General features: G+C 39.0%; 1 protein-coding gene across 1 annotated transcript; it reads left to right on the top strand.

Annotated features, from left to right (window-relative positions):
• The first annotated feature begins 13,944 nt into the window (after positions 1–13,944).
• On the top strand, positions 13,945–15,467 carry LOC147633414 (CASP-like protein 2B1). Its single transcript, XM_086806483.1, has 3 exons — positions 13,945–14,537; positions 14,638–14,770; positions 14,937–15,467. The coding sequence occupies exons 1-3, from the start codon at positions 14,260–14,262 to the stop codon at positions 15,165–15,167; spliced, it is 642 nt and encodes a 213-aa protein (XP_086662609.1). The 5' UTR covers positions 13,945–14,259; the 3' UTR covers positions 15,168–15,467.
• The last annotated feature ends 46,785 nt before the right edge of the window (positions 15,468–62,252 follow it).

Raw genomic sequence — 62,252 nt, 5'->3', positions numbered from 1 at the left:
GCGCGTGCACACATTCGAATCTCCTCACACACACATCTACCTCCCTCTCCCCAACAACCTCTAATCTATACTATGCAACCTTGTTTCTTTCTCACTCCCCCCCCTAAAACCTTTCTAGCAGAACACACTATGCAAGGTAGTGCATCTTTGTCGAGGAGAAGGCCAGGGACGAGGTTGGGGGCTCGTCTCATGCATAATACCAGGGATGAACAGAGTGTTTGGGTTGAAAAATAATTTCAAAAGGGAGATTGGGTGTATTTGCAGCGCCCAATGCCACTGGACCGCATTGAGTTCAACATCGAGATGTGGTTAAGCACCATTGGAAGGGGCGACTACTAGGATTCAAGGAAACAAGGCATGATGGATTGGTGGCCCTAGTGCAACATGTGTACTCGACATCAAAAATTTCTTTGAGCCCAAATCGTCATAGTCCTCATTTGCAACTGTATGCTTTCACTTTAGTATATTAATGTACATGTGGTATTTGAACTGTTCTTTTCAACTTTATTTGACAGTTTCCTCATTTCTAGATATTTTCCCTATAGGCTCCAAGTAGCCCTCGTGATTGACCTTGTCTCCTTAAGAAAGCACAAAATTAGCCTTAATCTCTAAAAATTAGGAATCCTTACAAGGGCCAAAAGATGTCCAAAGGTCTCCTAATGATGCACTACTATATGTGAACCACCTCTTAAAAGAGTAAGGTTTATTAAATCTTAGAGATATTCTTTTATTTTATTTTATTTTTTGTGGTTTGTGGGCTGTCGTCAAAACTGCTTCGCCTTCAGTATGGACAGAGGCTGCCTCTGTGAGTATGCTAGTGGTGGTTCTCCACTTCAACACATTGCACACCTACTGCTGCTAATATCCACGATGCCTACACACCTTTGCTTTTCTTTTGCTATGCTGAGTTTATGGTGATTTGATGCATCTTCTGTGTTGCCTGGGCTGACTGTGCTCCCCAATTCTTCCTGCCACACACTACTGCCTCTATTTTGCTACTATGTGCTACTACAGTGTGTAGTTACCTAGGGAGCTTGTAGGCAATCTCCTTTGCTGCTATTAATTCTCTCTCCTTTCTCTCTGTCTTGCGATTATGGCCATTAAAGTCTATGCACCTAGAGATATTATAAGCACACTTAATCTCTATTGTGTTGCAATTGCTATTTCAAGAGCTGCTTGAGTGAAATTGCTATCGAGTACTACTGTGTGATGCTGCCTTGGAAAGATGTATTGTTTGGAGCTTCTCTACTTTAGAGATAGTGCCTTTCTATTGTTATTCACCTGAGACCTTCTTCTCAAGAGCTCCTTCAATGCTACAATATTTTCTATAGGCCTCAATTTTGGCTTTTCCCTCAAGCTTAGGAGCCCTTCTCTAATACAGAACCCTTAAGCACTAAACAACAACTCTCTCTCTCTCTCTCTCTCTCTCTCCCCTCCTAGACCTTGACAAGCACTAATGCAAGAAGGCTTAAAGAGAGAAGATAATCCTAATCTAAGACTAATAACTTGCTAATAGAACCTCATTATTTTTAAAAAAATTAGAGAACCTCACCCCAGCTCTAATACCATGCTAAGAATCATGGATTAAGCTCTCCTAATAACAAGGTGTCTACCTAATCATAAGGTAATCTTACACTAATGACAACACTAATATAAGGTGGATAAAAATGAAGAAAACTCATGATGAGTGTGTGCTAATTAAGATACACTCAAGTACAATTAGACACCAAGATAAATTAGCTTGGATACGTAAAGTGACTTGAGATAAGTGTAAGTGATATGTTCATTGCTTCAAAATGAATCCCTTTTATAGGAGTTGGGTACATGCACTTGGGCTTCCATATGTGGGATTATCCTTGCTTGCATATGTAGTTGCTTACTAGGTGTTTGACTCTTACTCACTTCCTACCTCTTCCTTGTGCTACTCAATGGCACCACATTTCTCAGCAATGATCAACTTCAACTCAAGGAGCCCAAAATGATTCTATGGTGTGGAGACCAAAGCAAAATTAGTCTAATCACATGGAAAATTCTACTTTCCCACACCAGGAGGAATTTCCTATCACTTTAGCCAATGAAGAGATGTAATTGGAGATGTCTCCATGGATCATCTTTGAACTAGTAGATGATGTTGCAAAAGCTCAGTGTGGTAGAGACACAAGAACCTACTCTCCTAAAAATAGAGGTAAACATGTTGCTCACATGGTGTTAAAACAAATGCTAAAAAACCAAAAGAACCACTACTTGCAAAGGTAGAATGCCATAAGAACCTTCCACATACATAATCTAGTGAATCATCATCACAAGGAGTGCAACAGTTAAATAATTCATCAATAGCCAAATGGGTATACTGCCAAGAAGAAAGATCAACATAAAGGGTCAGATTGGACTAATGGGTGTCCAACTCCTAGGAATCAAATACTTCAAGGGTCAAATGACAAAGAACAGACAATGATTTCAAAAGTTTTCACCATTGTGATTCTCCAAAAATCACACCCGTGATTCTAAAAATCATGTCAACAAAAACTCAATGAATAGATAAAGTGTTGATTACTAATGAGAATGGACAAAGAAGCTGCATAAAATTAATTCTACAAAGTTTGTTCATCATGATTATCTCAAGAATCATACCTGTGATTCAACAATCATGCTTGCCAAAGATCAAATAGAAAGCCAAGGAAGGATATGAACAATGATCCATAAGCTCGAAGGAGTACGCCTGCACCTCTACATTAGCAAATCCATAAGGTCTGATCACCGCCGTGATTTTGTGGGATTTTGCAATCATACCAATCAACGGCCATGATTGATGATCACGCCACCAAAGGATCACCCATATCAATCATTTACACATACAAGGATGTTGCAAATGCTATGTACATCATCAAAATGAAGAAAAATATCGAAAAACATAAGGCTAAGCCAGCGTTGTGATTTTCAAATCACACTTGTGCCACCTATAGACATGGCCATGATTTTCAAATTACACTTATGCCACCTATAGACATGGCCATGATTCCTCGAATCACGTCAACCAAAAATGCTTCAAGTATCAAACACACGTTATATATTCCTCATGAAAGGCTACTACATCAACTAGAAGCCCAAATCATTAAGGCCTTGATTCCAAAATCTTGTCACTTCAAAGTACTTTTCACATGCCTCAAGACCGGTATAGGGCACCTTAGAATAACTCATACACATAAACAAAATAGCGACACATCAAATGATTTAGAGGTGTTCATCACCGTGATTTTTGCCACATCAAAAAAATCATGCCATGTGCCACATCATCAAAAATCATGATAGTGTTGCCATGATTGGTTAATCACGGTTGCTAAGATGTGTCTAACTGTATTCAAATCATGCCCTTTGATTTTAAGTTGCACTCCACATACATATTCTACTATTTTATGTGTTGCATTGATCTTCATCACCCTGATTTTTAAAAAAACCATGCCAAAATTGGAAAATCACGTCAACCCATCTTCTTCCAAATGCAGAAATGCATGGTATTTTGGCATTCTCTCATCATATCTGAACTACTAAAGTCATCTCCCATCAATCTACATGCAATATTGTCACCATTATTCCTCTAAGAATCACACCTGTGATTCTTATCTTCGAATAATCACGCTGACTTGGCTATCTCAAATTCCATCATAACCATCTCTAACATGTATTTTCCCTCATTCTAAATGCACAATCATCATTTGGTGTAAAGATAGTTTTTTCATCATTGTGATTCTTCACCAACCATGACCATGATTTTTACCACCTACAAAATCAAGGAGGCTAAACATCACTCAATTGTGCAACCGCATTGGCTACCGTGTTTTCTCATCATGTTTCCACTCCTACAAACATTCTTCTATAATTTCAATGAAGTTTTACTACCGTGATTCTCAAAATCACGCATGTGGTTCATTCATAAAGAAGAATGGTATTCAACTAGCCAATCATCCTTTTCTACATCAATCAAAGGAAGCAACTGCTCAATGATTACACTTTTACTCACCCACAGGTGGAAGCCTCATCGACACCTTTCAGGTACATGTCTGGATGGGGGGACCATTGGGGGTTTTATGCGTGACCCATGATATGACCCATCACCTAGAATGATCCCTACTCTTCGTCCATTGCTAATAGCTATAGAATCCCTGCTAACCTTAATAAATATTCTAACCTTGCTTGTAATTATCAAAACCAAATTTTTTTTAAAGAAATAACACGCAATAGCCCCCACCCCAATTAGGATCCCATCTGCTATTAACATTTTCATTTACTAACTAGCTTCTTCATCCCTCTCGAAGATCAAATACATGCAACATTTACTTATCAACACCAAACATACATCTACTCCTTGAAAAAGTCTTCAATCTGATCATGAGGACACGATCAACATCAAGAAGGGAGGGATTTTAACCCATTTTATGGTTAACAAGGTTGCCACACCCTGTTGTATGCTAATGCATGAGTAATCTACATCAAATGTCAAGGATGGACATACCAAACTCATGTACAAACAAACCATGAAGTAGTGGTGTCCGAATCTCAAAGTTGGGCAGGTGCGCATAAAGGTCTAATAAATAATCAATGGCATTTCCCACTCCAAGAACATGTGGTAGAGTGAGCTACAATGTGCTCCCTAGTGTTGTAATGCATTAATGTATTATGAGATGAAGCAATGTACAAGAAATAGCCCAAATAGAAGCTTTGGGTGCCTGCTCAACCACAGTTCAAGTGTGTGTGAAAACTTATGGTAAGGAAATTTCTCTCATAATGCAAGTACACTCTCCCATTGTGCAATGGAGATTTCCCTCATGCAAAAGCTATGTAAGTGTGTGTTACTGATTTGAGGTGTGAGGAGGGAGTAGTGCCCATAGTGCAACGCGACAGTGTGAATTGCATGGCCATGTATAGTTAGTGATTTGAGGTGTGAGGAGGGAGTAGTGCCCGTAGTGTAATGTGACAATGTGAATCACGGAGAAGGCGAATGGTAAGCTACCCATGGTGGTGTTAAGCTTAGAGGGTTATGAGCTGAGCCACACCATTGAAAAGATCCCCATGACATGAGGTGAGTAGAGGTGAGTGGTTCCCTCGAAGCTGTCTCTTAGCCTTAATAGCAATAATCCATTCACATCCTAGAATTAGCTTCTAACACATACTCAAATACAAAGAGCTTAGAATTCAAGGGGTTAGTTTATATCTGGATCATTTGTTCAAACTACCCCAAACATGGCATGTTAATGTCCTTTATGAAGGGAATCTACCTAGGATAAGCTTATCGTGCACATCGGGCAGCCTAACCATTCCCAGATATTAAGGTTTATGAGATTGTGTTCATGCCATAAGTAAAGTTGGGAATTATATCATTTTGGTTTCCTGAGACAATTCAATTCCAACCCATGTTCTAGGAAGACTTAGGTCAATGTCCAGTTGAGACACTGGAGATTCAAGCTCTAAGGGTGCAAGTTGTGAAGGTCCCATTTTTTTTTATAACATGAATGTAATCATTGATGTTCTAAGGTGACAGTTTACATCAGCAAAGTATTGAGAACTACTTATCCAAAGAGCATCATAAACAGGGTTATTGTTTGCGAGGAAATGTATTCAATCATACCTCCAAACTACTAGAAGATCTGACTCCATATAGCTTGTATGTCACCCCATTGGGCACTAGGCATGGTTTGCAACCATTTAAGTGCCTGATGATCTATCTTAATTGTGAACTCCTTCTCGTAAAGGAAATATTTCTAATGCTTAAGAGACATCACCAACCCCAAATAACTATTTGCCACATATAGAATAATTCTTTTTTATGCTATTTATTTTTTGGCTATAATAAGCCGTTGGGGTGCCCTTCCTGGCTAATCACCTCAAAAGGACCATCCCACGAAGCCATCTTGAGAATCAAAGACTCAAAGGTAACTTTCTTCATTACATGAAAGGCCTTGAGTGCTTTGCCCAATGAGATGGACACTTTTTGTAGACACTTATTTATGCCCTTGAGCAAATCTATAACAAGTGTCTACAAGGTCAGAAAATTTATCCATGTGTGAGTTATATGTTTGACGGAGACCTACAAAAGAGTGGATCTCTTGAGCATTTTTTGGAGTTACACCCCATTTCAGAATTGCCTTGACCTTTTCAGGGTCGAGGCTGATCCCGTCTACACTAATGACATATCCCAGATAGTGAATTTATTCTACTCCAAATTCACTCTTTTTTGCATTGATGTAGAGCTCAGTGTCTCTCAAAAGTTGCAAGACCTTTTCAACATTCTTCTCATGCTACTCTACAGTATAGCATAAAAGATGAGTATATCTTCTAGGAAGATGAACACACACTTTCCTATGAGCTCCATAAAAACATCATCTTGTTAAACATCGTCGTGCGTTGGTGACGCCGAATGACATCACCACAAACTCGTAGTGGCCACGTTTAGTCCTAAAGACTATTTTTGGAATGTCAACCATAAAGATTCGACCTAATGATAGCCACTCTTGAGATCCATTGTTATGACCCATGTTATTTGACGAATGATAATCATGGTCATTTAAATTTATATATTTTTTATGATGCCTATTTCTCATGAACACGTTAGGATTGATTGATGTGATGTCAATTGATTGTTACTGTTGACGTGGTTTATGTTTATGAGTTTAGGTGATGAGGTGTGCAAGGGTACCGATTTAGGTGTTGCACAGTGCGAGGGTACCGATTTAGGTGTCGCACGGATGGTGGATTGAATCATGGCGTGTGGACAGATCTCACAATATTTTGTGGCTGTACTATGGCATTTGATATTATTTTAACATCAGTGTGATGTGTGTGTGTGTGCATGCGTCAATTTATTATACAGTGTGCGTATGAGCACTAGTTGATTTATTTTGTAATGTGCATATGTGCACAAGTTAGATTATTGTATTAGAAAAATAGTGCAAACCTTAGAAGGTTTGAGGACAAAGGTTAATTTAGGACAAAGGCTAATTAAATGGCAAAGTCCAAATATGGATGTGTACTTTATTTTTGGCTGAAAGCCTACTTTTGGAATATAACACAAATACCCATGCGAGAAGAAGCCACTCACGTTGGGGGGGGGAAGATTGCACCCAGTCTTGTGTTGCCTTGTGTTGATGGTGATGTATTTCTTTCCCTTATCTTATGTTTTGTTATATGCTTAATTTTTAATTTAATTCAAGTAGTTGTTTTGATATTTGATATAATTTTTATGAGTCTTTTGATTATTCTCTTCAAGAAAATTAAAGGTCCGGTTGGAGTGGTATCAGAGCTTTGGTGTAATTTAATTTTCTTGAAGGCGGTGAAAAGAAGTGAAAGAAACAAAAACAGAGGTGATTTTGGTAATTTTCTTGAATTTTAATTGAAGAAGAACACGTTTAGGGATTTTTGTTTATGTATGGATGAAATTAAGCTTGTTTTTGACCATTGGGTAATCAATCTCCATCAATCTATTGCCCAAAGGGTAAAACTAGGTGGAAAACCATTAGTGGGTTTTCCAAAACCATAAAACCACCTTCCTCTTCTCTAATCCTCTTCCTAATCTGTCTGTATGGATGGGTTTCAAAATTGATAGTCAATCCTGCTTAGCTTTCCAATTGCTAAACCATTGAGGGAGGAAGCAATCTATAATGGACGGTGTATAATTCACCAAGAGCTAATTTATAATTTATGGAGAAATAAGCTCTGTGAGAAATTAAAATTCTAAAAATTGATCTTTCTTCTCTTTCTCTCTCTCCCTCATTCGTACCTGGGCGGCAGCGCACAGCGCACAATCGTTCCTCTCTCCATCCAGCCGACGGCCTGTGCCCTGCGCATCCTTAAGGGCAGCTTCATAGATTTTAAAATATATATATATAAATTTTCAATTGATTTTTTTTATCTCTCTCTCCCTCCTTCATACCCGGCGGCGAGCTGCGAATTAAGGGAGGCGCTGAATTTCCTGAATTTCTTCTCTCCATCCAATCGGCGACGCTGTGAGCTGTGAATTCAAGGGGGGAGGGAATTTTTCAGACCCCAATTATATTAGCTATAAGCTTAAAATGTTTATTTTCATTTTTTTAATTAGATGCTGTGAATTCTTTAGTGGGCTGTTTCCTTTTTACGCTCCAGCCTTTGGCGTGCCAGGTTACAAGTTTTAGTAAAGCTTTCATAAGCTTTTTAATAAGCTTAATAAATCAAATATTAAAAGCTTTATGAGATAAAGCTTAGTATAAAGCCTTGATATAAGCTTAGTTTTGTTTTAAAAAAAAAGAGACCATATCTATAAATAGACCACCTCTTCTCTAAATTTAGGTTAGCTGAGTTGACAATTTCAGGCCAAGAAATGCTTGAAAAAGCTTTTATTATAAAGCTTTGTTAAGTTTTTCAAATAATCTTTCATATAAGCTTAAAGCTTTACAAATGAGATCAATAAAAATGTTTTACAAAGAAAATATTTTTTTTGACTATTCCCATTATATTTTATGAAAAAGAATCTCATATGCATATAGTTAGTTTGGATTTCTTCTACAGATTTTTAGAATTTATCTCAAGAGAAATTTTGAGAGTTGTCAAATTCTTGTGAATAATGTTGTTTTCTAAATCCTCATGAAGTACGAATAATATAAACAGTTTGTTAGTGAAGATATCATTAAAATGTTGCTTTAACTAATGGCTAGTTTTCTAATTTTAAAGAGTACATGGATTATTTCTTGAAAAATTATGCATTTGTGTATTGAGCTAACTTGGCAGGACTCACATCTAGTTCGACATTCCATATGAGATAAGAAACCCTATCTTTTCTCTTGTTTTAAATTTTTCTATTCTTTTTAATTGTCAAAAAATTGGTGAATATCCGCAACATTATCGTACCATTCAGGAACAGCTTGATTCTCTCTATATTCTTTTGAATCAAGAACGAGAGTATTGGGACAAATTTCAAAGAAAGATTGAACGACGTCTATCTAGAATAAACAAATATATTGAGAAGAAAGTTCAAGTTATGGAAGCATCTGACATGCATAGCCTGACCAATGACATCGTATCCAAGCTGCCTATTGTCAAGTGTTTCAGGTGTAAGATGTTGGGACATTATGCTAAATCTTGCCCAACTAGAAAGAAGAACCAAATTGCACAAAAGGACATGCTTGACACCAAAGAGGTTAACACACTCGACACATTAACCAAAGGTGGAGGTATGTGTTAAAAATTATTTATTGTATACAATTTCTTGTTTGCTTTTGTATCTGTCTTCTGAATATTCTTTCTTTCTAGACCTAGTTAGAAAACTTTAGCTCTTGAAAAGAATTTTAGATACCGTGACCTAACTAGAAAGATCAAGACAAGATTAGTAAAAGTTATCTTCAAGATCTAGTTGCCCAAATTCAAGTAAAAATGATTACTAGACATTTCATAGAAGATTAAGACCAATTTGAAAATTTAAGAACCAAGCAAGTTTCTCCAGTCTTTGATTCAAGTTATCAATTGTTTCACCATCGAATTTAGTGATGACGAGAAAAGTAAAGAAATAGCTCTCAAGTGACTAGAAACCAAGCTTAAGTTGTATACCAATAACAATTACGAAGTTTATACCAATTCAAGTAAAGTTTTGTCTAAATTTTCAAGTGTTCTAGTTTAAGATTTATCCAAGTACAAGATTCTTTTTAGACCAAGAATTTCTCTAAGTCAAAGATATATTCAACCACAAGATTTAAACCCCTTAAGAACAAGATTTATTCAAGAATTGTAATTATGATTAATTAAAGACTAATCTCTCAATTTTCGTCCATTCAAGTATTTTTAATCTAAGCCAAGATTCATTACTAGTACATCAAGTTCTTGCTATCAACTAGGGCACAAGATGTCTAATTTTATTCAAGTTTTGATTTCAAGTTTAAGATTAAGCTTAAGATCAAGATCCCCTTTAGATTTTATTTTTTACAAGAAAGATTCACAAATTCAAGAATTATAAACCTATTCAAAGACTATAATTTTTGAATTTAGTTAGACAATTACAAGTTTAAGATCAAAAACAAATCTCAAGAATTCATCAAGATTAAGATCAAAAACAAATCCCGAGAATTTAGTTAGACAATTACAAGATTAAGATCAAGAACAAATCCCCATAATTCATCAAGTTATTGACAGTAATGTAAGTGATTATTTTTCAATCTTAAGTTAATAAGAATTTTCATTTCGACCTAATTTATTTTTGGAATAAGACTTATAGTTTAATTTTGAGGATAGAGAAAAGTTATGTCGAAATGAAAGTTTCAGAGGGAATTAGCTACTCCGTCTCAAACTTCTATTCTTAAGGTAGTGTCGCGTGGAATTAATCTATGGTATGGGACATTAGATTGGTTTTACATGCCTACCCCAGACGTATCTATGTCTTCTTTCACCAGCGAGTGCTTGTATGTGGAAGGTACCTCTGTGGTATGGGACACTTAGATCCCTTTTACATGCGTTCATTTGTTTGGTTTTATTTTTAGAAATTGTTTGATGTGATGATCTTGTCCTCCACTTGTGCCATGAAGCCATCCACTCATTGATTGCGTAACTGAGGACAGTTGATTCCCAACAGGGGGGATTGTTATGACCCATGTTATTTGACGAATGATAATCATGGTCATTTAAATTTATATATTTTTTATGATGCCTATTTCTCATGAACACATTAGGATTGATTGATGTGATGTCAATTGATTGTTACTATTGACGTGGTTTATGTTTATGAGTTTAGGTGATGAGGTGTGCAAGGGTACCGATTTAGGTGTTGCAAAGTGCGAGGGTACCGATTTAGGTGTCGCACGGATGGTGGATTGAATCATGGCGTGTGGACAGATCTCACAATATTTTGTGGCTGTACTATGGCATTTGATATTATTTTAACATCAGTGTGATGTGTGTGTGTGCATGTGTCAATTTATTGTACAGTGTGCGTACGAGCACTAGTTGATTTATTTTGTAATGTGCATATGTGCACAAGTTAGATTATTGTATTAGAAAAATAGTGCAAACCTTAGAAGGTTTGAGGATAAAGGTTAATTGAGGACAAAGGCTAATTAAATGGCAAAGTCCAAATATGGATGTGTACTTTATTTTTGGCTGAAAGCATACTTTTGGAATATAACACAAATACCCACGCGAGAAGAAGCCACTCACGTTGGGGGGGGGGAAGATTGCACCCAGTCTTGTGTTGCCTTGTGTTGATGGTGATGTATTTCTTTCTCTTATCTTATGTTTTGTTATATGCTTAATTTTTAATTTAATTCAAGTAGTTGTTTTGATATTTGATATAATTTTTATGAGTCTTTTGATTATTCTCTTCAAGAAAATTAAAGGTCCGGTTGGATCCATCTTCAAAAAGAACTTTTCACCATTAAGAGCCATTCAAGGATATACTCAAACCTAGGCATTGGGAACCTATTTTTCACTGTAAGCTTGTTGAGTGCCCTATAGTCCATGCATAAACATGTGGACGTGTAATTCTTCTATACAAATAAGATAGGTATAGCAAAGGGTGAAGATGAGGGTCGTATAAATCCAGCTCAGAGTAATTAGGAAAGTTGCTACTCTCGTTCACCCCCCTCCAATGCCTTAGAAAGGTGACAGGGGAACTTACTGGCGATTCTGTCCAAGGGACCAACTTAATGTGATGATCTTCAAGGCGGCTAGGTGGGAGCTGGTGAGAGGTCATCCTTTAGCATAATATCTTGAAACCATGCTAGGGAAACCATCTAGCTTTTGCGTCAAAGGGTTTGCTAATTGAAGAGTAGACCGCTGGTCATGGACATAAATCAAAGCACAGTCAACTCCTTTTCTAATAGCTCTTTGGGCCTAGATATGTGAGATGAGAATACAAGAAATGCTCTTATCTCTGCGAATCACGACAGGCTCAGGAAAACCATCAACAATTGTGAAAGTGCCTTGTCTCCAATCAAGAATGGGTGCATAATCCATAAACCATTGAATGCCGAGCATTATATCCCACCCCAAAAGAGGTGAGACAATGAAGTCTCGTTGAAATGTGGCCTTTTAAACTTGAATTTGAATTGTTGATCCATATATGGAGAATCCTTAAACGACTGAATGGAAAATCCCTAAACCATTGAATGATGCCGAGAATCATATCACACCCCAAAAAAGGTGAGACAATGAAGTCTCGCTGAAATCCGGCCTTTTGAACTTGAATTCAAATTGTTGAGCCTTATGGAAAATATGAGTGCGAAGACCAAGTGTGAACTCGTCTACGTCTAGATGATGGGGTACAAGTACACAACTCATCTTTTTAGCTAACTGAGGAGAAATGCTATCTTCGGGGTTGCCCATATCGAAGAGGACAATGAATTATTATCCCTTTGCTGTGCCACAAGCACGAATGAGGGATTTCTTTTACCCCTCACCCTCTTGCTTGTCATCAAATACCATTGTGGGTACTGAGTTTAAGGTAGTAGCTAAGAGTTGGACAGAATTAGTGGCCGATGTTGGAGGTGTGGATGCAACTACATCGGTGGCTATTGTGGAGGTAGAGGTCTTGGAGGCTTGTGTACAATCTTTCTTACCATGCCCCACAGTGTGGCAGAGGAAACATATATTCTCCCCCTCGTGTCATGTTTGCTCTTTTGGTTGGAGATATCCACTAGGAATGCCATCCTTGGCCTTTTCCTCGAATGTTCTCTTAGGCTTGAATTCCTTATCTTTCTTGCCTCTTGAGGTGCTATGGGAATCTTTCTTTGTATCTTTGCTATTATGAGCTCCCTTCCTCAATTGGGATGATGACTATTGGGTGGTGAATGACTATTGTTGGGTTTTTGGAGCTAGCCTGAAAGTGCTTGGGCTTACCTCCACTCAACATCATTTCCTGTTTCTGAGCAAGAGTGAGAGCCCTATCATATGACTGTGGCTCAAAATTACGCATGGTAAACCTAATGTTAGTATCTTTTTGCGCTTTAATTTTGTTTTATTCAAATCATATTCAAACCATAGACAACATTGTCTCAACGTCCCTCTCCCATTTTTTGGGGCAACAACTAGATGGTTTGGGGTCATTGAATTTGAGAACCCTCAAGCCCCATTCAAAATGTAAGAAAAACCCATGTGATCAAATTTTTTACTTAATGGAACACGTCTATGAATCATCTATGTGTAGGACTAAGAAGGTTCACATGGTTTTAGGAAGCTACTATGACTTTAAAAAAAAATCAAGGTAAAGAAATTCAAGTGGTATGTTTTGTAATGGTTTTGGGGTGTGGAGCCTTTGAATCAAATATTTTTTTGGACATGCCCTCATATAGCATGGAATGGGGGGTTAAAGTCAGTCAAGTGCATAAGTGATAAAGATTAGAAGCTTTTGAACTTTGAACTTTGTTATTTGCGAAAGAGTAATTTAATTTTCTAAAGTGGTGATTTTTTTTTGGTTAGTAGTTGAATCTTATGTATTTAATGCACAATTTTGTCTTCTTTGTGACGACTACTACCGAAAATACATATAGTTACTTGTGTATGAGTAAAAGAACGCTTCGTGGGCAAATGGGGAGTAACTTGAGTAACGATCCTAGGACTCTAGGAGTCTATGAAATTTGAATCAAGGAGAAAAGATGAGACAAACAAAAAGGGTATCTGATGAGAGTGGAGAGGCATCAGGGGTGAGTCAAGTGGAGTCTGTGAATAGAGCGATAGGATGGATTAATGGAGGGCTTTGAGTGAAGGTGGGCCAGGTGGGTGTGTGTGTGTGTGTGTGTGTGTGTGTGTGATGGGCTGGGTAAAGATGATGGGGTGTGTGTGTGTGTGTGTGTGTGTGTGTGTGTGTGTGTTGGGGTGGGTAAAGATGGTGATGATTAAGGAGGGTTGGCGGTTAGTAACTTAGTTGTGACAGGTGGAAAGCAAAAGGAAAGGCGAAACACTGTAAAATCATTGACTGAACTGATCTCTGTAGAAGTAGAAGAGAAGAGATAGGTGGAGCCTAGGAGTCATAAATGAAGGGTATCTAATGCGGTGTCTCAGAGTGCAGAGTCTGGGAAGACGCGGGAGGGGAAGGCCAGGCTGGAATAGCGCACCGCACAAGCTGTTGTGTGTCTGTTGTGGTGGGCAGGATATGGTGTTTGTATAATTGGGTGCGCTGCTGTTTTTCTGCAGTGAGAGGAGCACCCACTAGGAACCAGCCAGTGAAGGGGGCTGTGTGTGTGTGTGAGAGAGAGAGAGAGAGAGAGAGAGAGAGAGGGAGGCGTGTTTGAGTAGAGCAGCGAAATTGAGGAAATGGGCGAGCAGGCGCAGGTGGAAATGGCGTTTGCCAGGCATCAGCCGCCGTCGGCCAGCCCCTCTGCTGGGGCTGACATGGCTGCTTCTTCTTCTCCTCCGTCGTGCTGTGACGGTGCCAAGCTTCGTAGATCGGAGCTCTCCCTCCGTCTCGTCGCCCTCGTGGCTGCCGTCTCCGCCTTCGCCTTCCTCATCACCGACAAACAGACGCGCTCTTTCACCATCTTCACCTCCGTCGTCGTACAGGAAGCTCGCTTCAGCGACATGAAAGCTCTCGTGTAAGCAGAAGGGCCACCTCTCATATTGTTTGAATACTGTTCCTTGAATCTTTCACATAGCTTGCTGCATATTGACTGAATTCGATCTTTCTGTCTGTAGTTTTTCAGTGATTACCCTCGGAATCGCGGCGCTGTACTCAGCCACTCAAATCGCCCGCTGCCTGTTCATTGCTTCCTCTACTAGCATTCCCCCATCCTCTGCAGTGGCTTGGGCCATCTTCCTGCTTGACCAGGTGCGCCTCCCTCTTATTGAGGTCAATTTTTTTGATTTATCCATTAATAATCAATGCCTAGCATGTATTTTGAACATCTTAATTGTTGTCTTTTGGCTCTCCCCTTCCATTCTGTATCCCATACCTTTATCCCTCTGATTTCTGATATGTTGTATTGGGTTTGCAGATCATGACCTACCTCATATTGTCCTCCTCTGCAGCATCCGCCCAGTCTGCCTACTTCTCCGAGCAAGGCAATGATGGCTTCAAGTGGGCTAAAATCTGCTACCTGTATGAGAAATTCTGCAAACAAGTCGGTATCGGCATCATCGGCTCCTTTGTTGTCTTCATGGCCCTTGTCTTCACCTCTGCCATCTCTGCCTTTAACCTCTTTGCATGTACCGATTTTGCAGAGTAATTCAGTTTTTCCCTTTGTTGTTAGAGCCTTCTGTATTGGCCCTTAGGTTGAACCGTATGTGTAGTTATGTTAACCTTGCCACTATGTTAATGTATACGGATGCAGCATTTTAGAGTAATGTCAGGTGATTTCCATGCAAGTTTAAGAGCTGATTTGATGGTTTATTGATCAGCAATGCAGAATAACTGAGATGGTTAATCTCAAAACGGCCTCTTAGTAGCCAGAAGGAATTCAACAATTAGGTGGTGAAGGTGACAATGCAGTAATTTGCTCCATAATGTATAAGTCTCTAGTTCTCTATTTGCAGTTCTCTTTCTATGTGCATGAGTGGAAGCCTCATTCAATGGCTCAAAACTTGGGGGTGGTTTTCACAGATTTGCCAGATGTATGTGATGTTTCTGGAGAAGGCCTTACATTTGTTTGACAAATGTACGTGATCCTTCTTGTCTGTGACAACAAATGTAGGGCTCAATATAGCAATCAGACCCATTTTCATAAAAACCATGCCAAACCACCTTTTTTTTGGAGAGAATAGCACACAGAATGTTGAATTTCTGGCAATAAAGTGGTGTAGGCTACTTTACGCTCTGTAGGCCATCCCCCAAGTTCTAAAGATGTGTTGTTAGGCCATCACATCGGTAGGCCCATCACTTTGCTAACTCTGTGTAAGTTGGAAGCTTTCAAAGCTACTAATCCTTTAACATAAATGGCAGTATTTTGATTATCATTGTGGAGGTGGAAAGACTATCATTGTGGAGGTGGAAATGTTCATCTCCTATCTTTCTGTAGACATGCGGGCCTTTGTTGTGGGTTTGCCTGCCCTTGTAGGTGTTCACTCCCCGTATTCTTCCCCCATTTTTTTTCATTTTTCTGTGGCTGGGATGGCAGTCCTGAGCTGGCAGGAGGCTCTATCTTCTGGCCAATTGTACCTGCAAGTACCTGACTTCAGTTCTGTGCTGGCCGACTCAGGACAGTTGGCTGACTAGTGTATGTGGCTGGTCGTGGAGACTCAGAGCCTGTTGGCTGCCTTTGCTGCAGGCGGACTCTTGTATGGGGGCCATATAAAATGGCCCCACAGCCCTTGCCTTGTGTATCATATTCGGTAGAGCAGAGTTACACGCCTCTATCTCTCTCTCTCTCTCTATTGTGCTGTTTTTTTTCTGCATTGCGTTTGCTCTTGTGTTCCCAGATTTGGTCATCTTTTCCGTTGCGCATTTTGACATGGTATCAGAGCCCTAAGCTCTTGATAGTTCTTGGAATTTGTGTGAGCAAGAGGGGGACTGTTGTGTTATTGATTGGTGGACTGTACGGGATTGCTTGTGAGGAGTAGCAAGAGAACGGCGGGTTGATTTGTTGGACAGCCACTTGCAGGTGTAAGTTCATTTTTGTCCACACCCACCCATTCTTTTTCAGAAACATCCCCGCAATGGCAGTTTTGGTAGAGATGGCTGAGAGGCATGTGAAGATCCCTACACTCCCCACGTATCTGATGGACTGTCAGTTGGACGGAAACAACTACGGCATATGGAAGGGTATGATGGAATCTGTTCTGGAGTCTTATGACCTAGTTGATTTAATGGTTGTTGGGGTTCCACGAAAGGAAGTAGGAGAAAGGGAGTTATCGTCGATCCAAAAGGGTCGGGAGGTACATGCATAGTTGTAGGATCGTGCCAACGCTAGGAACCGTTCATTTATCTTCCTCAATTGCACACCAGAGGTAAACAATCATGTAAAGTATATGACGTTGGCGAGAAGTATATGGCAGCATTTGGCTTCTCTTTACAACTGGGTATCGCCCATGAAGAGGATGTTTCGTTTTCTTCAGGCAGGGAGGAGACATTTTTTTTTGGTTATTTGTCACGTGAAGTGTTTTTTAAAAAAAGGAAAAAAAGATAATAATTGTTGGTCGCATAAAGCTATCTAAATCGCTCGCATTTTAGGGTCTTGTTCGTAGCTTTTGCTAGGGTTGCTAAGCCTTGTTAAGCAAGGCAAGTCTTGCTATGCCATGGAGATAAACTAGAAGCAAAAAACAAGTGAAATTGTGTGCAGTCCTGTTATAGAATTTTACTGAGTTTACTAAGTTTATCTATGTGGAATGTAGCTAGGCAGGCGAAATCAAGTGAAAACGACATTTGGATCTTGAGAATAGTCGACAATGGACAAAGCTTTTTTTTTGTTTCGCCTACAACAGTTTCTCTGGTTGTCTTTTTTCTTATTTGGTTAGTGCCATTTCTTACCCTTGCTTTACTCCATAGTTCTTTCTATGAGATGAAGTCGTATTGCTTAAGAAAATCTTATCACATTACATTATGTTGATCAAAGAAGGAAGAAAAGTCTATTGGTGAGGACTATTCTTCACAAAGAAAGAACACATCAAAACAGGCCTTCTACTCCAATTCAGGCAGAGGTAGAGGTCGTAGTTGAGGCCAAGGTGGTAAAAGTCAACATGAAAACCAGAATTATGGACAACAACAGTATAATGATTTGCAGCAACAACATCAAAGGAACCATCATTCAAGGCCATTCTAAAGGTAGAGGGAGCCAAAAGGACTGAGGTGTTCGGCAAAGTAATCACAGTGCAAATAGCATAGAGTGTTATTATTGTAACAAACTAGGGTACATGGCAAAGGATTGCTTTAAAAGAAAGAATGACAGTAAAAGTGAAAAGTTGTAGAAAGGCAACTATACATCATCTAGCAAACACGGTGGTGATAACGGAAGTGAGCGGCTATTTGTAATGCAATACATGCTTAGCTTCACAATATGCAATGTGTCATGATCTAAAGATATATGGTATGTGGATTCTGGTGCCTCTAACCACATGACTAGTCATGGTGAATGGTTTAGAGATATGCAAAAAATAATAAAACCAAGTTATTTAAAAACATGTGATGAAAATGCGCATGCCATTGCACATGTTAGTAAAGTGTCATTGTCTATGCAGGATGGTAAAATGAAGTACTTGGTAGATATACTTCATCTTTCAAATATAACAAAAACTTTGGTTTCTATCAGAGAGAGATGGTTGAGTAGGGTCTGCAAGTGTGGTTTAATCCTCAAAATTAATGTTTTGTGGAAGATTTTAAAAATCAGTGTCGCTTGATTGCCAAGGGTAACATAAATGGTAGGATGTTTCTTGTGGATATAAAGATAGCCATGTTTGTGCAAGGAATAGGTCATTGCAGATATTGATACATGACACAAGCGTATTGATTATGTAAATATATAGCGAGATTGAAGTCTATGCAGGTCCAAAATATTGTTGGGTTTGCCCAAAGTTTAAGATTGATGGTATGCGTAAAGTATGGGAAGCATGCTAGCTTGGTTAGCACGCCAAACATTCTTTCCTACCATGAAAAGCATGTTAGTGTAAGGCCATTAGATACGATATGTTTACATGTATGGAGACCGACCAAGATTGCAACAATTGGAGGTATTATGTTACATTCATTGATAATCACACTAGGAAACTCTGGGTTTATTTCATGAAGGAGAAAAGTGAGGTGTTTTCTCACTTTTAGAGGTTTAAAGACTTGGTCAAGAAGGAAAAGCCATATAAATAAAATGCCTAAGATCAGATGATGAGGGACAGTATTTGCCTAATGAGTTCAGTGATTTCTTGAGAAAGTAGGGAATCAAGAGACAATTTACATGCAGGTACACTTTGCCAATCGAATGGTGTTGCAGAAACTAAAAATAGGCACATTGTAGAAGTGGCACATGCCTTGATGTTTGAAAAGAATTTGCCATATTATTTTTGGGTAGAAGTAGTAGCAACTGCTATGTACATTATGAACAGGACCCCACTAAAGCTGTTCATGTTATGATGCTTGAACATAAGTTTACAGTCATAAAATCGGATGTGTCTCACTTGAAAGTGTTTGGGTGTATTACATATGTGCATGTTTTCAACGAAGTGAGAACAAAGTTACATCCAAAGGCAAAGAAATGCATCCTCATTGATTATGCTTTGGAGTAGAAAGATTATAGATGTTATAACCCTACAAGTGGTGAGATGTGAGTAAGCAGATTTGTTGTCTTTGATGAGATGAGTAGCTGGTATACACCAACAGTGAAGGTAGAAGGAGATGTAGATGTAAGAAGTCCTATTGTTGCACCACATGTAGAGCACCAACAAGTGCTTAGTGGACCTGGAGAGTCCTCTAGTAGTGGATCCAGTGTTAGGCAAGTTGAGGACAGATATAGGTACTAAAGAGAATGTGGGAGAGAGGGAGAGCTTCAAACCCTAGTAAGCAAACACACACACAAGAGAGAGTAAGACACAAGAGAGAGATGGATAGCTGAATTTTCTTCTATCTTCTTCTCTACTCAACCAACATAACATAAAGATAAGAGTACACACTATATGGGTTAGTACTCAACTACTACAACATACAAGGGTCGGTCCATAATGTGAACCCGACTAAATGAGCTGGCGCTATAACTATGCCAGTCTCTAGTAATCCAGAATGGCTGTCACACAGCCTATCATCCCACTGGCCGCATATCACCCATAATCTCACCAACCATGCCAGGGGTGTAGATGCGGAAGTTATCACCCAGGTGGGTCATCAATGTCCGTCGTAGCACTAGTTGAGCTCGATATCTCAACACTCCCCCCTCGAGCTCAACTCCACACACCACACTCCAAGTAAGCTCCTAAACTTGTGGAGCTTCTCTGTGTCCAATGCCTTTGTGAAGATGTTAGCTACCTGATCCTCTGTGCTGACATATACCAGATCTACATCTCCTGCTAGAACCTTCTCCCTCATAAAGTGATAATGCACCTCAATGTGCTTCGCTCTAGCATGATATACTGGGTTACTGGCCAACTGTATGATGCTCATGTCGTCACAATATATGACAACTTTCCTATCCATGGGCTCTCCCATGTCACCAAGTAGCTTCTTCTGAAACCAAGCTACCTCACACGCTGCCCATAACAGCACCCTTGTACTCTGCCTCTGTACTTGACAAGGCAATTGTTGGCTGCTTCTTATTGCTCCAACTCACAGCAGCACTCCCAAACGAGAACATAAAACCACTGGTAGATCTCTTGTTTACAATACAATCAGCCCAATCAGCATCTGTGTACCCATGCAACTGTATCTCTATACTAGTCCTATAGAAAAGTCCATAATCAACTGTGGACTTTATGTACCTGAGGATCCGTCTAGCCACATCCAAGTGTGACTTCCTAGGGGCTTGCATAAACTGACTCACAAGTCCAACAACATAGCTCAAGTTTGGCCGCCTTGTAATGGTCATGTAGATCAAACTACCCACTATGCGCCTATATGTAGTGGGGTCCTCCAAAAGCTCACCTGTATCTGTGAAAAGCTTTGTGTTATGCTCCAATGGCACTGAAATAGGCTTACAGCCTGTTATACCATACTTGGACAACATGTCCAAGCCATACTGCCTCTGCAATAGCAAAATTCCATGAGGTGATCTCACCACCTCTATGCCCAAGAAATACCGCAGCTCACCCAAATCCTTCATCTCAAACTTCTGCTTCAAAAGCATCCTGACATCATGTATGTCTGCATCACTATCACCAAAGATAATCAAGTCATCCACATAGATGACTAATAGCATGATCCCTCTATGTCTTTTTCACATATAGTGAAAAATTTGCATTGGATATCTGAAATCTAATGGTAACAAGATACTCCCCGATCTTGTTTGACCATGCTCTGGGTGCTTGCTTCAAGCCATACAAGGCTTTACGTAACCTGCACACAAAATCTGGATGTGCATCACTCTCATAACTTGGTGGCTGCATCATGTACACTTCTTCTTGCAAATCACCATACAAGAAAGCATTCTGTACATCCATTTGATGTAAAGACCAACCCTTTGCTGCAGTCATAGTAATGACACCTCTCACGGTTGCCATTCTTGCAATCGGGCGGAATGTCTCCTCATAGTCTATGCCATAAGTCTGCGCATAGCCCTTGGCAACCAATCTTGCCTTGTACCTGCTCACTGAACCATGAGCAGATTTTTTTTTTCTGCATTGCGTTTGCTCTTGTGTTCCCAGATTTGGTCATCTTTTCCGTTGCGCATTGTGACATGGTATCAGAGCCCTAAGCTCTTGATAGTTCTTGGAATTTGTGTGAGCAAGAGGGGGACTGTTGTGTTACTGATTGGTGGACTGTACGGGACTACTTGGGAGGAGTAGCAAGAGAACGGCGGGTTGATTTGTTGGACAGCCACTTGCAGGTGTAAGTTCTTCTTTGTCCACACCCACCCATTCTTTTTCAGAAACATCCCCGCAATGGCAGTTTTGGTAGAGATGGCCGAGAGGCATGTGAAGATCCCTACACTCCCCACGTATCTGATGGACCGTCAGTTGGACAGAAACAACTACGGCATATGGAAGGGTATGATGGAATCTGTTCTGGAGTCTTATGACCTAGCTGATTTAATGGTTGTTGGGGTTCCACGACCGGAAGTAGGAGAAGGGGAGTTACCGTCGATCCGAAAGGGTCAGGAGGTACATGCATAGTTGTGGGATCGTGCCAACGCTAGGAACCGTTCATTTATCTTCCTCAATTGCACACCAGAGGTAATCAATCATGTGAAGTATATGACGGCGAGAAGTATATGGCAGCATTTGGCTTCTCTTTATAACAGAGTATCGCCCATGAAGAGGATTACCTTGGAAGTACGGATGCGGGTTATGAGCCTTGCAAAGTCGTTGACGATGTGGGAGCATATTAACAAGTTGTGGGCTCTTCAGCAAGTTCTCCAAGCTAGGAAGAACATATCATCGGAGGACAAGGCCATAACGGTTCTGTCGCAATTGCTCTCACAGTACTCAACAATCTACTCGATTTGATTACCAATGGCAGCTCAACACCATTACTTGGTAGAAGCTTGTGTCCATGGTCTTGGACCAAGAAGAAAGATTTTTGAATCCTCCTCAGGGTGGAGGTTAAGAGGCTGAAACTGGCCAACGTCTGAAAGGCCGAAACTCGGGCAAAGGGAAGGCTTCATCGGAGAAGTCTTTTGAGAAGAAGTTCAACGTTGATCGTGAGAAACTAAAGGCAGAGGACTTGTAATGATCGTGGCGAGAGGCTACTATTGGAGGCAATGTCTCAAGCGGAAGATCGAGAAGGGTGAAGATTCCTCAGTCAGCAATCATGAAGACTCCGGCTTTTGTGTACTTGGAGGTGATGAACTCCGATGTTTCGTTTTCTTCAGGCAGGGAGGAGACATTTTTTTTGGTTATTTGTCACGTGAAGTGTTTTTAAAAAAAAGGAAAAAAAGATAATAATTGTCGGTCGCATAAAGCTATCTAAATCGCTCGCATTTTAGGGTTTTGTTCGTAGCTTTTGCTAGGGTTGCTAAGCCTTGTTAAGCAAGGCAAGTCTTGCTATGCCATGGAGATAAACTAGAAGCAGAAAACAAGTGAAATTGTGTGCAGTCCTGTTATAGGATTTTACTGAGCTTACTAAGTTTATCTATGTGGAATGTAGCTAGGCAGGCGAAATCAAGTGAAAACGACATTTGGATCTTGAGAATAGTCGACAATGGGCAATGCTTTTTTTTTTGTTTCGCCTACAACAGTTTCTCTGGTTGTCTTTTTTCTTATTTAGTTAGTGCCATTTCTTACCCTTGCTTTACTCCATAGTTCTTTCTATGAGATGAAGTCGTATTGCTTAAGAAAATCTTATCACATTACATTATGCTGATCATAGAAGGAAGAAAAGTCTATTGGTGAGGACTATTCTTCACAAAGAAAGAACACATCAAAATAGGCCTTCTACTCCAATTCAGGCAGAGGTAGAGGTCGTAGTTGAGGCCAAGGTGGTAAAAGTCAACATGAAAACCAGAATTATGGACAACAACAGTATAATGATTTGCAGCAACAACATCAAAGCAACCATCATTCAAGGCCATTCTAAAGGCAGAGGGAGCCAAAAGGACTGAGGTGTTTGGCAAAGTAATCAGAGTGCAAATAGCTTAGAGTGTTTTTATTGTAACAAACTAGGGTACATGGCAAAGGATTGCTTTAAAAGGAAGAATGACATTAAAAGTGAAAAGTTGTAGTAAGGCAACTATACATCATCTAGCAAACACGGTGGTGATAACGGAAGTGAGCGGCTATTTGTAATGCAACACATGCTTAGTTTCACAACATGCAATGTGTCATGATCTAAAGATATATGGTATGTGGATTCTGGTGTCTCTAACCACATGACTAGTCATGGTGAATGGTTTAGAGATATGCAAAAAATAATAAAACCAAGTTATGTAAAAACATGTGATGATAATGCGCATGCCATTGCACATGTTAGTAAAGTGTCATTGTCTATGCAGGATGGTAAAATGAAGTACTTGGTAGATATACTTCATGTTTCTAATATCACAAAAAATTTGGTTTCTATCAGAGAGATGGTTGAGTAGGGTCTGCAAGTGTGGTTTAATCCTCAAAATTGATGTTTTGTGGAAGATTTTAAAAATCAGTGTCGCTTGATTGCCAAGGGTAACATAAATGGTAGGATGTTTCCTGTGGATGTAAAGATAGCCATGTTTGTGCAAGGAATATGTCATTGCAGATATTGATACATGACACAAGCGTATTGACTATGTAAATATATAGCGAGATTGAAGTCTATGCAGGTCCAAAATATTGTTGGGTTTGCCCAAAGTTTAAGATTGATGGTATGCGTAAAGTATGGGAAGCATGCTAGCTTGGTTAGCACGCCAAACATTCTTTCCTACCATGAAAAGCATGTTAGTGTAAGGCCATTAGATACGATATGTTTACATGTATGGAGACCGACCAAGATTGCAACAATTGGAGGTATTATGTTACATTCATTGATAATCACACTAGGAAACTCTCGGTTTATTTCATGAAGGAGAAAAGTGAGGTGTTTTCTCACTTTTAGAGGTTTAAAGACTTGGTCAAGAAGGAAAAGCCATATAAATAAAATGCCTAAGATCAGATGATGAGGGACAGTATTTGCCTAATGAGTTCAGTGATTTCTTGAGAAAGCAGGGAATCAAGAGACAATTTACATGCAGGTACACTTTGCCAATCGAATGGTGTTGCAGAAACTAAAAATAGGCACATTGTAGAAGTGGCACATGCCTTGATGTTTGAAAAGAATTTGCCATATTATTTTTGGGTAGAAGTAGTAGCAACTGGTATGTACATTATGAACAGGACCCCACTGTAGCTGTTCATGTTATGATGCTTGAACATAAGTTTACAGTCATAAAATTGGATGTGTCTCACTTGAAAGTGTTTGGGTGTATTACATATGTGCATGTTTTCAACGAAGTGAGAACAAAGTTACATCCAAAGGCAAAGAAATGCATCCTCATTGATTATGCTTTGGAGTAGAAAGATTATAGATGTTATAACCCTACAAGTGGTGAGATGTGAGTAAGCAGATTTGTTGTCTTCGATGAGATGAGTAGCTGGTATACACCAACAGTGAAGGTAGAAGGAGATGTAGATGTAAGAAGTCCTATTGTTGCACCACATGTAGAGCACCAACAAGTGCTTAGTGGACCTGGAGAGTCCTCTAGTAGTGGATCCAGTGTTAGGCAAGTTGAGGACAGATATAGGTACTAAAGAGAATGTGGGGGAGAGGGAGAGCTTCAAACCCTAGTAAGCAAACACACACACAAGAGAGAGTAAGACACAAGAGAGAGATGGATAGCTGAATTTTCTTCTATCTTCTTCTCTACTCAACCAACATAACATAAAGATAAGAGTACACACTATATGGGTTAGTACTCAACTACTACAACATACAAGGGTCGGTCCATAATGTGAACCCAACTAAATGAGCTGGCGCTATAACTATGCCAGTCTCTAGTAATCCAGAATGGCTATCACACAGCCTATCATCCCACTGGCCGCATATCACCCATAATCTCACCAACCATGCCAGGGGTGTAGATGCGGAAGTTATCACCCAGGCGGGTCATCAATGTCCGTCGTAGCACTAGTTGAGCTCGATATCTCAACACTCCCCCCTCGAGCTCAACTCCACACACCACACTCCAAGTAAGCTCCTAAACTTGTGGAGCTTCTCTGTGTCCAATGCCTTTGTGAAGATGTTAGCTACCTGATCCTCTGTGCTGACATAAACCAGATCTTTCACAAAGTGATAATGCACCTCAATGTGCTTTGTTCTAGCATGATATACTGGGTTACTGGCCAACTGTATGATGCTCATGTTGTCACAATATATGACAACTTTCCTATCCATGGGCTCTCCCATGTCACCAAGTAGCTTCTTCTGAAACCAAGCTACCTCACACGCTGCCCATAACAGCACCCTTGTACTCTGCCTCTGTACTTTACAAGGCAACTGTTGGCTGCTTCTTACTGCTCCAACTCACAGCAGCACTCCCAAACGAGAACATAAAACCACTGGTAGATCTCTTGTCTATAATACAACCAGCCCAATCAGCATCTGTGTACCCATGCAACTGTATCTCTATACTAGTCCTATAGAAAAGTCCATAATCAACTGTGGACTTTATGTACCTGAGGATCCGTCTAGCCACATCCAAGTGTGGCTTCCTAGGGGCCTGCATAAACTGACTCACAAGTCCAACAACATAGCTCAAGTTTGGCCGCCTTGTAATGGTCATGTAGATCAAACTACCCACTATGCGCCTATATGTAGTGGGGTCCTCCAAAAGCTCACCTGTATCTGCGGAAAGCTTTGTGTTATGCTCCAATGGCACTGAAATAGGCTTACAGCCTGTTATACCATACTTGGACAACATGTCCAAGCCATACTGCCTCTGCAATAGCAAAATTCCATGAGGTGATCTCACCACCTCTATGCCCAAGAAATACCGCAGCTCACCCAAATCCTTCATCTCAAACTTCTGCTTCAAAAGCATCCTGACATCATGTATGTCTGCATCACTATCACCAAAGATAATCAAGTCATCCACATAGATGACTAATAGCATGATCCCTCTATGTCTTTTTCACATATAGTGAAAAATTTGCATTGGATATCTGAAATCTAATGGTAACAAGATACTCCCTGATCTTGTTTGACCATGCTCTGGGTGCTTGCTTCAAGCCATACAAGGCTTTACGTAACCTGCACACAAAATCTGGATGTGCATCACTCTCATAACTTGGTGGCTGCATCATGTACACTTCTTCTTGCAAATCACCATACAAGAAAGCATTCTGTACATCCATTTGATGTAAAGACCAACCCTTTGCTGCAGTCATAGTAATGACACCTCTCACGGTTGCCATTCTTGCAATCGGGCGGAATGTCTCCTCATAGTCTATGCCATAAGTCTGTGCATAGCCCTTGGCAACCAATCTTGCCTTGTACCTACTCACTGAACCATGAGCATTGTGCTTGACTTTATACACCCACTTATAATTGCCTTCTTTTCCTTAGGCAGCAAAGGCACTAACTTCCATGTTACATTTGCATCCAATGCTGCCATCTCCTCATCCATGGCATCTTTCCATTTCTTATTTCCAATTACCTACTCAAAGCAAGTGGGTTCAACCTCTTGTATTGCTTTTACCATGTAAGCATAATGATGGGCTGTATATCCATCATATCTCAACCTGTCAATAGGGTATCTAACCCTCGTAGACCTACGTACACATGGATCACTGCCAGGTGTCCTCAAAACAGCCCTAGTTCTCCTTACACTAAGAGTAACCACAGACGGAATGCCAAGCTCTTCATCAAGGCTCTGCTTAGAGCCACTAGAGTAACCATCCACATATGAGTGACTTGCTGATAGATCAGGCACAAAAGGTTGATCTACTTTTTCCTTCCCTTTCTGCGATACATGTGTACCTGCATCATTCCTCAACCTGCTTGATCATGGGCTAACATTGGATCCACTGCTCGAGGACTCCCCAGGTCCACTCAGCACATGTGATTGCTGCTCTACATGTGGTGCAACATCAGCACTTCTTACATCTGCATCTTCTGTTGCCTTCACTACTGGTACATACCAGCTACTCATCTCATTGAATACAACATCTTTGCTTACTCACATCTCACGAGTGGTAGGGTTATAGCATCTATAACCTTTTTCCTCCATAGCATAAACAATGAAGATGCATTTCTCTACCTTTGGATCCAACTTTGTTCTCACTTCATCAGGAACATGTACATATGCAATACACCCAAACACTTTCAAGTGAGACACATCCGGTCTTATGCCTATAAACTTCTATTCAGGAGTCATACCATGAACAGTTACAGTGGGTGTCTTGTTTATAATATACATAACAGTTGCTACTACTTCTGCCCAAAAGTAATGTGGCATATTCTTTTCAGGAGTCATACCATGAACAGTTACAGTGGGTGTCTTGTTTATAATATACATAGCAGTTGCTACTACTTCTGCCCAAAAGTAATGTGGCATATTCTTTTCAGCCACCATCAAGGCACGTGCCACTTCTGTAATGTGCCTAGTTTTCCTTTCTACAACACCATTCTGTTGTGGAGTATACATACACGTAAACTGCCTCTTGATTCCCTGCTTTCTTAGGAAATCGCTGAACTCATTGGAGAAATATTCTCCCCCATTATCTGATCTTAGGCATTTTATTTGCATGCCTTTTTCCTTCTCGACCAAGGCTTTAAATCTCTGAAAGTGAGCAAACACCTCACTTTTCTCCTTCATGTAATAAACCCACACTTTCCTACTGTGGTCATCAATGAATGTAATAAAGTATCTGCAACTTGCAATTGTTGCAGTCTTGGTCAGTCTCCATACATTTGAATGTATGACATCCAATGGCCTTGCAATGACATGCATTTCATGTGGAAAAGCATGTTTGGCCTGCTTACCAAGTTGGCATGCTTCACATACCTTATGCACACTGTCAACCTTAAACTTTGGCAAACCTACAACAATATTTTGGGCCTGCATAGACTTTAGTCATTGTACATTCACATGACCAAGGCGCTTGTGCCATATGTCAATATCTGCAATGACATATGTTCCATGCGCAAACATGGCTACCTTTATCTCAGGCATGTTCACATCCAAAGTAAACATCTTGCCATTTTTGTTACCCTTTGCAACCAAGCAACACTTATTTTTGTAGTCTTCCACAAAACATCCTTGAGGATTTAACCTCACTTGCAGACCCTGCTCAACCATCTGTCCAACAGAAACCAGGTTGTTTATAATATTTAAAACATGAAGTACATCAGTCAAGTACTTCATTTTGCCATCGTGCATAGACAATGGCACTTTACCAACATGCGCAATGGGATGCGCAATATCATCACCTATTTCTACATAACTTGGTTTTTCTATTTTTTTTTGCATATCTCTAAACCACTAAGCATGACTGGTCATGTGGTTAGAGGTGCCAGAATCCACATACCATATATCTTGAGATCCTGACACATCCCCTGTTATGGAACTAAGCATGTGCTGCATCACAAACAGCTGCTCACTTCTATCAATGACCTCCATGTTTGCTAGATGATGCATAGTTGCCTTGTTGCAACTTCCCACTTTTAATGTCTTTCTGCTTTTTGTAGCAGTCCTTTGCCATGTGTCCTGGTTTGCCATAGTAATAGCACTCTATGCTATTTGCCATGTGTCTTGGTTTGCCATAGTAATAGCACTCTATGCTATTTGCATTTTGATTTCTTTGCCAACCACCTCGGCCTCTTTGGCTCCTTCTGCCTCTAGAATGGCCTCTTCCACCTGTGTATGAATGCTGCTCTGAATCATTGGGCTGTTGTTGTCCAGAATTTTGTTTTCCTTGTTAGCCACCACCTTGGCCTCGACCACGGCCTCTATCTGAATTAGAGTATAAGGCCTTTTCCGATGTGTTCTTGCTTTGTGAAGAAGAATCCTCACCTAAATCCTTTTCTTCTATGATCAGCATAGATATCAAGTCCCAAAAATTGAGAATATTCTCCCTAACTGCAATGGAGGTCTTGAATGGCTTGTACTGTTTGCCAAGCCCATTCAGACAGACACTCACCAAATCATGATCCTCCATTGATACATTGATAGACCCAAGGGATTCAACAATGCCCTTGATCTTTAAGGCATATTCATTGATGGATATGCTTTTCTTTTCCACAATATGCAACTCTTGCTTTAATTGTAACTTCCTTGCCTTTGTGTTAGTCTCTGGAACATATGAACCAGATTCTACCATGCAACTGCTGGAGTGTTTGCATCCTGTACATGTGTCCTGTATATGTGTCTTATCATAGTGTCTGTGACACTAATTGAAAGCCAGTACATGACTTTTCTTGCACCCTGATTCCAATCCTTGAATGCCTTTATATCTACAGGAGTGGCATTCTCCTCAGATAACTCTGGAGGCTCCTCATTGTTTCCTTCTACATAATCCCACAAATCCTTTACCTATTAGGAAATTGGTCATTCTAAACTTCCAGGCATGGAAGTTATTCTTATCCAGCTTCTCACTAACAATCTGATTAATTCCGTCAGACATGTTTTCTTACAGCAATCAAATAACCTGCAAACAGACAACTTCTGTATGCAACCTGTAATACAACATTATCTCCTGTAACTTTTGCAGTAGCGGTACTTCAGCAAAGTATGTGTCACCAAATGTGACCAAAATACATGTGCATACACATAGTATCAACAATACGTGTAAATCCTCTCTGCACTTCCAAAATGCACTGCTGCACCGACGATAACGAGATTTCGAGCAGAAACAGTTCTTTACCAGAACTTCCAGAAAACTGTTAAAAATACCATGCACTGACGAAACAGGACTCGTAACGTGCCCGAAACGCGAATCTGACGAAAAAAAATACTATCTGATAAGATAATATACCTACTTTGTAGCTCCGCTCCCGCAAGACAACTCCTCAATCAGAGATGTGTAGCTCCCAGTGTTACTGAGGGGGTGTTGCCAGGTGTACATAGGTCTACAAGGGTTAGGCACCCTATTGACAGGTTGAGATATGATGGATATATAGCCCATCATTATGCTTACATGGTTAAAGCAATACAGGAGTTGGAGCCCACTTGTTTTGAGCAGGCACTTGGAAATAAAGATGCCATGAATGAGGAGATGGCAGCATTGGATGCAAATGCAACACAGTTGTGCTTTTGCCTAAGGAAAAGAAGGTAATTGGATGTAAGTGGGTGTATAAGGTCAAGCATAATATGCAGATGGTTCAATGAGCAGGTATAGGGCGAGATTGGTTGGCCAAGGGCTATGTGCAGACCTATGGCATTGACTATGAGGATACATTTAGCTCAGTTGTAAGAATGGTAACCGTGAGATCTTTTGTTGCTATGGCTGCACAGCAAAGGGTTGGTCATTATATCAGATGGATGATGTAAAGAATTCCTTCTTGCTTGGTGATTTGCAAGAAGAAGTATTGTAAGAGACTAGGGTTGGCCACTCAAAGCATGGAGTGACAACATGGGTGTGGGTCACCATCCTAGGGCAATAGTCAAGAAGGCCATGAAAGCTTGGGCATGAGAAGACATGAATGTCTATAGAGTGAATATCATCAAAAGGGTACAATGTCCATGAGTCTTATGCGCCCATCGTACCGGAAGCGCACCATTTTAACCGTACCGAGGCTGGTCAAGACCTCGGCACGCTTTGCCGCGAGCAACGTTCCTTGACGACTCCCCGCTAGCTGTTCCAACGAACCTCCTCTTAGAAAAACATAAGCCAAATGCTTCCTTGAGCATTTTGGCGTAAAACAGTCCTTTGAATGAAAAAACAGATGTTCCAATGCAAGTAAAATTCCAGTTTGAGATTGGTTCCGACAACCCTTTTTCCATAATTCCTAGCTTCATAATGAGGATCCTTGATCTCTCATCATGAGGGTAATCTACCCATCATTTTGTCCATTTGTCCAACTAGATTCTTGGTGAGTTTGGTCAAGGAAAAACTAGATTAGTTTCGGTAGTCTATTCTTTGGATTTAGTAATTGGAATTGGTCACGAAGTTTTTGCTTGATTCAGATCGAGAGATGGACAAGTAGGTTTACTGTCCGTCCCGTACCAAATTCATTCGGTTTAGTTCTATAAGGATTCCCTTCAGATAAACATCTAGATTTTGGGTAAATATCAATTTAGTGATTTTACCAATTAAAATATCCAAAGATATTCTTTATGCCACATAATTTCTCAGCCTTAATTCATTAGGTAGAATTATGGTGGAAATTCATCTTTTGACACTAAAATTTAATTCAAATCCATCTTTTCTTAAATATCATAAAAATTCTTCTTTTAACTAAAATATCAATACCTATTTTTTTGAATAAACTTGAAATCCTTCTTTTTCTCATTTCAATGAGTGCAATCCAATTATCATGGGAATTCCTCTTTTACCATAAATTAATTCTACTTAAAATTCTTCTTAAAAATTACATGAAAACATCCATTAATTTCATTAAGCTAAAAATTTCACTTTTCTCATTTAAACATTTGAATTCCAATATGGTGAAAATTCCTCTTTCATCATTTAAACTTATCTATGCAAAAAGATAAATTTAACTAAAATTCTTCTTTAATTTTTAACTAAAATATGAATTATTTTAGCATCACAATTTTTCTCTTACTTCATTGGTATACATGGATTTCCATTGTTATGGGGATTACTCTTTTAACATAAAAATGGATTACTAGAAATTCCTCTTTTTCCTAATCAACTATTTATGCATAAAAATAAAAATCAATTTCTCCATGATTATAATCAGAATCATTCAATTAATCTAGGATGATTAATCCTAGAATATGGTAGGAAGTCCTCTTTTCATAATATAAATGAAAATGATTTATTTGTTTATTTTTCAAAAATTTTATCATAGCTCCGATTGTTGCTATTACTGATAATTCTCAATAAATTTGAAAGAATAAAGTTTAGTATTATTCATGTGATTAGAATAACCACTAATTGGATCATTATCCAATTATGGATTGATTTTTAATTTTACCATAAATTTAATAGCATAAAAGTATTAAAAAGTCATTATTTTGGCCTCCAATTAGACAAGCATAGAAATTACTTTTAGATTAGAGAAATGCTTCATGAGAAGCTTCATTCGAATTGAGAATAGGTCATAGGAATGACCATTCTTTGGGGGAGAGAGAGAAATGCTTAAAAACCATTATAAATTAAGCATAAATGTAAATTTATGTATTGCTTCATTACAATACATTAAAGAACTTCAATAGTATTCAAAAGCCATTCAATTTAATGCTTCTCAAGCTTGAGAGGTGTTGAGAAGAGAAACATTTGGAGATTTAAGAAAAAGAAGACAATAATCCACACTTTACCTCCTAAATTACTTGATTCTTTGATCACAGTAGAGGACCCCAACCAATCAATTGGTTTGGTATGTTGTTGGAGTGTCCAAGGAAGATTGAAGAGAGAGAGAAGCTCCAATCTCTTCAATTTGTAGAGGGTTTTTAGAGGATAATAGAAAATAAGCTTAACTTAGAGTAATACCGACATAGTTTAGTTCACAGATGAGAATACAAAGGAATGAGGGTCTATTTATAGGTGAGGGAGGCCACTAACTGAGTCCAACTGAGTTCTAGAATTTTCCAGCTTCAGTTTGGCTGAATTTGGATAAGATTTGGACCAGTTTGGCTCTCTTTTTGATTTGGTTTGATCTAAGAGAGAGGAGAGGTAAAAATATCCTATTATTTTTGAGTTTAAAACTCATCCACACATGTGAAATAGGCGCCTCCTTGAAGGGTCCCCTTTTCCTTACCCATGTGTCAAAAATGAATGATTACTCCAAAATATCTCATTTTTTTATATACTTCATAATTTTTAACTAATAAACCTAGTACTTAGTCAACTCTTCATCTTATGTGGGCATTTACTCATTTTTGGGTATTTTTTTTTATTCTTTGGATTTATCTTGTCTCAACACTTGGATTAATCTTATTGGTCCATAGGAACCTTAATTGGACCATAATTAATTTTTTTTTCGAAAATCTTGACCCTTAGGCTAAGGTCTTCTAAATCAATTTTTATTAATTCCAATTGCACCTTGGAAAATCTATTTTGATTTTTTGTTTTAGGAAAACATTTTTTTGATATCTGTAGAATTTATTTATCCAAAAATATCCCAATATTGATTTACCACTCTCTAGAAATTTTTATCTCACTAGGCCAAACAAAGAAAAATAATATTTTCTTGTATTCAAAAACATAGAATGATTACAAGGGATCGAAGTAGAGGCTTAATTGTTATTCAGGCGGCTGAGGAGGAATCTTACATCCTCTCCTACTTGAAAAACGCGAGATGTCCTCATCTCGCAAAGTGGGGGTAATCCCTCGCCAACTCTTCTTCTTTCTCTGAAGTGGCGTCTTCTAGAGGGAAGAACTTCCACTTTACGAAGAATTCTCTGAGAACTCTGCTCCTGAGAATCTTCTCCTAAACGTCAAGGATTTCCTCAGGTTGGAGTACCATCTGGCCTTGAGTCGGAGAGATCAATTGTTCATCATCCAGCACCACGTGACTCGAGCTAGGTACATATTTCTTAAGCAAACTGACATGGAATACATCATGTACCTTGAGATGGGGAGGTAGAATAAGTTTGTAGACTAGATCGCCCACTTTCTTTAAGATAGCATACAGCCCACAGTATCTGGGAGAGAGCTTCTTGTACTTCCCTAAGGATAAGGAACTTCTTTTTGGTCGTACTCGAATGAAGACCATATCCGAAGCCTATCTTGGGTTGCCTTTATATCTTTACGGATTGATTGCATCTGCTGGTCCATGTCATCAAGCATTTGTCTGGACATTTTGACTCTGATCAATGAGTTAGACCAAGTCAACGGTGTAAGGCAATCTTGTCCATACAAAGCTTTGAAAGGACTCATCCCAATGCTCCAATGATAAGAAGCATTGTAAGCAAATTCGACCAGATGCAGATGACTTAACCACTTCTTGGGTTCCCTGCCGCCGCAGCATGACCAAAGGATATCTTCTATTACCTGATTCACCCTTTCCATCTGGCCATCAGTTTTGGGATGATAGGCTGTGCTGAGATCCAAGAAAGTTCCTACTACTTCAAAGAACGTGCTCCAGAATTTTGATGTGAATTTGGGATCTTTGTCACTTACTATCCTCTTGGGTAAACCATGCAATCTGAAGATCTCCTTAAGGAAAACTTTGGCAACATCCACTGCAGAGTATGTTTCTTTCACTGGAATCAGATGGGAAACTTTGGTTAGCATGTCAACTACCACAAAAATGGAGGGTAATCCAGTGACAAAGTCCATACTGATGCATTCCCACTTCATCTGTGGAATGTCTAGAGGCTACAGTTTCCTTGGCATCTTGACTCTCTCTGCCTTGACTCTTTGGCACACCAAGCATTTCTGCACATGATCAAGTATATCCTTTTTGAGTCCTAGCTAGAAGAAGCTTTTCTTCACAGACATATAGGGTTTTATAAACCCTGGATGTCCAGCTATCAGGCTATCATGGGCTTCTCTTAGAATTCTTCCCTTTATTCCCTCATCAATGGGAATACATAGCCAATTATTATAATACATGCATCCTTCATCCAATTCGTACCCAAGAACTCGACTCATTTCTTGAGGAGTCTAGCTTTCTTGCATCAGAAGGGTAGCAAAAGGGGTAAAGAATTTGTCCTGCATAATTTTCTCCTTTGCTTCATTGATCAATGGATTTGACACCACTGTAATTGCAAGCAAGGAGGCTTTTCTGCTGAGTGCATCTGTAACCACCTTTTCTTTCCCTTGCCAATACTTTATCTCAAAATCAAATTCCTGTAGGGTCTTCATTGATCAATGGATTTGACACCACTGTAATTGCAAGCAAGGAGGCTTTTCTGTTGAGTGCATCTGCAACCACATTTTCTTTCCCCGACCGATACTTTATCTCAAAATCAAATTCCTGTAGGGTCTACATCCATCTCCTTTGACGCATGTTGAGATTCCTTTGGGTAAAGATTCACTTCAAACTTTGATGATCTGTCATCAAGGTGAACCTTTGTCCCAAAAGATAATGTCTCCACAATTTCAGAGCATACACTACTGAGAGTAACTCCAAGTCAGCATAATTCCTCTCATGTGTTCTGAGTTCTCTGGATTCATAGGCCACTGCATGACCTTCCTGCATTAGAGCACCGCCTAAGGCAAATCCACTGGCATCAGTAAAAATCTGGCTAAAATTAGAATTCTCTTACATTCTATGTTTAAATTCTATGAGTATTTGATAAATGAATAATTAAAGAGAAATTTTTATCGTTTTATATTCACACAGATTGTAAAAAGAGAATTCAGGAAATCTATCAAGATCAAAATATTCAGATAAATGAATAATCTACTCCTCATTGGAATTTGTAACTAATTTAGAAATCAGTTAAGTGAATATTCAAAGAAAGAAATTCAATAAAATAGTAACTCAATTATCAAACCTTTTCGAGAAAGATAGATCACGAAAAATCTTATCCGACTCGAACCTTGAATCAGACTATGACCAAGACCAAACTCTTTCGTCTGTTTTGAGGAAAGAAGGTGTGACGAGTTTAGAAAAATACACTACAAACTCCCGCCAAATCTGAAACTAAGTTTGAGACCCTTCAAATTGATCTGTGGATCAAGGTTATAGAATTAGAGGAATTCTGGTATGAAATTCAAAATTCCGATAAAGAAGTTTTGGGGATACTGATTCAAGAAATACTCCGTGTATTCAAAAGAAAATCAAACTGAAAACTTGCATAGAAATGAGATGTGATGTGAATAGATGTGATGAGATGCGATGTGAATCAGATAGATGTGAATGAATGGATGGTCAGATAGATGTGAATGAACGGATGGATGTAATGTGATGTGAATAGATGTGATGAGATGTGATGTATATAGATGTGATGAGATGCGATGTGAATCAGATAGACGTGAATGAATGGATGGATGTAATATGATGTGAATAGATGTGATGAGATGTGATGCGAATAGATGTGATGAGATGCGATGTGAATCAAATAGATGTGAATAAATGGATGGATGTAATGTGATGTGAATAGATGTGATGAGATGTGATGCGAATAGATGTGATGATATGCGATGTGAACCAAATAAAAGTGAATGAATGGATGGATGTAATGTGATGTGAATAGATGTGATGAGATGTGATGTGAATAGATGTGATAAGATACGAGGTGAATCAGATAGATGTGAATGAATGGATGGATGTGAATGTGTATGTGAAGAATGGATGTGAATTTGTATGTGAAGAATGGATGTGGATGTGTATGTGAAGAATGAATGTGGATGTGTATGTGAAGAATGGATGTGGATGAATATTTGAAAGAATGGATGTGGATGTATGTGAAAGAATGGATGTGGATGTGTATGTGAAAGAATGTGTATGTGAAAGAATGTGATGTGACATGAATAAATGTGGATGTGAAGTGATAGATATGAATGTATGGATAGATGTGAGTAGTCGTACATGTGAAGGATTGGATGGATGTGGATGAATGAGATGAGATGTGTATGAATGAGATATGATGTGGATAGAAGTGATGTGATATAATGTGGATAGCATGCATGTGATGGGATGGTTATGAGAATGAATGTGGTGGATATGAATAAATGAATGTGATGGTTATGAATGAATGTAATGTGATGGATGTAAATGAATGTGATGGACATGAATAGATGTGAAGTGATATGATGTGAATCGGGATGTGAATGAATGAGATGTGATGTTATGTGAATCGAGATGTGAGTGAATGAGATGTGATGTAAATTGGGATAGATGTGATATGTGATGTGAATGAATATGATGTGATGAGATGTGGATATGGGTCGATGCGAGTGGGTGAGATCTGATGCGGATAAATGAGAAAAGATGTGATGAGATGGAAAATGATGTGATGAGAATGGGAATACATATGAAATAAATGAGGATTGATGTGGAATAATGTGGAAAGACAAGAGTTCATTATAGAAACTGTATTTATGACCTGTTTTTAAATGACTGTTTTATGTCAAAAATGCTGAGAAAGCATTTTGACCGTCTTGTGAATAAGGTTGTGGAGCCCTATCTCATAAAGTTGCAACAGCTGACAGAGAGTCAACAGAGGACGTCTCGTGTAGTAAGGTCAGCGGAGGTCTTGACCAGCCTCGGTTCGATTTAAATGGTGAGCTTCCGATACGGTGGATGAGGGACTAAGGAAGCGGCCTATGAGTGAAGCGCTAGGTGACCTGCAAAGGATCCTAGAGGGTGCTGATCGTATGGTGCTCGGGCTCTGGGCCCCGCCGAAGATATCCACATGTGCATCGGGGAAGATATTAGAACAAGGAGTAAGAGTTGTTTTCTGAATTCGGGCATGGATGTGGTTGATTGACCTTGCTGGTTCTCAACGGTTGAGTCTATGGATCTTTTATATGGATCTGTTGGTTGATCTTGCTGATCTTCGGCAGAGATTCATTTTTGGTTTTTATAAGTGAATATATTGCCGGATATTATGAGCTAGGAACTATTGAAAAGGAAGGCCCCTGAGTGGACAGGTGGTGAGCGTTCTAGTTTCCAATGATGCCATAAGTACACCGATGAAGGAAAAATTACAAATTAGGATTCAACTGGATTAATTTTGGAGGATAATGATTAGTGACACTATAGTTTCATTAAATGATTATTTTAAAGACAGCTGAATCTATGGAAAAGGCAATTTTATATTAGGTGTGTAAGTGGTGTGACTAGTTTCAAGTTTGCATGAATATCCGGCTAGGGGCGTGGGAACTCTTTTCCCTGGTACCCGGGACAAAACCTAACCAAATTCTTAAATGGATCCCATCACTACAGTGGGGTGGTTGGCTAATCCGGGGACTAGATGGGGTTAGGCTGGACTGATGGATCCCTAAAATGAGACTCAATTATGTTATGGTACGATAGATGAAGTAAATCTCGGATAAAAATTGTTCTATGGAAAAGAATCAACGGGTGTGCCTCTCAATGAGGAAAAAAGCGTTGGTCTCTATGATCCAAGTGTAATCTTTTCCTTGATCTGACTATGGGACTTACGGGTTCGGTCAAATCAGCTCAATTAGTTAAGGCTCTTGACTACGTTAGAGTAAAAATATCCTGGAGAAATCGCCCGTGTTTTCCGAGCGAGGGAAGTTTTTCCAGGTTCGGTTTTGGAAGAACTGAGGGATGAGTCTCTTGTCTGGATATACATGGGCGAGCCCCCAGTGAGGGTCCCTGCATCACGCAAGAAGTGCTACTGCCGCTGCTAGCACCTTTGAATTTGTTGCACAATGGGGACAGGGATCTTTCAGCTCGAGCGAATTGGCTAAAGTTGATCAACCGAGAAGCCAAAAATGTCAAAAATTTATGAAGTAACAGGAAAAAGTTGAAAATGTGTGATGAAATTCATACAAATCGATATTCAGACTGAAATTCATAAATAGGTAATTGGGTCTTCAAATGGAAGTACCGCAATTGTATGGAATCCCTGACTTGCTTGAGGCCCAAACATGATGGTATTTACCTTATAATTCTAAGGACCGTAACTACTCGTATATACCGAGGGTATAACTGTAGCTTTTTATTGGCAGTATATACAAGTAAATCTAAGACCTTGAAATTATAAGCATAAATGCTATCCAGATGATGAATTCGAATGTGGTTGATAGGATTTCAAAACTCTGGTTGAGAACTGATGAGTTGATTTGGATTCTAATTGAAAAATGATGATTCCTGAAATTTGGTTGAAAAGCAATAAGCTGAGCAAAACCACAATGAGGATAAATGGGACGAGTCCCTATGATGATGTTCGTAACTAGAATGACGATAATGACTTCAGCAAATCACTATGAGATGAGTGGATTGTGCTGACAGATTGCTACTATGACCCAGTGGATCAAGTTAAGGTGACAAATTAAAAATCTGTATAATTGAAATTCCCATGGAGGACTGTTCAGATTGAAATTATGGTCTAATGGACCATTATTGTGTTAAAGATATGAATGATATGATCTGAATGAATTATTATCTGATGATGAGTTCTATATAAGGGATCTTTATCCCAGGATTCTGTTGGGTGGACCAGACTATGAGGAACCCCAGAATCAGTGGATCTTAAGGAAAAGAGTTATCCTCTTGTTTGCGAGATGAGGACATCTCGCCTTTTTTAAGTGGGGTAGGATGTAAGATTCCTCCCTCCAGCTTTAAACGTGTGCAAAAAAAAGAACATCCCCTTCTAATCTTATAATTATTCCCTCTCTAAAATAAAAGAAAGATCCTGTTTTACCCTGTTTTGGCTTAGAGAGAGAAAATGTCTAGAGAGAGATAATTCAAAATTGAGATATTTTTGGATATAAAAATTCTCCTAATGTCTAAAATGGTTTTCCCTAAAACAAAAATTCAAAAAGAACTTTTCAATGTGCAATTGGAATTAATTGAAAATAGGTATGAAGGACCTTAGCCTAAGGGTCCAGATTTTCAAAAAATTTTGGATTATGTTCCAATTAAGGTTCCTATGGACCAATAAGATTAATCCAAATGTAGGGAGGAGATAAATTGAGGAATAAAAGGAAAACCCCCCAACAAATGAGTAAATGCTCACGTAAGATGAAGAGTGGACTAAGGACCAAAGAAAAGAATTAAAAAAACTGAATTTTGACACCTCAGTGTGGGGGTCTCCCCTCATGAAGTAGGTGCCTTTTTCTCATCATTACCCCAAATTTTTAATCAATAAAATAAGGTATTTTCATCTCTCCTCTCTCTTATTTCAAAACTAGATCCAAAAAGTAAGCTGAACTAACCCAAAAATGGTCAAAAATTCACCAAACTGATCTGGAAAATTCTAGAATCAGTTTGCTTGGTTAGAGGCTCACTTTTTTCTATAAATATAAGCCTCCCCCTTTGTAAAAGCCTAATGGTGTTTATGCATTGTTACTCTGCTCCTCTCTTGAGCCATCTACATTGAAATTTTTAATAATTTAAGTATTTTGGCCTAATCCTCTCCAAAGTGAATTGGTGGCCACTCTTGCTTCAAACAAGAGTAGAGCCCTCAATCCCTCAAGGAGAGCTTACAAGATCCATGTAAGCTAATTTTCTTACTTGTTTAATGCAGAATCTATGGTTTTTTTAATTTTTATGTTTTGCAGATGTTGAATCTATGGCCACCCCCCTTCTCCTCTTTACATTCCAACCTTTCTCAATCCTAGAAAGATTAACTAAAGGATTAATTAAACTCTTTTTATTGTTTACTCTCTTGAATTTAGAAAATTATGTAGATTAAAGTTCTATAAATCTCACTTGGGTTAATTTAAGTTAAATAAAGAATGATAAAAATGAGAAATGGTCAACCATACAAAGGAGGTTATGGCAAAATTTTCTAGAATTTTGTGGAAAAGAAAGTTTGTTTTTATGTTATTCCAAAAGAGTAATTCCAACCATTTTTGCATCTAAAAGAAATATTCTAATTACTCCATGTACATATTCACCTATGAATATGCATGGATATCACTGATATTAATCATTAAATTTGATTTTTATGCATAGAAAGATGCATAAAGGAATTTTTTTATTACAAGAGTGTTATTCTCATTAATTTTGATTTTTATGCATAAAAAGATGCATAAAGGAAATTTTTTTATCACAAAAGTGTTATTCTCATTAAATTTGATTTCTATGCATAGAAAGATGCATAAAGGAATTTTTTAATTACAAAAGTGTTATTCTCATTAAATTTGATTTCTATGCATAGAAAGATGCATAAAGGAATTTTTTTATTACAAAAGTGTTATTCTCATTAAATTTGATTTCTATGCATAGAAAGATGAATAAAGGAATTTCTTTTATTACAAAAGTGTTATTCTCATTAAATTTGATTTTTATGCATAGAAAGATGCAAAAAGGAATTTTTTGTTGTTACAAAAGTGTTATTCTCATTAAATTTGATTTCTATGCATAGAAAGATGCATAAAGGAATTTTTTTATTACAACAGTGTTATTCTCATTAAATTTGATTTTTCTACATAAAAAGATGCATAAAGTAATTTTTTTAATTACAAAAGTGTTATTCTCATTCAATTTGATTTTTATGCATAGAAAGATGCATAAAGGAATTTTTTTTATTACAAAAGTGTTATTCTCATTAAATTTGATTTTTATGCATATATAAAGATGCATAAAGGAATTTGTTTTATTACAAAATATGCATAAAAGGATTTTTTTTATAAAAGTTTTATTCCCCCACTGAAGTTGATTTTTATGCATAAATAGATGCATAAAGGATTTTTATATCAAAATTAGAATTCTCTTACATTCTATGTTTAAATTCTATGAGTATTTGATAAATGAATAATTAAATACTCTAAGAGAGAAATTTTTATCGTTTTATATTCACACGGATTGTAAAAATAGAATTCAAGAAACATATCGAGATCAAAACATTTAGATAAATTATTAATCTATTCCTCATTGGAATTTGTAACTAATTTAGAAATCAGTGAAGTGAATATTCAAAGAAAGAAATTTAGTAAAATAGTAACTGAATTATCAAACCTTTTCGAGAAAGATAGATCACGAAAAATCTTATCCGACTCGAAACTTGAATCAGACTATGACCAAGACCAAACTCTTTCGTCAGTTTTGAGGAAAGAAGGTGTGACCACTTTAGAAAAATACACTCAAAACTCCCGCCAAATTTGAAACTAAGTTTGAGACCCTTCGAATTAATCTGTGGAACAAGGTTATAGAATTAGAGAAATTCTAGTATGAAATTCAAAATTCCGATCAAGAAGTTTTGGGGATACTGATTCAAGAAATACTCCTTGTATTCAAACTAAAAACTTGCATAGAAATGAGATGTGAAAATCAAACTAAAAACTTGCATAGAAATGAGATGTGATGTGAATAGATGTGATGAGATGCGATGTGAATCAGATAGATGTGAATGAATGGATGGATGTAATGTGATAAGAATAGATGTGATGAGATGTTATGTGAATAGATGTGATGAGATGCGATGTGAATCAGATAGATGTGAATGAATGGATGGATGTAATGCGATAAGAATAGATGTGATGAGATGTGATGTGAATAGATGTGATGAGATGCGATGTGAATCAGATAGATGTGAATGAATGGATGGATGTAATGTGATGTGAATAGATGTGATGAGATGTGGTGTGAATAGATGTGATGAGATGCGATGTGAATAAGATAGATGTGAATGAATGGATGGATGTAATATGATGTGAATAGATGTGATGAGATGTGATGTGAATAGATATGATGAGATACGATGTGAATCAGATAGATGTGAATGGATGGATGGATGTAATTTGATGTGAATAGATGTGATGAGATGTGATGTGAATAGATGTGATGAGATGCAATGTGAATCAGATAGATGTGAATGAATGGATGGATGTGGATGTGTATGTGAAGAATGGATATGGATATGTATGTGAAGAATGGATATGAATGTTTATGGGAAGAATGGATGTGGATGTGTATGTGAAGAATGGATGTGGATAAGTATGTGAAAGAACGGATGTGGATGTATGTGAAAGAATGGATGTGGATGTGTATGTGAAAGAATGTGAATGAATGGATGGATGTAATGTGATGTGAATAGATGTGATGTGAATAGATGTGATGAGATGTGATGTGAATAGATGTGATGAGATGCGATGTGAATCAGATAGATGTGAATGAATGGATGGATGTGGATGTGTATGTGAAGAATGGATGTGAATGTGTATGTGAAGAATGGATGTGGATGTGTATGTGAAGAATGGATGTGGATGAGTATGTGAACGAATGGATGTGGATGTATGTGAAAGAATGGATGTGGATGTTTATGTGAAAGAATGTGATGTGACATGAATATATGTGGATGTGAAGTGATAGATATGAATGTATAGATAGATGTGAGTAGTCGTACATGTGAACGATTGGATGGATGTGGATGAATGAGATGAGATGTGTATGAATGAGATATGATGTGGATAGAAGTGATGTGATATAATGTGGATAGAATGCATGTGATGGGGGATGGTTATGGGAATGAATGTGGTGGATATGAATGAATGAATGTGATGGTTATGAATGAATGTGATGTGATGGATGTAAATGGATGTGATGTAAATAAATGTGATGGACGTGAAAAGGTGTGATGTGATGTGAATCGGGATGTGAATGAATGAGATGTGATGTCTTGTGAATCGGGATGTGAGTGAATGAGATGTGATGTAAATTGGGATAGATGTGATATGTGATGTGAATGAATATAATGTGATGAGATGTGGATATGGGTAGATGCGAGTGGATGAGATCTAATGCAGATAAACGAGAAAAGATGTGATGAGATGAAAAATGATGTGATGAGAATGGGAATACATATGAAATAAATGAGGATTGATATGTGATGTGAATGAATATAATGTGATGAGAATGAATATAATGTGATGAGATGTGGATATGGGTAGATGCAAGTGGATGAGATCTGATGCAGATAACGAGAAAAGATGTGATGAGAATGGGAATACATATGAAATAAATGAGGATTGATATGTGGAACAATGCGGAAGGACGAGAGTTCGTTATAGAAACTGTATTTATGACCTATTTTTAAATGACTGTTTTATGTCAAAAATGCTGGGGAAGCATTTTGATCGTCTTGTGAATGAGGTCATGGAGACCTATCTGATAAAGTTGCAACAGCTCACGGAGAGTCAATGGAGGACATCTCGCGTAGTAGCAAGGTCGACCGAGGTCTTGACTAGCCTCAGTTCGATTTAAATGTTGACCTTCCGGTACGGTGGATGAGGGACTAAGGAGGCGGCCTATGAGTGAAGCGCTAGGTGACCTGCGAAGGATCCTAGAGGGTGCTGACCATATGGTGCTCAAGCTCTGGGTCACTGAAGATATCCACACGTGCATCGGGGAAGATATTGAAACAAGGAGTAAGAGTTCTTTTCTGAATTTGGGTATGGTTCTGGTTGATTGGCCTTGTTGGTCCTCAAGAGATGAGTCCATGGCTCTTTTATATGGATCTGTTGGTTGATCTTACTGATCTTCGACGGAGATTCCATTTTGATTTTTATAAGTGAATATATTACGGGGTACTCTAAGCTAGCAGCTATTGAAAAGGCCCCTGAGTGGATAGGTGGTGAGCGTTCTGGTTGCCAATGATGCCATAAGTACATTGATGAAGGAAAAATTGAAACTGAGGATTCAACTGGATTAATTTTGGAGGATAATGATTAGTAATACTATAGTTTCATTAAATGATTGTTTTAAAGACAACTGAATCTGTGAAAAAGGCAATTTCATATTGGGTGTGTAAGTGGTGTGACTAGCTTTAAGTTTGCATGAATATCTAGCTAGGAGGCCTAGGAACTCTTTTCCTGGTACACGGGACAAAACCTAACCAAATTCTTAAATGGATTCCATCACTACGGTGGTTAGGCGGTTGGCTAACCTCGAGACTAGATGAGGTTAGGCTGGACTGATGGATCCCTAAAATGAGACTCAATTCTGTTATGGTACGATAGATGAAGTAAATCCTGGAAAAAAAATGTTCTATGGAAAAGAATCAACGGCTATGCCTCTCAATGAGGAAAAAAGTGTTGGTCTCTACGATCTAAGTGCAATCTTTTCCTTGATCTGACTATGGGACTTACGGGTTCGGTCAAATCAGCTCAAATAGTTAAGGCTCTTGACTACATTAGAGTAAAAATATCCTAGAAGAATTGCCCGTGTTTTTCGGGAGCGAGGAAAGTTTTTCCGGGTTCGGTTTTGGAAGAACCGAGGGATTAGTCTCTTGTCTAGTTATACGTGGGCGAGGCCTCGAGTGAGGGACCCTGCCCCATGCAAGAAGTGCTACTTCCACTGCTAGCACTCCTGAATTCATTACGTGGTGGGGACAAGGATCTTTCAGCTGGTATTAGAGCGAATTGGCTAAAGTGGATCAACCGAGAAGCCAAAAAAGTCAAAAATTTATGAAGTAACAGTAAAAAGTTGGAAATATGTGATGAAATTCTTACAAATTGATATTCAGATTGAAATTCATAAATAGGTAATTGGGTCTTCAAATGGAAGTACCGCAATTGTATGGAATCCGTGACTTGCTTGAGGCCCAGACATGATGGTATTTACCTTATAATTCCAAGGACCGTGACTATCTGTATATATCAAGGGTATAACTGCAGCTCATTATACTGGCAGTATATACGAGTAAATCTAGGACCTTGAAATTATAAGCATAAATGCTATCTAGATGATGAATTCGAATGTGGTTGATATGATTTTAAAACTCTGGTTGAGAACTGATGAGTTGATTTGGATTCTGATTGAAAAATGATGATTCCTGAATTTTGGTTGAAAAGCAATAAGCTGAGCAAAATCACAATGAGGATGAATGGGATGAGTCCCTGCTGTGATGATGTTCGTATAACTGGAATGATGATAACGACTTCAGCAAATCACTATGAGATTAGTGGATTGTGCTGACAGATTGCTACTATTAACACTTGACCCAGAGGATCAAGTTAAGGGATGACAAATTAAAAATCAGTATAATTGAAATTCCCATGGACTGTTCAGATGGAAATTTTGGTCTAATGGACCATTACTGTGTTAAAGATATGAATGATATGATCTGAATGAATTGTTATCTGATTATGAGTTCTATATAAGGGACCTTTATCCCAGGATTCTGTTGGATTGACCAGACTATAAGAAACCCTAGAATCAGGTGGATCTTAAGGAAAAGAGTTGTCCTATAGTTTGCGAGATGAGGATATCTCGTGTTTTTAAAGTGGGGTAGGAAATTTTTTTATTACAAAAGTGTTATTCTCATTAAATTTGATTTTTATGCATAGAAAGATGCATAAAGGAATTTTTTTAATTACAAAAGTGCTATTCTCATTAAAATTGATTTCTATGCATAGAAAGATGCATAAAGGAAATTTTTTTAAATTACAAAAGTGTTATTCTCATTAAAATTGATTTTATGCATAAAAGGATTTTTTTTAAAGTGTTATTCCCATTGAAGTTGATTTTTATGCATAAATAGATGCATAAAGAATTTTTATATTAAAATTAGAATTCTCTTAAATTCTATGAGTATTTGATAAATGAATAATTAAATACTCTAAGAGAGAAATTTCTAACGTTTTATATTCACACGGATTGTAAAAAAAGAATTCAAGAAATCTATCGAGATCAAAATATTCAGATAAATGATTAATCTATTCCTCATTGGAATTCGTAACTAATTTAGAAATCAGTGAAGTGAATATTCAAAGAAAGAAAATAGTAAAATAGTAACTGAATTATCAAACCTTTTTGAGAAAGATATATCAAGAAAAATCTTATCCGACTCGAACCTTGAATCAGACTATGACCCAGACTAAACTCTTTCGTCAGTTTTGAGAGGAAAGAAGGTGTGACCAGTTTAAAAGAATACACTCAAAACTCCCGCCATATCTGAAACTAAATTTGAGACCCTTCGAATTGATCTGTGGATCAAGGTTATAGAATTAGAGGAATTTCGGTATGAAATTCAGAATTTCGATCAAGAAGTTTTGGGGATACTGATTCAAAAAATACTCCTTGTATTCACAAGAAAATCAAACTGAAAACTTGCATAGAAATGAGATGTGATGTGAATATATGTGATGAGATGCAATGTGAATCAGATAGATGTGATGAGATGTGATGTGAATAGATTGATGAGATGCGATGTGAATCACATAGATGTGAATGAATGGATGGATGTAATGTGATGTGAATAGCTGTGCTGAGATGTGATGTGAATAGATGTGATGAGATGCTATGTGAATCAGATAGATGTGAATGAATAGATGGATGTAATGTGATGTGAATAGATGTGATGTGATGAATCAGATAGATGTGAATGAATGGATGGATGTAATGTGATGTGAATAGATGTGATGAGATGCGATGTGAATCAGATAGATGTGAATGAATGGATGGATGTAATGTGATGTGAATAGATGTGATGAGATGTGATGTGAATCAGATAGATGTGAATGAATGGATGGATGCGGATGTGTATGTGAAGAATGGATGTGAATGTGTATGTGAAGAATGGATGTTGATGTGTATGTGAAGAATGGATGTGGATGTGTATGTAAAGAATGGATGTGGATGAGTATGTGAAAGAATGGATGCAAATGTATGTGAAAGAATGGATGTGGATGTGTATGTGAAAGAATGTGATGTGACATGAATATATGTGGATATGAAGTGATAGATATGAATGTATGGATAGCTATGAGTAGTCGTACATGTGAACGATTGGATGGATGTGGATGAATGAGATGAGATGTGTATGAATGAGATATGATGTGGACACAAGTGATGTGATATAATGTGGATAGAATGCATGTGATGGGATGGATGAGAATGAATTTGGTGGATATGAATGAATGAATGTGATGGTTATGAATGAATGTGATGTGATGGATGTGATGTAAATGAATGTGATGGACGTGAATAGATGTGATGTGATGTGAATCGGGATGTGAATGAATGAGATGTGATGTTATGTGAATCGGGATGTGAGTGAATGAGATGTGATGTAAATTGGGATAGATGTTATATGTGATGTGAATGAATATGATTTGATGAGATGCGGATATGGGTAGATGCGAGTGGATGAGATCTGATGCGGATAAATGAGAAAAGATGTGATGAGAATGGAAATACATATGAAATAAATGAGGATGGATGTGGAACAATGTGAAAAGACGAGAGTTCGTTGTAGAAACTGTATTTATGACCTGTTTTTAAATGACTGTTTTATGTCAAAAATGCTGAGAAGCATTTTGACCATCTTGTGAATGAGGTCGTGGAGACCTATCTGATAAAGTTGCAACAGCTGACGGAGAGTCAACGAAGGACGTCTCGTTGCGTAGCAAGGTCGGCCGCCTCAACCAGCCTCGGTTTGATTTAAATGGTGAGCTTCCGATATGTGGATGAGAGACTAAGGAAGCAGCCTATGAGTGAAGCGCTAGGTGACCCGCGAAGGATCCTAGAGGGTGCTGACCATACAGTGCTTAGGCTCTGGGTCATTGAAGATATCCACACGTGCATCGCGGAAGATATTGAAACAAGGAGTAAGAGTTCTTTTCTGAATTCGGGCATGGATTTGGTTGTTTGACCTTGCTGGTCCTCAAGAGATGAGTCCATGGCTCTTTTATATGGATCTGTTGGTTGATTTTACTGATCTTCGATGGAGATTCCATTTTGATTTTTATAAGTGAATATATTGCCGGGTACTATGAGCTAGGAGCTATTGAAAAGGCCCCTAAGTGGAAAGGTGGTGAGCGTTTTGGTTGTGCCAATGATGCCATAAGTACACCGATGAAGGAAAAATTAGAAATTAGGATTCAACTGGATTAATTTTGGAGGATAATGATTAGTGATACTATAGTTTCATTAAATGATTGTTTTAAAGACAGCTGAATCTGTGAAAAAGGCAATTTCATATTGGGTGTGTAAGTGGTGTGACTAGCTTTAAGTTTGCATGAATATCCAGCTTAAATGGATCCCATCACTACAGTGGTTGGGCGGTTGGCTAACCTCGGGATTGGATGGGGTTAGGCTGGACTGATGGATCTCTAAAATGAGACTCAATTCTGTTATGGTACGATAGATGAAGTAAATCCCGGATAAAAATTGTTCTATGGAAAAGAATCAACGGCTGTGCCTCTCAATGAGGAAAAAAGCGTTGGTCTCTATGATCCAAGTGCAATCTTTTCCTTGATCTGACTATAGGACTTACGGCTTTGGTCAGATCACCTCAGTTAGTTAAGGCTCTTGACTACGTTAGAGTAAAAATATCCTGGAGGAATTGCCCGTGTTTTCCGAGGGAGGGAAGTTTTTCCGGGTTCGGTTGTGGAAGAATCGAGGGATTAGTCTCTTGTTCAGATATATGTGGGTGAGGCCCCGAGTGAGGGACCGTGTGGTAAGAAAACGTGGTGCTCATGCTAGATTCAAACATGTGGAGGAGAGAGACCCAAAATACAAGAAGAGATCTTGCTTATTAAGTTGCTTAGACATACAACTTGGCTTTTTGCTCTATCAAATGCCTTCTAGCTTTGCCTTTAAATAGGTGAGCTAGTGGACCATAAGTCCATTCTTACACACACCTTTCTCCTGCCCTTTTACATGACCTTAGTCTTTTAATACCCCCCTCAATACCAACTATGAAGAAAATTGGAATAGGTGGTATTGGACATAGGTTGTCTTTATAACATTAGGCGTACAAGGTTTAAGAATATAGGTGTTGTTACATTGAGATTTAAAACAATTTCTCAGTGGAGTTAGAGGCTGATGCAAAGTTAGCCTCTGACTCTTTGTTAGGATATTTAGAAGTGATATGCCCCGTTTGTTTACACTTGTTACATTTCATCTTGTTGGGATATTTGATCCAACAATTATTTGCCACATGACCTACCTTTTTGCAATGGGTACACCTTACTTTGCTCACTTGATGTGACAAAGCTTATTTGATATTCAATGAAGTCGATGCATTTGAAGATTCAGCTCCTCCCTTTGGCCTCTTTTCTTCATTAAGGCAAGATTGAATGACCCCTTCAAGGGTGGGATTAGGTATGTTCTTCAGGGTGGTGAGACTAAGGTGGGGTACACCTTCTTAAGTGCTTTTAACAAAACAGACACACTGCATCATCTTCATCCATTCTCGCATTCACTGATTCAAGTTGAGCCATAAGGCCCTTCAAGTGAGAGATAAAGGCTCCAATGCCATCCCCCTCTTTGAGCTCCAAGCTGAAAAATTCAATTTTAAGTGAGATCTTGGAATTCTTGCCACGAGCTCCATAGAGCTTGTCAAGCTCATCCCATTTCTCCTTTGCAGTCGAAAGCTGGTCCACATGGTGAATAAGAGCCTCATCAAGATGGAGCATGATGATGGCTTGTGCCCTCTCATCATCTTCAATATCTTCAGCCTTAGCTCAATCAATAACCTTAGTGCCAGAGATGAATGGCCAAAAACCTTTGGACATCATCTTGTACTTGACAAGAACTTGCCAAGTGTGGAAGCCCTCTCTTGAGAACTTCTTAATTTGGGTGTTTTCCTTTGACATTGGATATTGAAGGAAGATTACAAGAGTGTAACGGGCTGATTTATGAAGAAGAAAACCAAAAAATTTGTGATGTTTTGGCTTAAGTAGAAAGAGAATGGCTTATGAGAGTGCAACAACCCTTAATCAAGCCAAGGATGTTGCATAAAAAAGGAGATTAAGTTGATGAAGCTTATGGTTTAGCACTTAGGGTTTGTGCCCAACCACTAATTCTGATGGAGAGAGCTTCATTAGTGTCAAAGAACACTTTCTTTGGTGATTATGATCACCATTAGTGTTTAAGAAACACTATTAGTGCTTAAGAGCACCTTTTTTTAGTATCAAATGATGACACTTACATTGGTGATTAGCTTGTTGATGTCGAGGCTTATGAACCAATCAATGGTGAATGCCCCATCACTTCAAAACATTGACCAAAAGCTTAGAAAGGCTTGAGAAGAAAATGTATTGATTAATGCTGATTAAGAAGAATATTAATGTTAAACAACACTATTTTCAAGCTTAAAGTGGCTTCAATGGCATACACCCCGAGATTTGTTTGATCCACTTCTTCTTGGCTTGAAGAAGTTCTTCTCCTCAGCCTCAAAAAGAATGCCTTTGAAGATTAATGCATAGAGGTAGTGTTTAATAACACTTTAGTGCTTAAAAAATACTAATTTTGAAGCTTTCATAAAAGCTGCCATGGAAAGCACAGACCTAGGCCTGGTCTTTTAGCTCTAGCCCTTGCGTCGGTGGATCATTAGGGCTGAGACTTGAGTAGAAGAGTCTTAAGACTATGGGCTCTAGCCCTTGCGTCGGTGGATCATTAGGGCTGAGACTTGAGTAGAAGAGTCTTAAGACTATGGGCTTCAAAAGCCCTAAGCCCTCTAAGCCCCCAATCTCCTACACATGAAAAATGGTTGTACGAACTGTGGAGGATAGCAAAAAGACTGCGTTGGGTTGAACAGACAATGCTCCAGCGATTTGAAGGAGAACCGCACAATTAGCGGTTTTAGTTGAGAGCAAGCCACGATTCGGCCTCCAAAAGCTGCTAGAGCTCCTCCATTGTTAGGGGGTTCAGATCCACAAAAAGTGATAAAAGGAGAAGTAGCCTACACCACACAATATGAGACCTAATCTACACAATATGAGACCTAATCTACCTAAGCTCTAGATACCATGTTAGGAAAACGTGGTGCTCATGCTAGATTCAAACATGTGGACGAGAGAGACCCAAAATACAAGAAGAGATCTTGCTTATTAAGTTGCTTAGACATACAACTTGGCTTTTTGCTCTATCAAATGCCTTCTAGCTTTGCCTTTAAATAGGTGAGCTAGTGGACCATAAGTCCATTCACACACACACCCTTCTCCCACCCTTTTACATGACGTTAGTCTTTTAATACCCTGCCCTGCGGAAGAAGTGCTACTTCCACTGCTAGCACCCTTGAATTCGTTGCGCGGTGGGGACAGGGATCTTTCATAAATGATTAATTTATTCCTCATTGGAATTCGTAACTTATTTAGAAATCAGTTAAGTGAATATTCAAAGAAGGAAATTCAGTAAAATAGTAACTGAATTACCAAAACTTTTCGAGAAAGATAGTTCAAGATAAATCTTATCCGACTCGAACCTTGAATCAGACTATGACCAAGACCAAACTCTTTCGTCAGTTTCGAGGAAAGAAAGTGTGACCAGTTTAGAAAAATACACTCAAAACTCTCGCCAAATTTGAAACTAAGTTTGAGGCCCTTCGAATTGATCTGTGGATCAAGGTTATAGAATTCGAGGAATTCTGGTATGAAATTTTGAATCCCGATCAAGAAGTTTTGGGGATACTGATTCAAGAAATACTCCTTGTATTCAAAATAAAATCAAACTGAAAACTTACTTAGAAACCCTGTTTTCTTAAAGGACTGTCTTACGCCAGAATGCTGGAGAGAGCATTTGGTATATGTTTTTCTAAGGGAAGTTTGGTTGCAACAGCTCGAGGGGAGTGTTCAAAGGATGGCTCATGCAGCAAAGTTTGACCAGCCTCAGTATGGTTGAAAAATGGTGCGCTTCTAGTACGATGGGTGAGGGCCGACGAAGTGGTCCCTGAGTGAAGTGCCAGGACACCTAAGTAGGATCTTGGAGGGTTCTGACCAGGAGATGCACGAGCTCGCGATGCCTATGACACCCATGCGTATGTCGTGGAAGATATGTATGATGGACGAAATGATTATTATAATCTGTTACTGGATCTCGTTGTTGCTGACCACTTGGTCTCAACGGAGAGTCCAGATTGATACTGTTTTTTGAGAAACAAGGGATTGGATGAAATTTTTGAGTTATGACATCTGTAACCGATAACTGTTTGCCAATGGATTATTTTATATATTAAAGTTTTAAAGAGGAGTGTGTGCGTATCTGTATTCGAAAGCAAAAGTTAAGAAAGGCATTCAATTATGGGTGGGTGAGTAATTGTCTAGTTCTATCGATCGGATGGGCCGGATGGGGTTAGGTTGGAATCAGTGGAGTTTTAATAATTAATTTGAAATAATAGGAATACGCTTAGAATTCAAGTAATTAAATAAAAACCTGAAGAATTTCTCAAATGAGTAGATCAATGGCTGTGCTTGACTTCAGTTAGGAAAAAAGCGTTGATTTCCTCAAATGTTTAGATCAATGACTGTGCTTGATTTCGGTTAGGAAAAAAGCGTTGATTTCTTCAAACTAAGTCAGTGATAGTTTTCCTTCTATCTGGTTTAATCAGGTGAAGGATAGTTTAGTCTCTTGACCCCGTTAGAAAATTTGTTAAGAAATTAAAAAGGTGGAATCGTCCCCGTTTTTCGGGCAAGGAAAATTTTCTCGGTTTCGGTTTTGGAATCACCACCAGATTATTCTCTTTGTCCGGACATTCGAGGGTGAGGCCCCTAGTGGGAAACCATGCCCTGCGCAAGAGGAAGCTACTTCCGCTCTGCTAGCAACTGGGAATCCGGTGTGCAGAGGGGGCAGAGGGGTCTCACAACTGGTATTAGACCAGCTGCTGTAATCTTACGAAATAGCAAAAGAAATTGCCTAAAATTTTAAAGTAAATTTGGAAAATAATGTTTTCACATGTTAAGATTATGTTTGAAATGAACTTCATAAATTGAAAACTCATAAATTGAACTAGATTTTTAGATGGATACCCCAAATCTGTCTAGCATTCTTGGACTCTCCCAGAGTCAAGATATGATCGCCTTTGCCTTCGAAAATCTCATCAACTCTGCTACAACCCAAGGAAGCAGAGTGACTCGCTCGTCACTTTGAGGATCTATACTTTCTTGATCCAGTAGAGCGACGTCAGCATATGTGGTTCTCTGGAGGGCGAAGTATTCGTGTCAATACGAATCAACGAGAGAGAGACTCAGACAGAATATCTCACTAGCCATGATCTTGAAGGCTAGGAGTTATTCATTATGTACAACTCTATAATTACTCACCTCGGAATTTTAGAATTTCTTGTCATATTTTTAGACTTCTTAGCCGCTTTATTCCTAGGAGAAGAATTACAGCACCATTATCAATGATGAATCATGTATATCAAAGCATGTCTCCATCGCAGTATCGCCTTTTTATGCATACGCGATTGAGGTGGTGACTTTTGGAGCCGAGAGGCTCTATGTATATATCAAAAACTTTTGATAATAAAAGATGTTTTGCAAAAGGTTCCAAATTGTTTTCATGGTTATGAATATTGGTTAATAAAATTATCAGAGTGAATCTTGTTTTCAAAAAATAATGATGGAATATTTATTTGTTTAAGAAATAAATCTCAAAAATTAAATACTCATAAATCTGATGTACAAAGTTAAGTTGACAAAAATATCATTTTGTCAGAATGATGAGGTGGCGGGCCATGGTAGGCAGCCGAATCCTCTTACCGATGATGAAGAGTTAGATCTGGACGTTCGTAAAGCCCTACACCGATCCCAACCTGGTTTCTTCAAGGGTGAAGGGGAATAGTTAGGAGAAGTAGTGGAAAAATGGATCGAGGTAATGGAAGAGTATTTTGATATAACTAGTTATAACGAGAAGAGCAAGATGGCTCTCGCCAGATTGAAAATTGTGGAAATGGCCAGGGTCGCATGGAGGAACCATGGCGAGACAAACCGTCTCGACCAAAATACCCAGACCTGGTCAGATCTTAAAGCTTACCTCAGGAAGAGGTTCTGTCCTCCGGGCTTCCTGAAACCAAAATGAATGAGTTCTTGGAATTGAAGCAAGACGATTGAAGAATACCATCAGGCATTTGCCCTTCTCCTCAAATATTCTCCACTTTTGGGGATGAAGAGCAGCTGATGGCCAGATTCATTCGAGGGATGAACGAGCCATTGGACACTAGTGAAAAATGCCAAACCAGTCTCAATGGTAGAAGGTGTCAGAATGGCAAAGGACTTTGCCAAAGCATTTGTTGTTGAGATCCCGCCAAAGCTTGCACCCTCAAACTTTAAAAGGTTCCAAACCCCGGGAAGTGCTTCAAACTTTCCACCCACAAAGAGGCAGCAAGGCCCTAATCAGAATCAAGATGTTGGGAAATTCAGAAGTGAAGGAAGACCCTTCTCAGGAGTCCCACCTCTTTCAAGGATTCAGAGGGATGAGCTTAGAAGTGAGAACAGGTGTTTTGGGTGTCAGGGTTTCGGTCACCAGCTTAAAGACTGCCCGACTCCTGCCATGTCAAGAGGACAGGGAAGTCAAGGACCCAAAGTGCAGAGACTAGCCCCTTCGTATCAGTCAAATCAAGGTCCGTCTCACCAAAATAAGGGCAATCCCAGGAGGACTCCAGCTCAACCATTTGCCTCTATTCAAAGTAATCTCAGAACTCCCTCCCAGAATTGGGGTAACCAAAGAGAAAGAGTTCCGCCCCAATCTGCAGCAGCCAGATCAGTTACGATAGAAGAAGTAGTGGAAGAGGAAAGAGGTCATATTTATGCCGCAATTGAAAACCAAGGGCCAAATCGTCAATTCTATGTCATCCATGCTCTAGCTGAGTAGTATAAGGGTAAGCCATTTAAGCTTTTGATTGATTCAGGCAGTACTCATTCATTTATTTCCCCAGGATGCTTGGGTAAGCTAGTCTTAGAATAGAAATAGGGGAAACCTGTGCAAGTTAAATTGGCCAGTGGGTGGTGGGAAGATTCTTTTCACTCACCATGAGACAGATCGTATTTAGTTTAATCTAGATGGAAATGTAATCGACTGCCAGTTCAGAGTCTTACCTTTGGCAGTTTTCGACAGAATCCTTGGAATGGATTGGCTCCACAAAAATCAAGCTGACATTCACTGTCACAATGGAACCATTTCCTTCTATGACCTTCATGGGAACAAAGTTCAAGGAATTGGAATTTTCGGATCCCCAGCAATTAGTAAAAGCTTCTAGGTTACTGAAAGGACTTAGAAAGAAGCAGCTCATTTATGTTGTCAAAATGAATCCGATAGACACAAAGTTAAAGGCTAAAGAACCAGAATGGTTAAGTGAGTATGATGATTTATTCCCAGCAGAGCTAACTGAGATGCCTCCGATTTGGGAAGTAGATTATGAGATAGATTTGACCCCCGAAGCTCAGCCCAATAGCCCAACACACGTACAAAATGCCAGTCCCTGAAGCCATTGAACTCAAGGAACTTGGGCTTTCTCTGTCGACCATGTTGAATACTTGGGCTTTGAAGGAGAACTGCACAATTAGCGGTACGAAATGAAGCGCCCAGATGTCCTCTTGATCTTTTTAGTTGAGAGCAAGCCACGATTCAGCCTCCAAAAGCTGCTAGAGCTCCTCCATTGTCAGGGGGTTCAGATCCACAAAAAGTGATAGAAGGAGAACTAGCCTACACCACACAATATGAGACCTAATCTACCCAAGCTCTAGATACCATGTTAAGAAAACGTGGTGCTCATGCTAGATTCAAACATGTGGAGGAGAGAGACCCAAAATACAAGAAGAGATCTTGCTTATTAAGTTGCTTAGACATACAACTTGGCTTTTTGCTCTATCAAATGCCTTCTAGCTTTGCCTTTAAATAGGTGAGCTAGTGGACCATAAGTCCATTCACACACACACCCTTCTCCCACCCTTTTACATGACCTTAGTCTTTTAATACCCTGCCCTGCAGAAGAAGTGCTACTTCCACTGCTAGCACCCTTGAATTCGTTGCGCGGTGGGGACAGGGATCTTTCATAAATGATTAATTTATTCCTCATTGGAATTCGTAACTTATTTAGAAATCAGTTAAGTGAATATTCAAAGAAGGAAATTCAGTAAAATAGTAACTGAATTACAAAAACTTTTCGAGAAAGATAGTTCAAGATAAATCTTATCCGACTCGAACCTTGAATCAGACTATGACCAAGACCAAACTCTTTCGTCAGTTTCGAGGAAAGAAAGTGTGACCAGTTTAGAAAAATACACTCAAAACTCTCGCCAAATCTGAAACTAAGTTTGAGGCCCTTCGAATTGATCTGTGGATCAAGGTTATAGAATTCAAGGAATTGTGATCAAGAAGTTTTGGTTATACTGATTCAAGAAATACTCCTTGTATTCAAAAGAAAATCAAACTGAAAACTTGCTTAGAAACCCTGTTTTCTTAAAGGACTGTCTTACGCCAGAATGCTGGAGGGAGCATTTGGTATATGTTTTTCTAAGGAAAGTTTTGTTGTAACAGCTCGAGGGGAGTATTCAAAGGATAGCTCATGCAGCAAAGTTTGACCAGCCTCAGTATGGTTGAAAAATGGTGCGCTTCTAGTACGATGGGTGAGGGCCGACGAAGTGGTCCCTGAGTGAAGTGCCAGGACACCTAAGTAGGATCTTGGAGGGTTCTGACCAGGAGATGCACGAGCTCGCGGTGCCTATGACACCCATGTGTATGTCGTGGAAGATATGTATGATGGACGAAATGATTATTGTAATCTGTTTACTGGATCTCATTGTTGCTGACCACTTGGTCTCAACGGAGAGTCCAGAGTGATACTGTTTTTTGAGAAACAAGGGATTGGATGAAATTTTTGAGTTATGACATCTGTAACCAATAAGTGGATTATTTTATATATTAAAGTTTTAAAGAGGAGTGTGTGCGTATCTGTATTCGAAAGCAAAAGTTAAGAAAGGCATTCAATTATGGGTGGGTGAGTAATTGTCTAGTTCTATCGATTCCAGTGGTCGGATGGGCCGGATGGGGTTAGGTTGGAATCAGTGGAGTTTTAATAATTAATTTGAAATAATAAGAATATGCTTAGAATTCAAGTAATTAAAAATGAGTAGATCAATGGCTGTGCTTGACTTCAGTTAGGAAAAAAGCGTTGATTTCCTCAAATGATTAGATCAACGACTGTGCTTGATTTCGGTTAGGAAAAAAGCGTTGATTTCTTCAAACTAAGTCAGTGATAGTTTTCCTTCTATCTGGTTTAATCAGGTGATAGTTTTCCTTCTATGTGTTAATCAGGTGAAGGATAGTTTAGTCTCTTGACCCCGTTAGAAAATTTGTTAAGAAATTAAAAAGGTGGAATCGTCCCCGTTTTCCGGGCAAGGAAAATTTTCTCGGTTTCGGTTTTGGAATCACCACCAGATTATTCTCTTTGTCCGGACATTTGAGGGCGAGGCCCCTAGTGGGAAACCATGCCCCGCGCAAGAGGAAGCTACTTCCGCTCTACTAGCAACTGGGAATCCGCCGGTGTGCGGAGGTGGCAGAGGGGTCTCACAGCTTGTATTAGACCAGCTGCTGTAATCTTACGAAATAGCAACAGAAATTGCCTAAAACTTTAAAGTAAATCTAGGAAATAATGTTTTCACATGTTAAGATTATGTTTGAAATGAACTTCATAAATTGAAAACTCATAAATTGAACTGGATTTTTAGATGGATACCCCAAATCTGTCTAGCATTCCTGGACTCTCCCAGAGTCAAGATATGATCGCCTTTGCCTTCGAATATCTCATCAACTCCGCTACAACCCAAGGAAGCAGAGTGAGACTCGCTCGTCACTTTGAGGATCTATACTTTCTTGATCCAGTAGAGCGACGTCAGCATATGTGGTTCTCTAGAGAGCAAAGTATTCGCGTCAATACCAATCAACGAGATAGAGACTCAGATAGAATATCTCACTAGCCATGATCTTGAAGGCTAGGAGTTATTCATTATGTACAACTCTATAATTACTCACCTCGAAATTTTAGAATTTCTTGTCATATTTTTAGACTTCTTAGCCGCTTTATTCCTAGGAGAAGAATTACAGCACCATTATCAGTGATGAATCGTGTATATCAAAGCATGTCTCCATCGCAGTATCGCCTTTTTATGCATACGCGATTGAGGTGGTGACTTTTGGAGCCGAGACGCTCTATGTATATAACAAAAACTTTTGATAATAAAAGATGTTTTGCAAAAGATTCCAAATTGTTTTCATGGTTATGAATATTGGTTAATAAAATTATCAGAGTGAATCTTGTTTTCAAGAATTATGATGGAATATTTATTTGTTTAAGAAATAAATCTCAAAAATTAAATACTCATAAATCTGATGTACAAAGTTAAGTTGACAAAAATATCATTTTGTCAGAATGATGAGGCGGCAGGCCATGGTAGGCAGCCGAATCCTCTTACTGATGATGAAGAGTTGGATCTGGACGTTCGTAAAGCCCTACACCGATCCCAACCTGGTTTCTTCAAGGGTGAAGGGGAATAGTTAGGAGAAGTAGTGGAAAAATGGATCGAGGCAATGGAAGAGTATTTTGATGTAACCAGTTATAACGAGAAGAGCAAGATGGCTCTCGCCAGATTGAAAATTGTGGAAATGGCCAGGGTCTCATGGAGGAACCATTGCGAGACAAACCGTCTCGACCAAAATAGCCAGACCTGGTCAGATCTTAAAGCTTACCTCAGGAAGAGCTTCTGTCCTCCGGGCTTCTTGAAACCAGAATGAATGAGTTCTTGGAATTGAAGCAAGACGATTGAAGAATACCATCAGGCATTTGCCCTTCTCCTCAAATATTCTCCACTTTTGGGGATGAAGAGCAGCTGATGGCCAGATTCATTCGAGGGATGAACGAGCCATTGGGCACTTTAGTGAAAAATGCCAAACCAGTCTCAATGGTAGAAGGTGTCAGAATGGCAAAGGACTTTGCCAAAGCATTTGTTGTTAAGATCCCGCCAAAGCTTGCACCCTCAAACTTTAAAAGGTTCCAAACCCCGGGAAGTGCTTCAAACTTTTCACCCCCAAAGAGGCAGCAAGGCCCTAATCAGAATCAAGATGCTGGGAAATTCAGAAGTGAAGGAAGACCCTTCTCAGGAGTCCCACCTCTTTCAAGGATTCAGAGGGATGAGCTTAGAAGTGAGAACAGGTGTTTTGGGTGTCAGGGTTTCGGTCACCAGCTTAAAGACTGCCCGACTCCTACCATGTCAAGAGGACAGAGAAGTCAAGGATCCAAAGTGTAGAGACTAGCCCCTTCGTATCAGTCAAATCAAGGTCCGTCTCACCAAAATCAGGGCAATCCCAGGAGGACTCCAGCTCAACCATTTGCCTCTATTCAAAGTAATCTCAGAACTCCCTCCCAGAACTGGGTAACCAAAGAGAAAGAGTTCCGTCCCAATCTGCAGCAGCCAGATCAGTTACGATAGAAGAAGTAGTGGAAGAGGAAAGAGGTCATATTTATGCCGCAATTGAAAACCAAGGGCCAAATCATCAATTCTATGTCATCCATGCTCTAGCTGAGTAGTATAAGGGTAAGCCATTTAAGCTTTTGATTGATTCAGGCAGTACTCATTCATTTATTTCCCCAGGATGCTTGGGTAAGCTAGTCTTAGAACAGAAATAGGGGAAACCTGTGCAAGTTAAATTGGCCAGTGGGTGGTGGGAAGATTCTTTTCACTCACCATGAGACAGATCGTATTTAGTTTAATCTAGATGGAAATGTAATCGACTGCCAGTTCAGAGTCTTACCTTTGGCAGTTTTCGACAGAATCCTTGGAATGGATTGGCTCCACAAAAATCAAGCTGACATTCACTGTCACAATGGAACCATTTCCTTCTATGACCTTCATGGGAACAAAGTTCAAGGAATTGGAATTTTCGGATCCCCAGCAATTAGTAAAAGCTTCTAGGTTACTGAAAGGACTTAGAAAGAAGCAGCTCATTTATGTTGTCAAAATGAATCCGATAGACACAAAGTTAAAGGCTAAAGAACCAGAATGGTTAAGTGAGTATGATGATTTATTCCCAGCAGAGCTAACTGAGATGCCTCCGATTTGGGAAGTAGATTATGAGATAGATTTGACCCCCGAAGCTCAGCCCAATAGCCCAACACACGTACAAAATGCCAGTCCCTGAAGCCATTGAACTCAAGGAACTTGGGCTTTCTCTGTCGACCATGTTGAATACTTGGGCTTTGAAGGAGAACCGCACAATTAGCGGTACGAAATGAAGCGCCCAGTTGTCCTTTTGATCTTTTTAGTTGAGAGCAAGCCACGATTTGGCCTCCAAAAGCTACTAGAGCTCCTCCATTGTCAGGGGGTTCAGATCCACAAAAAGTGATAGAAGGAGAACTAGCCTACACCACACACTATGAGACCTAATCTACCCAAGCTCTAGATACCATGTTAAGAAAACGTGGTGCTCATGCTAGATTCAAACATGTGGAGGAGAGAGACCCAAAATACAAGAAGAGATCTTGCTTATTAAGTTGCTTAGACATACAACTTGGCTTTTTGCTCTATCAAATGCCTTCTAGCTTTGCCTTTAAATAGGTGAGCTAGTGGACCATAAGTCCATTCACACACACACCCTTCTCCTACCCTTTTACATAACCTTAGTCTTTTAATACCCTGCCCTGTGGAAGAAGTGCTACTTCCACTGCTAGCACCCTTGAATTCGTTGTGCGGTGGGGACAGGGATCTTTCATACATGATTAATTTATTCCTCATTGGAATTCGTAACTTATTTAGAAATCAGTTAAGTGAATATTCAAAGAAGGAAATTCAGTAAAATAGTAACTGAATTACCAAAACTTTTCGAGAAAGATAGCTCAAGATAAATCTTATCCGACTCGAACCTTGAATCAGACTATGACCAAGACCAAACTCTTTCGTCAGTTTCGAGGAAAGAAAGTGTGACTAGTTTAGAAAAATACACTCAAAACTCCCGCCAAATCTGAAACTAAGTTTGAGGCCCTTCGAATTGATCTGTGGATCAAGGTTATAGAATTCGAGGAATTCTGGTATGAAATTTTGAATTCTGATCAACAAGTTTTGGGGATACTGATTCAAGAAATACTCCTTGTATTCAAAAGAAAATCAAACTGAAAACTTGCTTAGAAACCCTGTTTTCTTAAAGGACTGTCTTACGCCAGAATGCTGGAGGGAGCATTTGGTATATGTTTTTCTAAGGGAAGTTTGGTTGCAACAGCTCGAGGGGAGTGTTCAAAGGATGGCTCATGCAGCAAAGTTTGACCAGCCTCAGTATGGTTGAAAAATGGTGCGCTTCTGGTACGATGGGTGAGGGCCGACGAAGTGGTCCCAGAGTGAAGTACCAGGACACCTAAGTAGGATCTTAGAGGGTTCTGACCAGGAGATGCACGAGCTCGCGGTGCCTATGACACCCATGTGTATGTCGTGGAAGATATGTATGATGGACGAAATGATTATTGTAATCTGTTACTGGATCTCGTTGTTGCTGACCACTTGGTCTCAACGGAGAGTCCAGAGTGATACTGTTTTTTGAGAAACAAGGGATTGGATGAAATTTTTGAGTTATGACATCTATAACCGATAACTATTTGCCAATGGATTATTTTATATATTTAAGTTTTAAAGAGGAGTGTGTGCGTATTTGTATTCAAAAGCAAAAGTTAAGAAAGGCATTCAATTATGGGTGGGTGAGTAATTGTCTAGTTCTATCGATTCCAGTGGGTCGGATGGGCCGGATGGAGTTAGGTTGGAATCAGTGGAGTTTTAATAATTAATTTGAAATAATAGGAATACGCTTAGAATTTAAGTAATTA

Source organism: Cibotium barometz, chromosome 12 (genome assembly GCF_041138505.1).
Source record: "Cibotium barometz isolate CiBa-2024 chromosome 12, ASM4113850v1, whole genome shotgun sequence".
NCBI lineage: Eukaryota > Viridiplantae > Streptophyta > Polypodiopsida > Cyatheales > Cibotiaceae > Cibotium > Cibotium barometz.
This window is presented reverse-complemented; position numbering and strand designations above follow the sequence as displayed.

Excerpts from the sequence above, each read along its gene's own strand:
- LOC147633414 (XM_086806483.1), top strand. The coding sequence starts at position 14,260 with ATGGGCGAGCAGGCGCAGGTGGAAATGGCGTTTGCCAGGCATCAGCCG. Across the intron at positions 14,538-14,637 it reads AGCGACATGAAAGCTCTCGT|TTTTTCAGTGATTACCCTCG; the intron begins GTAAGCAGAAGG and ends TTCTGTCTGTAG. Across the intron at positions 14,771-14,936 it reads CCATCTTCCTGCTTGACCAG|ATCATGACCTACCTCATATT; the intron begins GTGCGCCTCCCT and ends TTGGGTTTGCAG.